The sequence below is a fragment of the Benincasa hispida genome, chromosome 8 (genome assembly GCF_027475165.1).
Source record: "Benincasa hispida cultivar pf3 chromosome 8, pf3_genome.v1.1, whole genome shotgun sequence".
Lineage (NCBI taxonomy): Eukaryota > Viridiplantae > Streptophyta > Magnoliopsida > Cucurbitales > Cucurbitaceae > Benincasa > Benincasa hispida.
Window position 1 is genome coordinate 15,930,934 of NC_143485.1, and position 72,089 is coordinate 16,003,022.

At 33.6% G+C, this 72,089-nt stretch overlaps 6 protein-coding genes across 9 annotated transcripts; 2 read left to right on the plus strand and 4 right to left on the minus strand.

The window, feature by feature from the left end:
• The first annotated feature begins 4,874 nt into the window (after window positions 1-4,874).
• On the plus strand, window positions 4,875-14,690 carry TIC110 (translocon at the inner envelope membrane of chloroplasts 110). The gene is made up of 15 exons (XM_039038343.2): window positions 4,875-5,629; window positions 5,889-5,948; window positions 6,896-7,019; window positions 7,142-7,210; window positions 7,321-7,419; window positions 7,562-7,628; window positions 8,043-8,107; window positions 8,189-8,283; window positions 8,824-8,951; window positions 9,034-9,134; window positions 11,863-12,079; window positions 12,284-12,438; window positions 12,641-12,766; window positions 12,860-13,843; window positions 14,252-14,690. The coding sequence occupies exons 1-15, from the start codon at window positions 5,124-5,126 to the stop codon at window positions 14,492-14,494; spliced, it is 3,039 nt and encodes a 1,012-aa protein (XP_038894271.1). The 5' UTR covers window positions 4,875-5,123; the 3' UTR covers window positions 14,495-14,690.
• A 1,327-nt stretch (window positions 14,691-16,017) lies between these two features.
• LOC120083601 (cationic peroxidase 1-like) lies at window positions 16,018-19,977 on the plus strand. Its single transcript, XM_039039421.2, has 4 exons — window positions 16,018-16,723; window positions 16,888-17,079; window positions 18,234-18,399; window positions 19,242-19,977. Exons 1-4 carry the CDS (start codon window positions 16,514-16,516, stop codon window positions 19,628-19,630), a joined length of 957 nt encoding a protein of 318 aa, XP_038895349.1. The 5' UTR covers window positions 16,018-16,513; the 3' UTR covers window positions 19,631-19,977.
• Window positions 19,978-22,468: 2,491 nt separating this feature from the next.
• LOC120083212 (uncharacterized) lies at window positions 22,469-25,044 on the minus strand. 4 transcript variants are annotated; one of them, XM_090316515.1, is made up of 3 exons: window positions 24,632-25,044; window positions 24,474-24,535; window positions 22,469-23,328 (listed from the first exon to the last, which is right to left on the minus strand). In XM_090316515.1, the coding sequence occupies exon 3, from the start codon at window positions 23,313-23,315 to the stop codon at window positions 22,737-22,739; it is 579 nt and encodes a 192-aa protein (XP_090172641.1). In that variant the 5' UTR covers window positions 23,316-23,328; window positions 24,474-24,535; window positions 24,632-25,044; the 3' UTR covers window positions 22,469-22,736. The 4 variants fall into 4 exon arrangements, with proteins under 4 accessions (XP_090172641.1, XP_090172642.1, XP_038894795.1 ...); XM_090316516.1 differs by having other exon boundaries at window positions 22,469-23,357; XM_039038867.2 differs by having other exon boundaries at window positions 22,469-23,357; window positions 24,474-25,044.
• A 134-nt stretch (window positions 25,045-25,178) lies between these two features.
• LOC120083211 (Excinuclease ABC, C subunit, N-terminal) lies at window positions 25,179-27,644 on the minus strand. The gene is made up of 4 exons (XM_039038865.2): window positions 27,469-27,644; window positions 27,104-27,242; window positions 26,549-26,682; window positions 25,179-26,262 (listed from the first exon to the last, which is right to left on the minus strand). The coding sequence occupies exons 1-4, from the start codon at window positions 27,642-27,644 to the stop codon at window positions 25,512-25,514; spliced, it is 1,200 nt and encodes a 399-aa protein (XP_038894793.1). The 3' UTR covers window positions 25,179-25,511.
• Window positions 27,645-28,304: 660 nt separating this feature from the next.
• Window positions 28,305-28,922, minus strand: LOC120083933 (uncharacterized). The gene is made up of 2 exons (XM_039039842.2): window positions 28,600-28,922; window positions 28,305-28,504 (listed from the first exon to the last, which is right to left on the minus strand). The coding sequence occupies exons 1-2, from the start codon at window positions 28,762-28,764 to the stop codon at window positions 28,412-28,414; spliced, it is 258 nt and encodes an 85-aa protein (XP_038895770.1). The 5' UTR covers window positions 28,765-28,922; the 3' UTR covers window positions 28,305-28,411.
• A 24,024-nt stretch (window positions 28,923-52,946) lies between these two features.
• On the minus strand, window positions 52,947-54,871 carry CHAL (allergen-like protein). Its single transcript, XM_039039439.2, has 3 exons — window positions 54,438-54,871; window positions 54,329-54,366; window positions 52,947-53,459 (listed from the first exon to the last, which is right to left on the minus strand). Exons 1-3 carry the CDS (start codon window positions 54,580-54,582, stop codon window positions 53,235-53,237), a joined length of 408 nt encoding a protein of 135 aa, XP_038895367.1. The 5' UTR covers window positions 54,583-54,871; the 3' UTR covers window positions 52,947-53,234.
• Between the last annotated feature and the right edge of the window lie 17,218 nt (window positions 54,872-72,089).

Here is a 72,089-nt window from a genome sequence, read left to right on the forward strand (position 1 = left end):
GTTTTGGTTTATAAAAGATAAATTTTATAGCCGACCAGGCATGTGCATGAACAAGTTCACCATCCTACCAATTAGAATAACGGTAACCATTTATTGAACTTTTGCACACTACCATAGTATGAGAGGAAGAAGAGTATAAGGACTACGTCATGGGTAAATTCGGCGAAAGCGGAGTAGATGTGGATTTTGTGTATACGGCAACTAACATCAATGAACATTAATAGAGGTCGGTTGTTCGTGTCCGATTCACTCTCGTCCATCACGTCAAAGAAGAAGTTGGAGTCTTGGCTGGAGCCATTAATTTTCACCCTATCATCACTTCTTCACTTTTGTGATTTGAAACATTCGAGGTCAGACCTAGATATATTCCGTTGGAAAATATCCTCATCTACTACTACGAACATACAACACGAGCATCTTGAATGTGGCATATTTGCAATATAATTTTTAGAATGTTTAGTGACTGGTGGTGATTCTTTTGTAATCACTCAGGAAAAGATGAATGAGTATAAGATGCAGTTAATGGTTCAGTTGTGGGCGAACACTTTATATTTTTTATGTATAAAAAATCTCAGTGTTGTAGATACATGTGGACTTTTTGTAATATAACATGTGAATTTTTGTAATTTTACTAACTTGTTGTTAATAGATAGTGAGACTTAGGGAGAGCGAGTCATAAAGAGAGAGCAAAACTTAGAGAGAGTGAGACATTAAAAAAGAATTATTAGATATAGCGAGACATTAAGAGAACAAATCATAAAGAGATAGCGAGACATCGAGTAACGTTACTAGTGAGCGAGACATGAAGAGCGGTATATGGTGAGAAATATACATTATACATGCCATTATTAGCGAGAGCAAGACTTAGAGAGATACAGCTAGAGCGAGACATTCATAGGCATAATGCATTATACAATTTAAACACTTTAGACAGTGTACATTTGTTTGTACATAGAGCATACGTTAAGGATGGAAAGTGGCACATAGACAATCAACCTCAACCAACATTTGAATCATTTCTACTATGTTCAGTATGTCATTTTGTCGTGAGCGGTTCATTGTAGTTTTGTCGATCATGCTCATAATTTCCACACTTACCACATTTTACTTATCTGCAATGTTCTTCTCTAGATGGTATTCTTCGTACCCTTCGTCATCCGACCTATGCCACTCTTCTTGGATGAAGAATATTATTTTCTACATATCCCATAAGTTTTTTCCATTCAAATGAGTGACTAAGCAGATTTACATGCTCCACTAAGCAACCATGAGGGAGTCTAGATATAAAATCGACTGTAAAGACTTTGGATGGGGATGTTTCATTTCGGGCGGCCACAATTGCATGCGAACACGGGAGAAAAAGTGAATCAAATTCCTTACACATGCATTTCTTCGTATGAAGATTCACAATGTCGTCCAATCGATTGTCCTGCACATGGACTCTATAACAGTTAATCGATTCAACTCGATATCGTATGCCCTTATCACACTCACTTACTATTTAGTTTTCACAATAGTACGAGTGTAACGTTGTTCGAGATGCCCAATAATTCCTTCGTTCATAAAACCACGACTAGATGAGGCCTCTAGCATATTCCAATAAGCACATTATAGGCAACAGTCGACATTCTTTAGTTAAAGAATTGAAACACTCTGCACCATTAGATGTTGTGTTGTCGTAGCTTCGTTCTATTTGGTAAACTCATGTCCATCTTTCAAGAGCGATACCCTTCGAATATTTCGTTACAACACCATTTCGAAAACTACAAAGTTGGTCCTAGTGTGCTTGGAACTTTGACATGCAAAATGTCTGGTTGCATCCTTGGACATCCCAACAACTGTACTGTCCTTAAAGTTTGAAATAATATTATTTTCTATGTGGTATGTGCACGATCCATGAAATGTCGTGGGGGAAACTGCACAAATAGCATTGCTGATAGATAGCATCCCATTGGACACGAACCCCAAGTTAGGGGATTCTCCAATAACATACTTCAAATTCGACATAAACCATTTCCATGCTCGATCAGTTTCATTGTCCATTATCATATATGCTAGTGGGTATACTTGATTGTTATCATTCATGGAAATGCTGACCAACATAGTCTCTTTGTATTTTCCTTTCAAATGCGACCAATCGACACTTACCACATGTCAACAACTTGCAAAACCTCTAATACAAGACCCTAATTCCATAAACATATACTTGAAATACACATCATCTTCATGTTCGATTTCAAACATTGTATTTGGATTCTCCATTTAACATTTCCACGTAAATATGTAAAACGACGTATGACTCTTATGGAGTACCCTCAGTGAAAGCATAAGTGGTTTCCCTTGCACACCACACTTTGTCATAACTTATGTTTAGGTCGTACTCTTTCCTAATATCCTCAATGATGTGACGAAGTTTATAAACACATCCTATGCCTATAAACTTGTCTTTGATTAGTTGGCCAACTACCAAAGCCATTGCTTGTCTATGGTCGTGATTCAAAATTTCAGTAGAACATGCGTGTGATCGCATATACTTTGTGATCTTAAATATATATTACACCCCGAGATTTTTACTACATGAAGACTCCACTTACAACTCCCCTCAATATATCTGATAGTGAACAAAGACTTACTTGACTTATTTACCTTATATTCAAGATTATTGTTTATGGACAGAGTAGACAATCTCATTTTCAAGTCATTTTTACTATAAAAATAAATTGATCAACTTCAACATCTGTCCCAGATGAAGAGGTACCATGCATTATCAATTATCCTCTGCAACATGAAAACGTGGATTGTGGAACCACTGAAGCCACTGTAGGACCACAACCTTTGTAGGACTATAATCAATTGAATCCACTTATGTTGATATCTCATTACCAGCCGCAAAAGGTTCACACTTTTATAGAGGACCACAATCTATTGAATTCAATTCTGCTGATTTCTCATTATCAAACACATGTCGTTACACTGAGTTTCTCTTTCCAAGTCCCATGGACTAGTACAATCATTATCTATTGATAATGTTGTTGGTTGAGTGTTTATAGACAATGGAATATCACCCTGTTCTCGATTAAACTCATATGGTTCCTCGTATTGTCTATCTACACCTGTATCATCATAACTCATATTCACATTTTCATCATGGTTCGATTTTAGCGTTACAAATAACTGAACTCTACAAAGATCTTTCCGAAAAAAAAAAAAAAGAAGTGAACATCACCTTCGTTCCATATATATTGTAGGAGGGGCTTCATAGTCAAGCTTATATTTTCGTTGATGTTGTTTTTCCTACTGAGTTTTGTAACAAGGTTTTTAATGAGGCAGTTGTTAATATATATAAATAATGTATTTTAAATATATAAACTTTGATATTTTTTATATGTGATGTTTTTGCTAATACATTAAGAAGCACATATGAGAAACCTAAAACCTGAGGGAGAAGTGAAGGATGATTCACTTAAAATTGAGGGAAAAGTAAATATATTATATTCTATTTTTAAGGGGCCGTTTGGATCACTAACATTATTCATGGGTATGGATATCAAACGTCTGGAATTTAAATGCATGGGTTATATATGTCTTGTCTAAGATAATTACTGTGCTTGGATATGCAAGACAGTTAATGTCTGGAAGTTAAATGAATGTGTTTGATTTACCAATTTTATATATATAAATCAAAACTAAATATTTATTTAAGAGAACAAGTAATGTAGTTATAATTAAATTTAACTATTCAATATATTGTTATATTGATTAATTATTTAATCAATTAAAATATCTTTAAATTAATATTTTAACTTGAGATTTATTTAAATTATTTTATTTAATTAATAAAAATAATTAAATAAATATAATTAATAATTAATAATAAAATTTTATATTAAATGGTTGAGAAAACATAAAATATCAATGGTAAATCTATTAGTTGAAATTTATTAAGTCTAAATAATATATTTATATTTAATAATTAATTAAAATTAGTAGTAATAATTAATTGAATTTATAAATTAATTAGGCTCTATCCACCTCCCATTATCAAAATTCTATAAGTATGGTGGGTATTAAAAAAACCCATGTCAGATGGGTTCCTTGGGTTTTAAAATGTGAAATTATGTGAAACAAAATGTCTCTCAGAAATTCCATGGCAATATCGGTAAAACAAATGGTAGGGGTGTTCAAAAAACCCAATGACATGAAAAAACTAATCAACCCAATTCAACCCATACATTTTCAGTTTAAATAAATGAAAATTTTGTAGATTGGATTGATTGTTCACGTAAAACCAATAAGAATTTATTATTAACTTTGAAATGTATATTTTTTTTTACTTATAATACAATTATGCATACATGTATTATTTTATTTTATTATTTTTGGGATAATTTATGCTCTAACAACTTCTAAAATAATTTTTTTTTAATACTTTGAAAAGAAAATTTTCATTCAATAAATTAAAATTGAATTTTGTTATTAATTCAATATATAAAAATAATTAAATCAATTTTTTACGTATTAAAGTTTTACTTCCTTTTAGAAAAAAATTAAATAAATGATCAAGTACCCCGAAGCAACCGAACCAAATGTTTCATCGTTGTATTGAGTTGGATTCATTTTGAATAAGGGTTATTTGGGTTGAATAAATTTACAACTCGAACAATTAGATTGAATCCACCAACTACTCCGAAGCCCTAAAAAGTAAAAAACAAGTTTAAAAAGAAAAGAGGTTAATTTAATTATATGGAAGTTTTTTTTTTTTTTTTTGGGTTTTGGGTTAGTTGGGGGGAATTTTCCATCTATAATATGTACAAGACTAATGAAAATAGGATTTAATGTGGGGTAAAATTGAAAATGTCAGAAGTACAGGGGTTGCAGTTTCCCCCTTTTGATTAGTTAAATTGAAGATTGGGCATCCATCATGTGGCATTTGCATTGTCTTCTTCTCCTTCCTCCGTTCTATCCCCTTGGGCGCCTGCTCGCTCGCTCGCTCGCTTAATCAGCTCTCCGCTAAACCCTATAAAAGCCTCTGTGAATGATACCCTAAACAAGAGAACTCTTCTTTTCACTGCCTTATCTACCTTCTTCCTCCTCAATTATCCCTCAACACATACGAGCGAGAAATGAATCCCTCTACCCTCCTCGCTTCTCATTTCTCAAACAACTGCTGCCCTTTGCTCAGTCCTCTCCCTCTTCGAACAGCCACAAACTTCAATCTCACCAAACGACGCCAGTTCAAAGTCTCAATTCCGCGTGCCTCCTCCGAGGTTACAGAACAAGCCGTCTCCTCTTCGTCGTCTTCCGGGCTAGATATCTTTGGCGGCAAGAAGGAGCTCACCGGGATTCAGCCTATTGTTCACCTACTACCTCCGCCTGTACGATTAGCAACCTCCGCCATTGTTGTCGCCGGAGCTGTAGCCGCCGGTTATGGCCTGGGCCTGCGGTTTGGTAATTCCCGGAACGCAGCTTTGGGTGGGGCAGCTGCTCTCGCTGCTGCTAGTGGAGCCGTCGTATACTCCTTGAATTCATGTGTTCCTGAAGTTGCGGCTGTCGATTTGCATAATTATGTGGCCGGCTTTGATGATCCTAAGAATGTGAAGAAGGAGGAAATAGATAGCATTGCCACAAAGTTGGTTTGATTTTCTTTTCCTCATTTCTATTCCTCTAGTTTCTTTCAGATGTATATACTTGACGAACAGGAACTTTTTGCTTTAAGTAGAGTTGATCAACTATGGTTGCTTGTTAGCAGACGAAAGTACTTATGTATTTAACTGCTAACATTCATCATTATTTTGAACTTTCAGATCGAAATTTTGAGAATTGACATTTTTGTTGCAATAGTAGGTTATGTTTCTATCGTAATTCTTCCTTTTCACGTTAATCTTCAGATATGGAGTTAGCAAGCAAGACGAGGCGTTTAACGCAGAGCTTTGTGACTTGTATTGTCGGTAAGTCCCAAATGAACTTCAACTGCATAATGAACTACTGGAAAAATGGGTTTTCGATGCTCAAGCTCGATACAATAATGTTGTAGATTCGTACTTGCCTGTATCTTTCCCTAGAGATTTGAGAGCTGCTACGTGCTACGTATTTTTTTTTGTGGACTCCTGTTTCAAAGGTAGAGGTACGCTAAGATTTTGTGGTTCTTTGCTATAAAAGAGCCCTTCTAGGGGAAGCGAGTTAGTAAGGAGTAGAAGAACCTTTGGAAGAGAGGAACTTATGCATGGCTGGGTTCTTCAGGGACGTTAGTGTTTTCGGATATGTAGTTTTATCCATATGGATTTTTATAAATATGGCCTTTTATGATTTATGCCAATTGGACAGGCCTTCCTTTGACTTTTGTAGGTCTGTTCCTTGTAAGTTCCTCTCATCCGTGAAATTTAGTCTCCTATTTATAAGAAGGGAAGTGATATTTTACCATCCACTGTGAGGTTGGGCTTTTAAAATATCACTCCTTTCTTTCTAACTCCTTAAATTTTCTCATCGTTTGCCTTCAAGGCTTTGCATCAGAAAATCCGTGTAGGAAAAAATAAAAGAAATTATATGGAGGTGAGAGGGACAAATACGATTTGTGGGAGATGGTATTTTGTCAGTCCTACTTGCAGTTCCCTAGCTAAAACTTATTGCAACTATTCTCCCTTTTTGATTCATGCTAATTGAAGTAGGCTTCTCAGAATTTCTCTAATTTCACCTTTCTAGATACAATGCCTCAAATATCCTCCAAATAAAAAGGCCTGTATAGCTTTTTACTCTCTATTCCTGCCTCCGGGAACTCATGATCTAAAAGATGATGAGGCCAGCACAATGACCAATTTCAATAATGCCTTGCCCCCTCTATTTTCTGTATCTAATTTCTTTATACAACTTGCTTCTCATTAAGAAAAAAATTGTTCAGATTTGTGTCTTCTGTTCTTCCACCGGGAAGTCAAGATCTCAATGGTGATGAGGTCGACACAATCATCAAGTTCAAAAGTGCCTTGGGCATTGATGACCCTGATGCAGCTGGTATGCATATGGAGGTAAGTATTCTGGTCCCTGCATTGCGACGTGGCAGATATGAGTTGTCTTCGTGGTTGTTAATGTTAGTTAAACTAATTCTGCATGACTTTAAAGAACATTAATTATTCTTTTGGGTTTCTAGATTGGTAGAAGAATTTTTAGGCAACGGCTTGAAACTGGAGATCGTGATGGTGACATAGAGGAACGTCGGGTATGTCACTCTGCTCATTTTCTATGTGTATGAATGGTTTATTGGTCGAGAATATTTGTCATGGTCTTGAAAGATGGAACTTGACCATTAAGGGTGAACCTCCAGTGCAGGCATTTCAGAAACTTATATACGTATCAACCCTCGTGTTTGGAGACGCATCATCTTTCCTATTACCTTGGAAACGTGTTTTTAAGGTTACTGATTCTCAGGTATTCAACTTAAATATTTTACTTACAGCTTCCATTGTTCTCTTTCTTTTGATACCATGATATGTCGTGTAGTCAATTTGTTTGCTCAATGTTTGATTGAGTACATCTGGCATGACAAGCTATTTTATAATATTTTACTCAGATTGAGATTGCTATCCGTGACAACGCTCAACGCCTGTATATTACCGAGCTAAAATCAGTTGGAAGAGGTAAACATGTTGTAAAGCAAGTGGACATTCAGGATTTTCTTGGCATACACTTAGGTTCTTCATTTATTGAAATGCTGAAGGGTTTGGGTTTGCCTCTGTTTTTGCTTTCTCCTGTCTTAAAAAGGAAAGAGGACATTTCTGGGTTACAGAAAGGGTCGAACTTAAAAACTACATTTTACCTGTCGAGAGATGATTAAATGTAATTAAACGGTGGTATCTTACTATAATTTCAATTAGGTACTTCAGTTAAAATTTCAGTTGATCTTTTTTGATAGGAAAAATTCAGTTTTTGAGATTGATTAAACTTGGAAACGTACATAAGTCAGATCATTATTGGAAAATGACCTTCAACATCTCAGATGCATTGTCCCCATTTCTATCCTGATCAGTACGTCATTGATGCAATCTTTTTAGATGTTAATGCGGAAAAGCTCATAAGCCTCAAAGATGCACAATGTTTGTATCGACTTTCTGATGAGGTATCTCAACTTTTCATTTCAAGAGCTTTTCTAAAGAGTTCATAATTGTCTCTCCCAACATTATAGTTTATTTTCTTGCAGCTGGCAGATGATTTGTTGAAGGAGCATACAAGGAAGCTGGTTGAGGAAAATATATCAGTAGCACTCAATATACTCAAGTCCAGAACAAGGGCAGCGTATGGTTACCATTCCTTCAGTCTAGTTTCAATTAGTAGTAATTTTTAAAGCCACAAAGATTTCTGTTAACTTTCATCCTAATATAGTAAATTAGATTTCCTTTTTATTAATGTTTCGTTGATGGATTCTCTCTCCCTCCTTCCCTCGTAAAGAAAAGAAATATTCTTATTCACAAAAAAAGGGTAGAAATTTTTAGGAAAAGAAGGCCTACCTATTACCCAGATGGTTGTTGTAGAAAAAACTCTCCAATTGATTTGAATTTCAAAAGCTGAGAAGTAACAAGATTTTTGGATAGGATAGACCATCGTGAACCTCGAAAGTTGATTCTATTAATAGTTTCTTCAGGAGTAGAAAAATTATCTTTAAAGGCTTGACTATTTCCGACCTACCACCAATGGTCTCCAAAACATCTTTGCTGGTTCCTGTTGATGCACACAATCTTTTAATATGTATAGTTGTATGAATATATGTATTTGTCTTTGGTTTCTTTACGTTGTTCAGTTGTTATCTATTAACTCATAATAACTTTGGGGTTCCAGCCGGGAAGTCATAGAAGTTGTGGAAGAGCTTGATAAGATACTTGAGTTCAACAGTTTGCTTATTTCATTAAAGAACCATCCAGATGCCAATCGCTTTGCTCCTGGAGTTGGCCCAATTTCTCTCCTGGGTAGGTTTTAAGTTCCATATTGTCATTTCTAGTTTCGTGGATGAATCACATTTGACTTGCTTTTATCCCTCATTTGGGTTAGGTGGAGAGTACGATGGTGACCGGAAGATAGATGATCTGAAGCTCCTCTATCGAGCCTATGTTACGGATTCTTTATCTAATGGCCGCATGGATGAAGATAAGGTCCATTTAATGATACCAAACCCATGTACTTATCTTTTTATATATAGTATAAAATGATCATGCCAAATTAGGGGAGTGGTTGTCATTCACACTTAAAACACTAGCTAGGGAGTCAAAAAATAAATGTGCCAATTGCAAAATTCTTTGATATCAAAGCTTTCTGAGACATAAAAAAATACCAATGCTTTGAGTCCTCCCCACTTCTGCTTGTCCTAAAGGATAAACCATTTGCACTCTTAAAGGCATTTGTCAAGGTGTAAGGTGAACCGAGGAAAGGGTATATACCCCAAGAAGTGTGATGGCATGATGATTGAACCTAGATATCGAATTCCAACTTTCCCACTTCCAAGGCCTCATAAGTTATTTGTGCCCATGTTTGCTGGCTATTGTAGAATGGGAAACCCAAAAAACCAGCAACTGGCATATGGTCTTTTCATTGAGCGAAGAAAATTTGCCAGACTTTTGAGAGGTCTGCGTAGGGTCTAAATCAGTTAAAGCCACTAGCTTAACCTATTATAATAATGATGATGACGACGACGACAACAATAATATAATAATGTATTATGTAGATTGGACTCAATATCGCTGTTTCACCTTCTCTCTTATTATTTTAATATATTTTATGGTAAAAAACTGAGCTTTTCATTGGGAGAAATGAAAGAATGTACAAAATACAAAAAATCAACCCAACAAGGAGACCATGAGAAACTATAAAAAAGGACTCTGATCCAATAAAATAAACTAGGATAGTAATTGACGCCCACAAAGGAGATATTAAATCTTGCCACCTCCCAGACCTTGTCACGTGACCTCTCCATCTCTCTAGAAATTATATCGTTCCTCTCGAGTCAAGATTCCCACAAAATAATAATAAAAACTAGTTTGTTACCAAAAATTGCCCTTCTCTTGAAAATGAAAGCTTAGGGGCACCTCCTCAGTAATAGCCTAACCATTGCGATTAGGCCAAAGATAAGCCAAGGTTCTCCGACCAACACAGCCAAAGAGACCAAGCAAACTGATAGTCCCAGAACAAGAGATGTATGTCCTTTACCTGACCCAATGACCCCTACAAAGAATACACCACTGCAGGTAGAACACAAAGGAAGACTCACTCTGCACACGATCCATAGTGATGACTTTTTCCTGTACAATCTACCACACAAAAATATTTACCTCCTTAGATATTTTGAACTGGATGGAGAAGAAAGCAGAGGCAGTTTGGGGCGGGGAAGGGACAACAACAAACTAAACTAAAGAAAGAATGACAAGAGAACCCCCTACACAGCCTAGAATCCCTTCTCCCATGAAGCACTTGCTAACCCTGAAGAACAGTAAGAAGACCTGCAATATCTCACGCTCTCTATTGGACGGATGACATGTGAAACCTAACGACAAAGAGGCGGAAGGATCAGAACCTGGTAAAATAGAAGCCACGAAATGCAACATCTTGTTCAAAAGATGATATAAACACAAAAAAAGAACACAAATATATCACCCACCCACCATTCTTCCCAAAAACAAACATTCGAGCCCTCCTCAATATAGCATTTAACAAATGAGGAAAAAATATTTCTAACAGAAGCCCAAAATATAATAAAATGCACCACTCTTGGTTATCATTTAACATTGCCCACCCACCTGTTTTAGTTATCTAATGATTTCTAATTCTTCTTGAAGGCTTAATCATTCTCTAAATGTAAATGTAAATGCTTTTAGTTCAAATCCTAAAATGTCAGATTTAATAATTCATTCCTATTTTGCAATGCTATAATTTCTATCAAGTTGTTAAGACATATTGTTGAATATCTATTGGTCAGTTTTTGAAGATTGCTATGATTTTTACTGTTATGGAGTTGGTAGCCTTATTGGTTTATCAGCTATCATCAAAGCATGTTTATCCTGTAAAAGGAACAGTTTAGCAAGCTAGTTTCATTACATCAATTGATATGTGAGAAGGGTCGTTTCTTATGAGCGGCTGACCTGTGTGCTATCATGTGGAATCTTTGGGGGGAAAGAGACAGTAGAACGTTTAGGGGGTTGGAAAGAGAGCCTAGTTATCTTTGGGGCTCTTATTAGGTTTTATGCATCATCTTTGGGCTTCAACTTCGAAGTTCTTTTGTAACTATTCTATAGGCACTATTTTGTGTGATTAGTCCACTTTTATTTAGGAGTCCCTCTTTTGTGGGCTTGGTTATTTATTCGCTTTGTATTCTTCCATTTTTTTTTTCAATGAAAGTTGTTCATTTAAAAAAAACAAGGATTACTTTCTTTATGCTAATTCCTCACACTTTGTATACCAAAGTGGTGCAAGTTATTATATTTTAGGCTTGTGTTAGGCTGCTGATTATCTTTTCTTTTCATTTTTTTCCCTTTATATGGGTGCACGGCAATTCTATTAAAATCCGTGTGGATTAGTCATATGATCAAGAGAATTAAAATTATTGTTCTCAAGAAATAATTACACTTGGAAAACTAACTGGCAAAAGTTCAATAAAAGTTTTGTTTGAAGTTACCATCTAGACGTGGTCCCAAACTTAAAACCATAAATCATTAAATTTCTCTGACTGATGATTGTTACAAATATTTTCTTGAGAATCCTCTCATTAGGCCAATGCAGTGCTTGTCTATCTCTCTATTGGTAGTTGATTTGTTGCAAATAACTTTTCTCCCCACTATAAAGGATAAATAATAAACGTTTTTTTTTCTTTTTTCTTTTTTTCCCTCTCAGCTCGCAGCCTTGAATCAGCTGAGAAATATATTTGGTTTAGGGAAACGAGAAGCAGAAAACATTACACTTGATGTTACCTCAAAGGTTTATCGCAAACGTCTTGCACAGTCCGTTAGTGGTGGTGATTTGGAGATAGCAGATAGTAAAGCCGCTTTCCTCCAAAATCTCTGTGAGGAGCTTCACTTTGATCCATTGAAGGCCAGTGAGATTCATGAAGGTATTCTATTTTAGATGATGCAACTGTTTGTTGGATCTGGCTCCCCTATGTTTGGTCTGTGCTGTCAACAATTAGTTTCCGTTTTGAGCTATCCTAATATTCATACAGCTAGTTAATACATCTTTATCTATCTTTGCAAGTGCCATTTTATAAGTCACCTATCATTTTTACTATTGTTTCGGAATTACCTGTTATGTTATGAAGAGATCTATCGACAAAAGCTTCAGCAATGTGTTGCTGATGGAGAGCTGAGTGATGAGGATGTATCGGCGCTACTGAGGCTGAGAGTTTTGCTTTGCATACCTCAACAGACTGTCGAAGCGGCACATACAGATATTTGTGGTTCCTTGTTTGAAAAGGTAATGATATTTTGGCATCTCTCTTTGTTGTTTATTATGCCTAAGGCCTTGGTGTCTAACAGTTCGTTTTCACTTATTAAGTTCTTGGTTGTGGATTTTCTATAAAGGAATCAGACTTGTTTCTTTCTATAATTTGACACACCATCTGCTGGAACTTCCAGCTCTATTATGTCAAGACTAATGTTTCTATCTTTTTTCTCAGGTTGTAAAGGAGGCCATTGCTGCAGGTGTTGATGGTTATGATGCGGATATAAAGAAATCGGTGAGGAAGTCAGCTCATGGCTTGCGCTTGACAAGGGAGGCTGCCATGTCGATAGCAAGCAAAGCAGTGAGTAATCACCTAGCATGTGTTCTTTCAATAACTTGAGTTAAATTTTTGTGCTCTCATCCTGTTTCCGTTTGTACTACCCAACGCATGAAGGTTCGGAAGATTTTCATCAACTATATAAAGCGAGCTCGTGCAGTTGGAAATCGTACTGAAGCAGCAAAAGAACTTAAGAAGATGATTGCTTTTAATACGCTAGTTGTGACAGACTTGGTGGCTGATATAAAAGGGGAATCTGCTGATGCTGATGCTGATGCCTTGTTGGAAGAGCCTATCAAAGAAGAAGAGGAACGGCTTGAGGAGGACGAGGAATGGGAATCCCTTCAGACTTTGAAGAAAATAAGACCAAACAAAGAGCTTTCTGCAAGATTGGGAAAACCTGGTCAGACAGAGATAACTTTGAAGGATGACCTGCCAGAAAGAGAACGGTCTGACCTTTACAAGACTTATTTGCTCTTTTGTTTAACTGGTGAAGTTACTCGAATTCCATTTGGTGCTCAGATTACAACAAAGAAGGATGATTCCGAGTACGTTTTACTAAATCAGCTAGGCAACATTTTGGGTTTAACCACTAAGGAGATTGTTGAAGTACATAGGAGCCTAGCTGAGCAGGCCTTCCAGCAACAGGCTGAGGTAATTTTGGCTGATGGTCAACTTACAAAAGCCAGGGTAGAACAGCTCAATGAGTTGCAGAAGCAAGTTGGGTTGCCTTCCGAATATGCCAATAAGATCATTAAGAGCATAACAACCACGAAAATGGCTGCTGCCATTGAAACTGCTGTTGGTCAAGGACGGCTCAACATTAAGCAGATTAGAGAACTTAAGGAAGCAAATGTTGATTTAGATAGCATGATATCCGAGAGATTGCGAGAGAACCTCTTCAAAAAGACCGTGGATGACATTTTCTCATCCGGCACTGGTGAGTTTGATGAAGAAGAGGTCTATGAGAAAATCCCATTGGACCTCAACATTAATGCTGAGAAGGCAAAAGGAGTTGTACACGAGCTGGCAGAAAGCAGGTTGTCAAACTCGTTAATTCAGGCCGTAGCACTGTTGAGGCAGAGGAACCGTCAGGGGGTGGTAAGATATTTTTCATTTTAATAATTTTCCATTGTAGGGTAACTAACAACTAAGATTGATGTTATGCATATCAATTGATTAACTCTGTTTAGTAACTATTTTGTTTTTGGTTTTTAGTTATTGAAAATACTATGTTGCATCTTTCTTTAGTACCAGAGTTGAATTTTTAGCTAAATTTCAAAAATAAAAATAAGTTTTTTAAAACTACTCTTTTAGTTATCAAATTTTGGCATGATTTTTGAAAATAGTGTAAAAAGTAGACAACAAAAGAAGAAATCTAGAGTGGTAAAAATGTTTGTAGGCTTAGTTTTCAAAAACAAAAAACCAAATGGTTATCATATATGACCTAAATTAGTCAGTACTATTCCCTAGATTCCAAGTGTAATGGGGTGTTTTTATTTTCTTTAGGTATCATCTCTCAATGATCTTCTCGCATGTGACAAAGCTGTTCCATCAAAACCTTTATCATGGGACGTGTCTGAAGAACTCGCCGATCTGTACTCTGTATATGCGAAGAGTGAGCCGACGCATGAGAATTTGTCTCGTTTGCAATATTTGCTAGGCATAGATGACTCTACTGCAGCTGCTATTCGAGAGATGGGAGATAGATTACAACCTATTGGTGCGGAGGAGGAAAACTTTGTATTCTGATTTTTGTGCAATAATAATAGGCATCCTGGTTAGGAAGTGAATTTTAGCCATGATTGGTCCAATTTTTGTTTTCATAATTTTCTTAGACTGGACAAAAACCGAGAGGCAACAGTAATTGATAGATTGAGATATATATGATGTGGTGTGATGTTTGTAGACACAGATTTGCTTAATCATTGTACTGCTCCGTTGACCATTTTTACTCTCCCAGTCCCGTAGCAGGTGTGGTCATGGACCGTGGGCCGTTAGAATATAATTGAATTTGGGCTAATCCTGTGGACGTGATGGTTCCATTACATTTTGGGCTATGCTATTATGCGTAGGACTTTGTAACGTTTAAGGTAATACGAAATGAAGATCTCATAATCAAATTTGGTGTTCTTTACTTTTGTTCTGTGTCTATTCTAAAATTTAGAGCATATTTCTAAATCTGTAATAAAAAATGTAAATTGATTAACAAGTAGAAGGTGTTCAATCCAATCAAGTTTAGAAATTATGTTGATATTGTTGCTATTATGGTTATTGCTATTGGTACTGTTATTATGATAATTATTATCGTTATTGTATTGTTATACTATGAGAGTTATAAATTTGTCACATTTATTGTTACCATCACCGTCTGATCCTAAACGACAACGGTAATCATAACTGTGACAAATTTATGATTTCAAATAAATGTGATAAAAAACAATTCAATTACGTGTGTGATTGTGACTCATTATAATTGATCTATCAAGGGAATTCCATTATGATTCCATCAATTTCATAACAGATTGGTAAACGTGGCTTAAGTGTATAACAAGTTTTTTAAAGAATTGACTTCTTTCATTTTTTTCTCAATGAAAGTTGTGATTTTCATTTTAAAAAAAACATTCTTAAAGAATTGAAAATATAACAGAATTACCATTGATAATCATGAAAGACTCTAATTTACAATATAATCTATCACTGGTAGACGCGATAGACTTTGAGAGTTGAATTTAAATTTTGCTATATCTATATTTCTTTTTGCATTGTGATATATCGGTTAATACTTTGAGCTTGATTGTTACATTTGCAACTGCTTCTATTATCTAAGCAGTCTTTTATATAATCGATTTACATTACTTGATTTCATAACCCAATACTATCTGTGTTGAAATCGGGTTAGTTTAATGATCGATTTTGAAAATCATAGATCGATTGGTATTGACATATTCATGGCAGGACTTTGCGAGAGGGGTTGCAAAATGATGCTTAGAAACTTCTTCAGCCTCCATTTAGACTTCATAAGTTTGAAGCTTAATTTTCAAAAACGAAATATTAATATCCGCTTTCTAAGTTGTAAGTTGCAACAAGGCTTGTATGAATCTTTGTGACCCTTGCGGTCCATAATTACATTTGAAAATTGTTACACTGATTTAGGCATGGAAGATTCTAAAGTTTGGGGGATTAGCAAAAACATGGAATTGAATATCTCCTTAGTCTTACATTTACCAATGCAATAATATAGAATTAAAAGCACTAATAATTTGACCAATTATGAGATTCCTAATATGCATTCTGTTCACACACTCACATTATTATTTACTTAAAACTTACCCCAATCAGTGCTGCCTACACATCACAACATTCTCTTGTTCAAGGATATTAAAATCACTATTCAATGAATTCAGCTAGTTGAATTTTCCCATGATTAATTAAGAAAATGTGGAAGCTTACATAGTCAATGAAATTTCAAATTGAGGTGTTTAAAACCCAAAAAAAAAAAAAAAAAAACCCAGATAAAGTAATAATTAAGATTTGGTATACCCACCCACACTATTGCTTTAATCCCATTTATAGTGGGTTTAGGCTTATGAAATTCATTTTCCTTTCTGTTTTGTTCACAAATTTTCAACATTTGAACTTGACTTTGTACAAAAGGTAAACCGCCAAGATGCAACAAAGTTAGAACTTGGGGCACTATATATTCATAGTTTGAGATGGCAACATTCCTAACAAAATCTAAACATTTTTGATTTAGACATCAATAATTTAATGGAATCAAAATGCAGCAAGTTGTGGTGTGTTTTGGTGTTTGCTTCATTGATAACTTTGAGCTCTGGCAGTTTATCCCCTGACTACTATAAGAGTTCATGTTCAAAGTTACTCTCCATTGTCCGACGTGAAGTCGTGAAAGCAGTGGACAAGGAATATAGAATGGGAGCATCATTGCTTCGCCTCCATTTTCACGATTGCTTTGTCAATGCATGTGTTCTATATCTTAAACTTATCTCCTACTTTATATTTTTCTCGTGCATAAATAAAATAGAAAAGTTTATATTTTAAGATAATTTTTATTGTTAAGATACACTCTAGTGTTGCTTAATAAAATATTGTAGAGATGATGAATGATTATACGTAACATGCAGGGATGCGATGCGTCAGTATTACTGGATGACACGTCGAACTTCACAGGGGAAAAGACGGCAATCCCAAACAAAGATTCATTGAGAGGTTTTGAGGTGATTGACTCAATAAAAACGCTGGTAGAGGCCGCTTGTCCGTCTGTGGTTTCTTGTGCTGATATTTTGTCCCTTGCAGCTCGAGACTCGGTGGTTGCAGTAAGTTCAACTTTTCTTGTCATCAAAATTCAAATTCATGCATTCTAATCTCTATATAAATATTATAGCTTCATTGAAAAGTAATTAATTAAAGTCCTATTTTACAATGATTTCTTTTTTTAATTTTTAAGATTTATGTTTACTCTCCTTTAAATTTCATATATATGGTTTTTACACATTTATTTAAAAAAAGAATTTGAATTTTAATCCAATTAAAAAAACAAAACAAGTTTTTGAAAACTTGATAAGATTGGTAGATAATTTGAAAACTAGATATTTGATGAAAAAGAAGTTTTATTTCATGTTTTTGAATATGTGTTTGGTAGTTGATTTAAAACTGTAATCCAAGTAAACAATAATTTGAAATGTATTTGATGTATATATATATATAAATATCATTTTTTTATTTTCATTTTATAATTAAAATAAATGCTGTCAACTATGTATATTGCTCTCTTTGTTATATTGTAATTTTTTTTTTTTTTTAAAAAAAGTTATTCAAATGTGAATTAATATTTATTTTCTAAAATTTTTTAAGTTGATATAAATTATTTTATTGAGAAAAATAACAAATAAAACAATAAAATTATATCAATTTAAAAAGAAATTCAAATTATAAAAACAAATATGTTATATAAGATAGAACACAATTTATCTAAGTATTCCCATATATCTTCAAAAATATTTCTACAAAACAAACTTGTTTATCTAAATTAATTCCCTTATCATGATTTAGAAGTTTAAATGATACAATTATAGGTCTCCCACAATATTTTCCAACGTAAATTGATACCGTTACGAAAGTTGAAAATTCAAAGTGATACAACCCAATATAAATTGATATATTTAATTTTCTTTTAAAAGAAGGAGGATTTTCAAAAATAGAAAAATAAGAAAAACTATTTATGCAAAATAATAAAATTTTAATTTCTTTGTTAGAGGTTGATATAATTCTACTAGTGTCTATAAGTGATAAAAACTGATAGAAGTCTATCACTTATATATGCTAATAGAAGTCTATCCGTATCTATCACTATTTTTTTAAAATATTTTTATAAATAGTTTGACATTTTTTCTACCGATAAAAATTTCCGATCAAAGAATGTATAGGGATGGGAAGTGTTGAATTGATGGTTTTGGATGTGGGTTTGCAGCTTGGGGGACCCTCGTGGGTAGTGGGACTTGGGCGGAGTGACTCGACCACTGCCAGCTTCGACACCGCAAACAACGATCTTCCTTCTCCTTTCCTTGACCTTCCCGATCTCATCTCTGCCTTTTCCAACAAAGGCTTCAACACCAAAGAATTGGTCGCTCTTTCAGGTTTTTTAATTTCCTTTTCTTTTTTCTATTTTATAATAAATCGATCCCATTCATCAATAACCAATGAATCGAGGAACGTTAGTAAAAAATATAACAATCATGTCTAAAATATTATATTAAAAAATATAACAAAATGTAAAAGAATTTGCAACTATAACAAATCTTAAAACAGCTTTCAAAACCTATTAATGATAGACCATCTGAATCTATCAACAATAGAGTCTATCATAGATAGATTTTGCTTCATTTGCAATTATTCAAAAATGTTATTATACACTAAGATCCCATTTGGTACCATTTCGTTTTTGACATTCTTAGTCAAATTTTCAAAACAAAAACCAGTTATATATATATATATATATATATATATATATATAATATATATATATATATATTTTAATTTTTAAATTTTGATTTGGTTTTCGAAAATAATGGTAAAAAGTAGGCATGAAAGAAAAAGACTTAAAGGTAGAAGAGATGTTTATAGGCTTAATTTTCAAAAAACCAAAAATAAAAAATGAAATGGTTACCAGAGCGATCTAAGAGTGTTGAAATCAATAATAGACCATATAGTAGGAGTGCAACAACAAACCGAGAAACCTAAAATCTAAACCAAACCAAACCTAATATAAATTGAACTTCTTGGTTTGTATTTGGAGAAAATAAAAAAGTATTAGTTCGGATAAGTTCTTTATTATAAAAACCAATAAAAATACCGAACCAATAATATATTGCTATACACTTAATCATAATATAATTAAATATAATTTATATGATAGATTTGACTATATTTGCAATTCTATATTTTAATTATTAAAGGGTGTTACCCATGGCAATGATAGGATCTCACACAATTGGACAAGCCAGATGCGTGATGTTCAGAGTAAGGGCCCATAACGAAACCACCACCATTGATCCAGACTTTGCAGCCTCTCTAAGATCCAACTGCCCTTTCTCCGGCGACGACCAAAATCTTACCCCTTTGGATCTCAAAACCCAATCCTTATTCGACAACGCTTATTTCAAAAATTTGGTCCAAAACAAAGGCCTTCTTCACTCCGACCAAGCTCTCTTCAGCAACTCCTCCGCCGATTCTCATGTCACTTCCTACGTCTCCGATTCCTCTGCTTTCTTCTCCGACTTCGCCGCCGCCATGGTTAAGATGTCCAACCTCTCCCCACTCACTGGCTCCGACGGCCAGATTCGTTCCGACTGCCGCAAAATTAATTAAATTCACTAATTACTTAACTCCTTTTTATTACATTCCTAGCTCTGTTTGTTTGTTTGTATTTGTTGTTGTTGTGACTCCAAATTGTCAATCTTGTTCTGTTTTTTTAGCTCTGTTTGTGTTTTGGTCCATCCTTCATATCACTGGCGGCGACTCTGTTTTTCTCCTTCTGCATGTTTGTTTTTACTATTCAATAATAAGGAAAATTGTAATGGGGAGCCAAAATCTAGCAATGGCTTTCTAAGTTAAATATGATTTACTAATTTCTTTTTATTTTAATTTTACTCTCTGTATCTTAGGCATTCTATATTTGATGTATCAATCAACTTATATACTTTATATTTGATAAATTGATATACCAAATATAAAATATATCATTTATATAATTTAATAAATCATGATTTTAATTATGTTAGGGTGGATATCGCTTCTTCGATTATGGTGAATATTGTTTTTATTTTTTATTTTTTTGTTAATTTTGATATGAAGTTGTATTTAATTTAGGTTTTGGCGTTTGTTGTATTGCATTTACGATTTTGATAGAATTTAATTGTATTAATTATATCAATTGATATATCAAGTATGAAGTATATTAGTGAATTTATTCAATTTTCAAGATTTTGATAACATATCCATCACATTTAATTTGGTATATTAGTTGTATAACATATATACTTCATATATCAGCACACTATCAAATGATCGGTATACTAGATTTAGAGATAGAGAAAAAAAAATACATCAATGATATTGTTTATATACCAATTTTCACAATGATATACTTAAAGTATAAGATTGGTTATTCAATCGTATACTGATATTAATTCGAGATGCATTTCAAATATATCATTAGTGTATTAGTGATTCAATAGTATATCATAATTCGTGCAAAATACAATACTAACTATTATATTGTTATATTAGTAGTTTATAATACTCATAAAAAATTCATTTAAATATAACAATTAGTATATCAATAGTATATTTGTAGTCAATAAAAAATTCAATTCATGTATATCAGTAGTATATATTAACATTCATTCTAAATACATGTCAAATACAATGTCGGTGTTTTAAAAATATTTAAGTAATGTATCAATATTATATCATCACTCCTTTGAAAATCAAATTTCAAATATATTATTACCGTATCTATAGTTTATGAGCTAGTATAGCAATAGTAATTCAAATCATCAACTATAACATTAGCGTATTATTAATATATTAATACTTCTTAAAAATCTATTTTTGCAAATATATTAGGTAGTATATCAACACTCGTTCGGAATTCAATATTAGGTGTGACATTGGGCGTATCAAAAGCTAATCAACATTCATTTAAAATAATGAATTGAACCATTATATAAGTTGTTTATAATATACTAGAAAGTTAATATACCTTGAAACAAATGAATAAGGATTCAAGTTAAATCTACAAATAATAAAAAATGCACGAGTACTTGTTGGTCGATAAATTTTGTATATCAATTGACTAATATATCAAATATAAAATATATCAATTGATTGATATACATAACATAAATTACATTAGATATATTATTAGTATACATGTCGATATACTAATGAAGGTAAAAATAAATAATGAAAAATGAAAAAAATACTTCAATTCATTTTTTTTTGCTATATTTTCAAATTAAAACATAATTTAAACATAAGTCACTATTAAAGTATAAAAGTGTGGCTTTAATTTGGTTTAAATTAAATGTTTGAATCTTCATTTCATGGCATGCCTGTTTTAGACTTTAGTCCTTAGAAAGCTTTGTATTTCAAGCTTTGAACTCATCAAAGCCTAGTGATCCAACATATACAAAGCCATGAAATAATTCAACTCATCAATTTCAACCCTATTTTTCACAGAGAGAGAGAGTTGACTTGAAATTGTCAAGAGTGAATGGGTAAGATAGATCTTTGTTTAAATTTAAATACATTTTTTTTTAAAATACTAATATTTATATACATTTAATATAATAATTTGTGGTTGAAAATTGTTGTTATATATTGTCAACACTGTCCTTCATCACCATGGCCTTCATATCATCTTCAACTCTCTCCCACACCTTCTTCCATTATGATTGATTATGTTTCTTTAATATATTTCTTTCATATTTCTCTTCATTATATTTTATAACTATAATACTACCCCATCCAATTTTTCTTCTCTTCCCAATTAACAATTCACATTCATTGTTTACCACAGGTTTGAGAGTAATTTTCAATCATTTCGAACCATATCTTTAAAATCATTCCGTCAAAATTTGTAGCGTTGCAACGTTGTCCTATATATTCTAATATTCTTGAAAAATGTCAAGTACAATATTTTTCGGAAACCTCCACTTTTTTAAAACAATTCTTGACGTTTTTTCTTTAAAACCACCTATTTCTTAACATTTTTTTCATAAAAACATCAAATATTTAAAATTGCAAACGTTAATAAAGGTGGTTTTTCTTGTAGTGATTATATACTTTTAAACATAGTTTTCATACTATACTACTAAAGTTGAGTTTGAATTATTAAAAATATTTTCGAATCAACAAACTAATTCAGTGTCACATTCATGTTAAATAATCTCACCAATTGTCCTACTTGTTTATTGTTTAGTGCAAGTGTTGAAATGCCTTGAAATCTAAACTATTTTTGTATTATATGTTTTTTATGATTATGGACCTAGGATTTAGAGAGATGCAATATAGAAAATTGTTCTATTCTATTACCTATGACATAACTAATATACTGGTAGTGAACCACGTAAATCCCTGTATCGATTTCTTCTTGTTTTTTATTCTTTATCTTGTCATTTTCGTTTTCGTCATAACAACTGATTTTCTTCTTGAAAAGAACGCAAAAACACTGATGGAATTGAAATATGTGCATGGATACATTTTTGTTTATGAAAGAAGATTATGAACAACATGAAGCTCCCAAGTCCTAATGCTTCCATCCCCTCTCATCAAAGGTTAAACTCAAGACAAAAAAAAAAGGGAAAAAAAACAACATCACATGTAGCTCTTCTCATTAGATCAAGCAATGAGAGGCATATTTCTCTGTTTAAAAAAAAAAAAAAAAAGTCTCCCTAATACAACTCTGTTTTCATTTAGAATCTCTAGTAAATACCTTGACCAATTTTGGGTAACATCCTTTATCACTTCCATGTCCAAAGAACAAAGTAGAAACAGGTGATTCTACATTGCCGTCATCGTCGTTGTCGTCATCGTCCACCCTCGAATCAAACGACAATCTCCTAGGGCTTCCTGATCTCCGTCTTTCGCTACTAGAAGTCGAAGACGAGGAGGACGACAAAGAACCTGCGGGGGAAGGAGGCTGCAGAGTGGGCTTCACAGAAAGCTTTCTGAAGACAGAGTTGAGGAAATTGGACTTAGAAGAAATGGGCTTAGAAGAAAAATGGGTGAGAGGGGAATTAGTAATATTATGATCATTGGAGAAATAGGAAGGTGGGGGAGTTAGAGGAGAAAGTATTGCCCCATTTTCATGGAAATTAGCCTTGGGAGTTCCTGGCTCTGACTCCCATTTGAATGGAACTGAGGCTGATACTCCTGTGTGGTAATCTTCTTCTTCCACAAACGACATGTCGTCCCTTGTTCTCAGCTTCTTCAGCCTCATCTTCCTTGATTTTCCTCCCAAATCTTCTGAATTTCTTCCCAGGTTCATCTTTCCTCTCTCCCTATTTCAATTCTCACCATCATCTTCCAACTCCAGTATCCATATATATATATATCTAGTGGTTAGTACTCGGATGCATCACAAAGTGCACCTATCTTTATGCATCTCACTCTCATCAATTACATAAAAAGAGAATTAAAATATTTTAAGAAATAAATAAGAAGAATCTGTCACATGACAAATTATGATCGGACAATTTGGTAAGATGCACAAAGATGAGTGCTACTTGCACTTAAATATTTTTCACATATATATATATATATATATATCATACTATTAAATTTTGGAGTTTGTCGATACAAACAATGAATGAAATTTTTATAACTGTATCAATTTACACCATTCTCTAAATTTCATTTGATTAATATCATGTGGATTAATTCTCATAAAACAATCAATTTAGACTCTTCATTATGATTACTTTTGAAAAACATCAATGCATTAATTATCAAACATGTAAAGACTTCTTCAAATGTCGGTTTTACAAAATGGACGATTTGAGTAAATGTATGAAAGGTTTTCAATGGATTTTTTGTCTAAGAGTCTAAATGGATTCATATATGAAAGTTTAAGAGTTTAATTGATCCAATTATAGGTTTCATATATGATTTTTTTCAAATGGCACATAATGGAGGGTGTAAATTGATACTAACCCAAAAGTTAACCCGTATAAATTATTATTTTTCCTAATTTTTAATTAATAGTTTGTAATGGGAATGGGTCAAGTTTCAAATAAAATATCATAATCTCTCAAATCTTTAGATATATTTAGTTACTGCAAGTCATGATAAATTAATAGTTGGTCAATGATAATGTGAAAGACAAAAAAGGTGAGCACACATGTGCATATGATATTGATGAATTGCTGATGTCCATGTGTGTGTTTGAGTGTTGACCCCAAAACAAAGGCAGAAATGAAGAGGGCAGATTACTACTTGATCACTAATCTAGGATCTAACAACTTAATTAAGATCCAACTTAAAAAAACACTTCATTATATGGGAAATCTAACCTAATAAACTTCATTTTATAAACACAATAGTCATTCAAATTTCAAATTAACATAATAAATTATGAAAAATCTATGGAGGAGGAACACACGGAAACAAAAGAAAACAGTTTCAGCCAAATCTATAAAATATGTACCTGCTCTGATGAATTGATGGATGGTTGCCACAATGTCGATATTGGTTCTTCAAGTGTTGTTTCTGCAATATTCATTCAGGCAAAATGTGATATTATGCCTGTCATTATTGCCTCCTTTTTGGGGGGAAAGAAAAATGGTAGGAGAGAACCATCCATACCTCAAAGAACCAAATCAATTGCTACCACCAATGACTCAATAAAGCTCTCAGGTTGTTTTTGTGGTTTTCCTCTTTCCCTATCTTATTGGGACCTCAATTTTTCTTACCCTACAATGCCTCTCTCTCTAGTCCATAAGAATTTTTTAAACCAAATCTCACCAACCTATGGTGAAAATCTGCCTTTCCCCTTTTAAATCCAGTTTCACCATTATACTTTTAACTTTGATTAATTTTGATCTATGTATTTTCGTAAATGAATCATTTAAAATTAAAAAAAAAATGAAAATAAAGGGATAAAATGGTCATTTTTTTTAGTTCAAGAACCAAAATGGACATTTTGAAAGTATAGAGACTAAAATAAATCAAAGTTAAAAAAATAAGGATCAAAATGAACATTTTAATACTAGAAAGACCGAAATGAACCAAAACTAAAATTATTATTTGAGCCTTCTATTTATGATATTTTATAGAATATTTATGAATTTTTTGACCACGCCATGAAATCTCAAACATAGCTTTTATATAGATACAAATTTTGAAAACGTTATTCAAATTAAATGTCGTCATTGTTATTCAAATGACTGTACTTGATCGTTTGGAACAAGTTAATTGATACCACGTTCTCTTCTAGTACACAAGCCTTATTCACACTTGATTCCCTTTAAAATGGCTTTTGATAGAATATATAACTTGACAACATTCCCCTCTATATTTTGTCAACCAAATTTGAGCCCACGTTGCCTCTGAAAGGGTTGAGAAAATGCTATCTGCAGCAGTACACAAATACTACATCCTCACGGCAAAATGCACCTTTCAAGCACTTGAAAAGTCATTTGAAACCGACCTATATTATATGCGGAATCCAAATTCATCTGCCGTTCTACAATTGGATAAACGTAGGAGATTTAGTCAAATCAATGATCTCAGACCTACCAGAAGTAACTTTTCTCTTGACTCTATGCGAATTCGTTCGGCAGTCGGGAGACGGGGTAGACACATCTATAACCTCATACTCAACAGGAGGAAGCTCAATATTACACCTTGAAACTTTGCTGATTTCAGAAGCTATTCCTGATGATAAATTCTTCCTACAAAGTTGCTGTTCCAAGTTCATACCAGTCCCTTCTATTTGGTCTTCATCTCCATCATCAATGATAATTTCAGTCCTAGATATATCTGTTACAATACAAGACGGAGCACATGAAGCTGGCTCTCGTTCATCCTCCTCGAGTTCTTCATCACATCCATGCAAGTCATATGACATACCTGCATCAATATAAGACGGATTACATGAAGAAGGTGGCACTTGTTCATTATTCTCAAATTCTTTATCGCATCCATGCAATTCACGAGGTCTTCCATCTGTACTAGCCTGATGATCCATTAACTTTTGAGGAACTTCATTTGAAACTTCTTTCATTGATCCATATACTCGAAAACTACAAATTTCTTCACATTCTCTATTATACTCCCAATCATCTTCGTTTTCAAGTACACATTGATCTCCTTCGGAATAGCATGGAAGCTCATTGATGGGGGAAACTTGGACCTTCATATGCTTTGGCAAACTCGGGCAACCAGCCGCATTCTTCATGTACTTTGTTGAGAAGTAGTTTACAGTTATATTCAAACTGCAAGGATAAGGAGAAAATAGTGAATAGAGAGTTTAGCAGATAAATTTGATTGAAATTACATCAGTTTGTTGCTTCTTCATAATTCACAATAGTAAGATATTGCCCCTATCAGACTTAATCTTTGGTTTCGTCCCAAAAATCTCACAGTTATAAGGATATTGTCTTTATTAATATATTATAAAATTTTCCCTTTCCTTACTGATATGGAGGATTATCTTCACATTTCCAACATATTTTGCAGAAAAATTTGATAGAATTATATATATTTTCTCATACGTCGTACCTACACCAAGCAGGAAGTGTGAGCATTGTGTATGCAAGTTTAACTTTGTTAGCAACTCCAGAGAGAGACTTGAAAGTTGCAGCAGCACTTCTTACAGCCAATGACTCATTAGGATGCTGCCACGCCCATTCAAACTGCAGCCATAGTTAGAACATCAAATTCTAGAACTGCTGGAAACTTGCAAGAAAATAAATGGCTAAAGAGGGAAACAACAACACATTTTGGTAAATTTTAAGCCCGAAAACCTAAGATGAATCCGTGGTTTAGAGTAGTGCACCATATAAACTTTCTCATCATAGAGGCTCCATTGCTTTGTAATCTCTATTATTCACTCAATAGTAAATTGTTCTCTTTCGGGACGCAACTAATGCACTATTAATAAATCACGTAAATCTCTATGTCGATTCTTTCTTGTTTACGTTCTCTGTTTTCTTTATTTGTCGATTCATAATAATTTGCATAATCATCGAAGTGTCATTCAGCTAGTAGAAAACAATCGAGTATAAAAGATGCACAATCAAATTAGTTTTAGAGCTCAAAGTCTAGAAATGTAACCTGAAGAGCAGAGACATTAGTGGGGAAGCCATAAATGCACAAGACCATCTCCCAAGGTCTCTTCCTCTTAGTACGCCACGCACCGCATCTAATTTCACCATTGTGCTGTCTGATTCTGCGTTTCGGGTTCACCGTGAATCTAAAATTCCATATAAACAGTCATCCCATCAATCCACTGCCGATGGAGTTACTAATTTCCCAAATTTCTTTATGTTTTCCCTCACTCAATTTATGCAGGAAGCAAAAGAACCGAACCAAAGATCGTAAAGAAATCTGAAAATTGGGAATCTACAAAGCAAATAGAACATCCGATCTAAGGATGCAAGAACAGAAAAATGCTTGAATGGAGTGGGAAAGATTCAAACCCGATATAGGTATGGCCTTTGTAACGAGGGCAAGCAGAGGCCAAGAGATAGCACGAAAAGAAGCCATTCACTTCGTTGCTCCCTTCTTCTTCTTCTTCATCTTCATCGTCTTCCTTCTCCTCCTCTGCTACAGCCATGGTTTTAGAGATTTCCGGTCTCTCTTTCCTCTTCCGCATCTCTCTCTCTCTCTCTCTCAGATGAAAAATTTACTCAAAAATACAATTCGGCCGTTGGCGATAAATATGAAAAAGAAAAGGTATTTAGATTTTGAAATCGGTTCATTACAGCAATCGAATCGGTTCGTGAATTTACCGTTTTGCCCTAAAGGACTTGAACATGTCCATGTGAGTATGGCATCGAAAACCGCAGTTTTTTCAGATTAGAATATAAATACTTTTCTGAGAGCAATTGTTCGTCATTAAAAGATTTCAGTCTGTCATTGATTATCGTTTCCGGTGAAATGAACTTGGGAACCAATGATCCAAATTGCTTTGAATATAAAAAAAAGGTAAAGGCATTCACAATTCTAGGGGTTCCCCTCTCAACATTGGGTTGCCCTAACTTTTATTTTAAAAATACGTAAGGAATCTTTCTAATTAACCAAATTAAATTAACTTTAATTTAAAGTTGTTTATCCGGCCACCCCAATTTAATTAGGAAATTTGATCGGCTTTCCCGTAAACGAATGGACGATTCAATGATTAAGATTCATTGTCTTAATTGCAATTTTATTGCTTTAATTTTGATCTGATCTTATAATAAACCCTCCATTTCTTGAAATCAAAAGCGTTTGCGATCGAGCATTTCTGAACATTTTACAAAATCACTCAAAGGCGGAAAGGGAAAAATAGGTATATCATTCATCCACCGGACATATACAAGAGAAGAAGATGAGGGAAACAATACAATTAACCCAAACAAAACCCCTAGCCGGAAACAGTCGTCAATCAGAAGGCTTCTCCGACGAGGAAAACAAATGCCTCCACAAGTAGCGGCCGCTGGCCATATCGACCACCGTCCAGAACCCCGATGAGAGCTGTTTAAACAGATCGTTCCGATCAGACACAAACAAAGAAATTACAAAAAGGAAATGCAAGATTATTCCGATGGAAGAGAATTAATTAGAAGAACCTTGGAGGAGGAGGAGGAGGAGGAATTGGAATCCAGATCCTTGGAGTGGGAATCGGAATTATCGTCGGCCTGGAAATCTTGAGACGGAGATTTGAGATTCCGGAGAAGGAAGAAGCCGGCGAGAGTCGCTGAGAGAAATATGAGAATAAATCTCAGCGGACACATTTTTTTCGTCTTGTCTAACCTCCGGATCTGAATAAGAGAGAGGAAATTGGGAAGGGGAAAAAAATGATTAGGGTAAAATCAAGGGAGTGAAGTGAAGAAATTGACGAAATTGGGGAATCTGGAACATATGGATGCCATGAAACTAAGCTTGGTTGCTTTTCCACCTAACTCAACCACTCATTTCCTATTCTTTCATACTTTGCCTATTAGACCCAAAGTATTAATAGATATAACATAAAGTAAAAAGATTATAAATATGACCAAATTTAAATAGTAGTGATAGAACATATTAATGGTAAGAATCTATCAACGATTCGCTCATAGATTTGTCTATATTTGTAATTTTTTTTTAAATGATGTTATACATAAAATACTACCAATTGCAATTACCCCTAAACTAATACGTACTTGGTTGCATCTAAAAGAAAAAAAAATTATTTTCAAATATAGCAAAATAAGTTCATTTATTTACAAATTTAGAAAATTATCACCATCTATCATTATCTATCATTAATAGACAGTGATATTTTTTTTTTAAAAAACAACAACTTAAGACCATATTTACGAATTCGTAATGAAAATTGATGTAATTGTAATGAGGTTTTATTATAGATCAATCATAATGGGCCACAATTGCAAACGTAATTGAATTATTTTTTTTATCACGTTTACTTAAAATTATAAATATGTCACATTTACTGGTACAGTTTAGAGTCAAACGGTAATAGTAACAACTACTGTGACAAATTCATAATTCTCATGCTGTAACAGTAACAATATTGACGTAATTTTAAAACGCAGTTGGATTAGGCACCATCCACTCATCAATCAATTTGCATTTTTTTTATTACAGATTTGGAAATAGGCTCCGGATGCTTTTCATATTACCATTGATTTATTACAGATTGTGGTTTTCCCGAAGTAAATATGGTCTAAAATATTTATAAAAAAAAATAAAAAAGATTTTATCATATAGTAAATTATGAATAGATAATTTAATAAGATGCATAAAGATGGGTGTATTTAAATATTTTTTATAATATTGATAATGAGATAAGGTTAGAGTTATGGTTAGTGGTAACCCACAACCTAAATAATTTATACAAAATACACAAATAAATCAAAAGCAAGAGGATATATATGGTGGCTGCATGCTATTCTTTTATTTGGATGGAAAAAAAAATAATATAATAAAAATAAAGAGTAAGCAGCCATATGTAATAAACAATAGAGGAATCGTGCTTGCGTCCTCCAAAGGGGTTGAAAAGTCAAGATTGTACACTAACTCAATTCGACTCCATTCACCGAAAATAACGATTCATATATTAGTATATCATAATTAATTTAAAATATAATATATATTGATGTATCAATAGTTATAAATATTGAAGGAGAAATTTTGGACTAATAATAAATTATCACATCATTCACTAAATTAATGAGAAAACTCTAGATAATTGAACTTGGGACCAATTAGAAGTTGACATGTGTTCCCAAATTAAAATTGAAGACATAAATTGATAAAGTTCGATGATATTGCATGTTTTCATTAGATTGAGTGAAATTAATTTGGTCAAATTTGATATTATAATTTGGGCTAAAGTCTAGCCTAAAAATGAGTTTAATTTTGTCCAAACCCAAAGTAGGTCCAAGTCCAACTAATTGGGCCCAAGTAGAGATGTTAAAAAAAAATCCATGGAGTCGGGGCCCCGCGGCCTGAATACACGGGGAATGGAGGAGGCAGTGGGAAGTTTCTTTTTGTTTGCAATTCGGGGCCAGGGACGGGGAATATATTCCCCGACCCCGACCTCGACCCCAACCCCGCCCCGGCCTGACTTTTGTATATAAATTATATATATATATATATATATATATATATATTGTAGACTATGTTAGGATAATTATGGATGTTTTAATTATTTAATTTTAAGACTTTATTACTTTAATTCCTTAGATATTGTAATATTTAAGATAGGATGTTCTAATCGTTGACATTTAATTTATAAAAATTATGAGAATTTAACATTTTAATTATATCTTTTTAAATTGAATGTGTATTATTATTTTTATTACCAAAATTGATAATATTTTATTTAAATGAAAGTAGTATTGGATATGTTTAAGGAATTGTTAAAATATATATTTAGTTGAAATAAAAAAAATTGTTAGAAAAAAATGATGGCGAGGAAATTTTCCCCACGAACCCACCCCGCGAAATCCTCGTGGGGAATCCCCGCCTCATTCCCCACAGGAAAATTCGCGGGGACGGGGAATGGAATAGGAGGTGGGGGTGGGGACGGGGACGGGGACGGGGAGGGCTTCCCCGTCCATGCCCCCGCCCCGTGGACATCTTTAGGCCTAAGGGCCAGATCCATGGACCAACCAAGTCCAAGCACACAAAGTCCACCTGAGAACTCTATAAATAGAGGAGTGTTGGGTTTTATGCCCTAAAACTCGTGGTCCGTAAACAATAAACTCATTCTTTAAATCGATAAAATTGTTATTGAATATATGAATTGCTTATTTCGTTTTAGAAATAAATCCAATAAACTAAAAGATCCACGACTATTACATGAGTACTTGAACTTTATATGGAGACATAAGAGTGGATCATATTCGAGTAAATAGTCAAAATGATCTATAGTATACGAATAAGGTGTTGGACAGGTACCAACACACAACAGAAGCAACGAGGATCGATAAGCACTCTAATTCATTAATTTTCGCAGAAAACAAACATGCTTAAACAGAATTTAATGGTTTTCATGACATACCTTTGAAGAACCGTTGAAATCTTGATTTTCAGCTGCAAATTCCTCTAAATCTTTGTGCAAACCACCACAAGATCTTCCCTACTATTCTCGGTGCTCTAGATTGAGTTGTGGAACTCAAAATAAGCTGGAATCAAAGGAAACTTGAAGAATGCTCACACCAGCAACCCAATGAAGAACACCTTCTTCCCATGAATTTTCAGTTAAAATTCTTTCGGTTGCAACCTTCCAAAATCACTCTAATCTCTTCAATATATTGCAGACTATCATAAAAAGAGATTTGCTGCATGGGATGCAGTTTATGCTTGGAGTAATTGAAGGTTGAAGATAATGGATTCTTTGTGAGCAACTTGAAGATGAAGATGAAAAATTCCAATTTTTCCTTTTTGTGTTTTTCTATTTCCAAAATCTATTTTTGATTTTAAAATCATATTTTAATTCTAAAATAAAAATATATTAATTTTACAAATTAATTTCATAAACTAATTTTCTAATAAAATTAATAAATAATTATTTAAACAATTTAAATAATTCTAATTAATTTCATATCCAATATTAAATTAATTTTACACAAATTCATCTTTATATATTTAAATATTAAATATATATATTCTCCAATTCCATTTGATTCTAATTTGAACGATTCAAATTAACTTATCACGCTACTTTAGAGCTAATCCATTTCCGAGCTAGTAGGGGGACCTCGTGGGCATACAGATCATGGGCTCCAACGATCTGAGATTAATCGGCTAAACTCATTAGATCAATCTAACCCCCATTTGTTAACTAATGGGTCATTCCACTAAAACCCATAGTTGAACTCCCCTCACTGTAGATATACTATATCCATTCGATATAACCATAATTAGTAAGTCAACCATTCACAGGTTGTTCGTAATAACGGCTAGGTTGTATCTCTATTTTACCCTCGAAATTACCTCTTGTTCCTTAAGTCCCCACTGATCCCTTAATGAATAATTGTTTTGTGATCCGATCAACAAAACCGAGTCCCTCTCGGGCCAGTGAGAGGGCGGGGCCCCTTATTCAAGACCTAGAATCAGCACTTAAGGGAACAACCTCTTTACTATCCCTAAAAGTGGGTAGGAGTGAATTCTATCTTGCACCCTATGTTCCTAGCTATCTAACCAGTCTTACCCTAAAATGGAAGGTTTATTGAGCCGACGCTGTTGAGCCAACCCCCACCTATGCAAATCTAAGGATAATTTCAAATAAATAGGAGTTCATAGTTAGCTCAAGATTAAGGTCAAGTTACCTAGGTCATCGCTTTGAAATAATCAGCCTTAAATAGTAAACAACGTTATAAAGTAAAAGTGACTAATTTCATGGTCCGGTCTTGTACAAACCATTTTGCACAAGGACACTCCCACTCCTCATGTCCCAATATGAACGAATTGGGATCACTTCGTTTGCAGCACTTTACAACTACTTGTAACAACTACAGAGCAGGCCGCATCCAGTAATGTTACCAGAATAAGGTACCCAACCTTATTCATATATTATAGATCATTTTGACTATTTACTCGAACCTTATCCACCTTTATGTATCCACATAAAGTTCAAGTACTCATCCAATAGTCAAGGGACTTTTAGATTTATTGAATTTCTTATAAGCAATATATCTATTCAATAACACCTTATTGAATTTTCAGAATAAGTTCAATTGTTTACAAACCAGGAGTTTTAGGACATAAAACCCAACATAAGGTTGGGTGCCTTATTTTAGTAACACTATCGGATGCGGCCCACTTTGTAGTTATTACAAGGTGTGGTAAAGTGCTACAAATGAAGTGATCCTAATTCGTTCATGTGGTGACATGAGGAGTGGGGGTATCCTATGCAATGAGTTTGCATAAGATCGGACTTAGAAATAAGTCACTCTTACTTTATAACACAGTTTATTGTTTAAGACTGACTATTTCAAAACGATGACCTAGGTAACTTGACCTTAAACCTGAGCTAACTATAAACTCTTATTTATTTGGGATTATCCTTAGATTTTCATGGGTGAGGGTTGGCTCAATAGTGCCGACTCAATTAGCCTCCCATTTCAGGGGTAAGACCAGGTAGATAGTTGGGGACATAGGGTTCAAGACGAAATTCACTCTTACCCGCTTTTAGGAATAGTAGAGAGGTTATTCCCTTATTGACTCCGAGTCTTGAACAAGGGGTCCCACCTTCTCATTGACCTGAGAAGGACATAGTTTGATGATCAGATCACAAACCAATTGTTCATTAGAGGATCAGTGTGACTTAAGGAACAAGAGGTAATCTCGGGGGTAAAACCTTTTGACCCAACCGCCAACCTGTGAAGGGTTAACTTACTAATTATGGTATATCGAGTGGACAAAATATATCTACAGTGCAGGGAGTGCAACTACTGAGCTTTAGTGGAGTGACCCGGTAGTTAATGAATGAGGGTTAATTCGGTATAAAGAGTTTAACCAATTAATTTCGGATCGTTGGAACCCATGATCTGTAGGTCCATTAGGTCCCCCCACTAGCTAAGAAATGGATTAGCCTTATATAGCGTGATAAGTTGATTTGAAACGTTCAAATTCAAATTAAGGGAATTAGTAATTATATGTGATATAATTACACGTTTAATTTTGGAATTAAATGTAATTGGAGAATCAATTAATATATAAATATGATTTAAATATTAATTTCATGAATAGAGATTCATGGTAATGGAATTGGTGATAAATTAATTTAATATTTGATATTAAATTAATAGTATTAATTAAATTGTTTAATTAATTATTAATTATTAATTTTATTAGGAAATTAATTATTGTAAAATTAATAAAAATTTATTTTTAATTAAAGAATTAAAATTGAAAAATATTTTGATTTTGAAAATCAATTTCAAAATAAAAAAATGAAATTGAAAATTGGGAAAAATTCTAATGTGGGATTTCCCCACTTTTAAGTAAGAAGGTTAGTCACCTTCTTACACATAATTTTACCACCAAATTCAAGGAATAGTTGGAATCACTTTAAGTGATCAGTTTGCATGAGAATCATGTAATAAAACTACTCTTGATTGAGTGAAAAAAGGTGATGCAATTGATGAATTGTTGAGTTTTTTAAGGTTGAAGAAGTTGTTCTTCAACAAGCTGAAAAATCAGAAAACGTCTTTTTCAATTCCCTAAGTTTGTTTTGAGTCCCACAACTTAATATAAGGCTCCTAGAGAATAGTAGTGAAGCTCTAGTGGTGATCCACAATAAGGGTTGGAGAAGATTGCTGCTCGAATTCGTGTTTGAAGAGAATCTTCAAAGGTATGTGTTGAAACCCTCTTAATTCTCTGTGATCATGCTTATTTTGATATCAAAATTAAGGAATTAGAATGCTTAATGATCTTATTTTCTTCCGCTGCATATATCTGTATTCCAACAAGGAGTTCTCTTCATTTGTGGGGTCAAGTATTCTATGCTCCAGAGAGTCTAGAAAGAATTCTCTACAATTATAAGATTCCTGACTCCTGAAATTGCACACTTCTTGAGGACACAAGTCTCTTGAAGATTCAAAGTTTCTTCCAAGGCTTCAAGACTTCGACTTTAAGAACATCACGCACTCCATTTCCACAAGTCAAACATATACATTCAACTGAAAGAGAATAAGAGGATCAAGTATTAGAGATCAAACCACAATGCATCAAATCAACATTAACACAAGTTCAACTCCACGAAACAAGTTTCTCCGAAAACCTCATGCAAACAAATTGGCACGTCCAGTGGGACATCTCTACCTCTCATCTCTCTCATTATCAAATCAAAAAATCAACAAATGGCACCAAAGAAAGCCACATCCAAAGCTACTGTTGCAAGCGACGCTTACACGAGGACCTGTCACCCCCAGTCATTTAAAGGATATCATGTAGGAACAAGAACAAGGTTCTGTCCTCAAGAGAAAATCTAGGAATAATTAATGGAATCTTCTAAAGGCGGGATCTTCATCAGAGAAAATCCCTTGTTTGATAACTATGCTCTTGCTTCTGATCAATCAGAGAAAGAATCACACTTTGATGTAGTATTTGTCATAATGGTTGACATAACGGCCGAGTCGGCCATGGCAGAGATATAGAGAGATAAATTATCTAATGAAAGCTATAGAGGAGCGAGATCATGAAATTACTACCTTAAGAGAACAGATGCAGACTCGTGAAGTTGCTAAGTCGAGTCAAACTTTTGCTGTCAAAGCCAATGACAAAGGGAAGACCATGTTGCAGAAAAACCAATTCTAACAATCAACTTTTGTTGCCTTCTTATCAGTTCAACAGCTGCAAGATATGATTATAAACTCCATAAGGGCTCAGTATGGGGGACCATCACAATCTTCTTTTATGTAATCTAAGCCATATATAGAGAATCGAAAACCTGAGAATGCTAGCTGGGTACCGACCTCCCAAGTTCCAGCAGTTTAATGGAAAAGGAAATCTGAAGCAACATGTTGCTCACTGCATTGAAACCTGGGAAAAAGCATGAACTGAAGGAGACTAGCTAGTCAAGTAGTTTTTCCGTACCTTGAGAGGAAATGCTTTTGATCGGTAAAATGATCTAGAGTGAAAAGTGATTGACAGTTGGAAAAAGAATCCCTCAACTGCTTTTATAACACTAGGCATATCGTCAGCATGATGGAGCTGGCAAGAATCAAGCAGCGGAAGGGAGAGTCGGCCATTGACTACATCAACTGATGAAGAGCTCTGAGTTTGGATTACAAAGTTAGATTCACTGAATTATTTGCAGTGGAGATATGCATCCAAGGTATGCATTGAGAACTTCTCTATATTCTACAAGGGATAAAGCCTCGTGTATTTGATAAGTTGGGAACACACGCTCATATTGTGGAGTTGAGCATCGCCAACAGGAGAATTGAATATTTTCTAGTCCCTAAAGAGAGAAAGAATAAAAAAGAAATCAAGTGAAGGACCCTTGAAGAGGAGATCCATCAACAAAAATGGATCGTCCCAAATCCCATTTTTACAGAATTCATAATTGTATAGAGAAACTAGATCATGTATTTAATTATAAAAATACAACATGCTAAATAAATTAGAAGAGAAAAAAAGAATAAGAGGCTTACCTTTGAAGAATCTAATATCTTCACGTATCATCTTCACTGTGAAAATCCCGAACAATTTAAAAACCCAATTGGTCACCACCACTTGAAAACTTCAGTATTCTCAGGTAGAGAACCCAAGAGGTGTGGGCTCTGGTTATTTTGTATTTTTGATGAAAGGGTTTGATTAAGAGAAAGAAATGAAGGAGGATGGATTTTTTTCTTCTTTTCACAGAACTATTCTGTATATTCCGCGTATTCTGTCTATTTTCTTTTTGTAGAAAAAAAAGAAGAATGTCAGAAAACCATAATCTCTTTGTGATCTAGAGAGAATTAAGGGGAGGTAAGTTATTTCCCTCCCTTTAATCTAATTTAAAAATAAAATAAAATAATATAATATAATTTTAATAAATCAAAATCTTATACATACATACATACATACATACATACATACATATATAAAAAATTTATTATACATATATACATAACTATATGTTATATCATACATAATTAATTCCCTCAATTAATTTGAACAATTCAAATTAATTCAAAAACTGATTCTTAGTAAATCCTGTTGAGCTACCAAGGGGACCCCGTGGACCTGTTACTTGAAGTTTCAACGGTACGTGAATAATTAATTAAACTCTTTAATTAAATTATTCACCATCCGTTAACTGTCGGGCACTTCATTAAAGACCGACAGTTACACTCTTCGCACTACAGATATATTTCTGTGTCCATTGTAATCAATCAATAGTACGATAACTCTTCACAAATTGCTCATAAGTACAACTGAGCAAAAATTACTGTTTTGTCAATGTAGTTACATCTAACTCCTGAAGTACCATTGATCCCTCAAATGAACAATAAATCATAGTCCAACTATGATCAAACCCCTCTGAGGCCAGGAGAGGGTGTGGGCCACATTGTTCATGTTGGGGTTTGTGCCCTAAAGTCTCATGTCATGTAGTTTGTAAACAACTTTGTAAGAACGCTTGTGATGTATCATATAAATGATATTTACTTCACTTCTTGACTTTGCACATTTAGATGTTTTTTATTTTACCACAAACCAATAAACATAATATCCCTGGTTGTCTTTATGTTGCTTAAGCATGTATGTAGTGACATACAAGTGGATCATGTCTTAAGTGACAACCAAAATGGTCTGTAGTATATGGATATAGGAAGGAAACCTTATCCCAATAACACTACGGATGCGGCTCGCTTTGGGGAATAGTTACAAGTATTGTGACTTGTCACAGATGGTCTGATCCTGATTATTCGTGTAAGGGACTTGCGAGCGGGAGCGTCCTATACAAATAATTTGTATAAGACCTGACCTCGAAGTGTTAATGTCTCGTCATATAACTCCGTTCATGACTGAGACTTCACTTCACTAGAATGACCATTGAATCTTGAGTGAGTTGGGAACTTTTGCCATTGAAGGCAGTTCTGCCATTACTTCACGTCATGGGTACGAGTGGCCAAAGCGCCGACTCAAACCTACCACTTTGGGGGTTCGTCTGATTTTGGAGCTGGGAACTCGACTTTACAAGATTGAGTTCACTCCTTTCCCGAAATAGGGGTAAGTAGATAGATTGCTCTCTTAAGGACTGATCTCGGGGCTTGAACGATGTGGTGCCACACACCTTCTCATAGCCTGAGAGGTGTTCACACATAGTAAGACTATGTTGTATTGATCATTAGAGGGATCAGTGGTACTTAAGAAGTAAGATGTAACTACAGGGGTAAAATGGTAAATTGGACAGCTGTACTTACGAGCATCTGTGAAGGGTCATTGTACTGACGATTGGTTATATCCAATGGACATAGAAATATATCTATGGTAAGAAGAGTTCAACTTTCGGTCTTTAGTGGAATGCTTGGCAGTTAACGAATGGTGGATACCGTGGCTAAATAGTTTAGTAAGCTATTCATGTACCGTTGGAGCTTCGAGCCATAGGTCTATAAGGTCCCCTTGGAGCTTGGATACAAGTTGAGAGTCAGTTTTTGGGTCAGTTTGAAATGTTCAAATTGACAAGAGGGAGTTCGATTACATATGATATAATTAAACTAGTTAATTATATATGATATAATTAACTTTATGTATGAGATACATTAATTTGGAGGAAATTGAAAATAAATATGATTTATATCTAGTAGAGGAAAAATACTATGATTAATATATAATATTAATTCATAGGTTATGAATATGATGTAATGATATTCATTGTTTATTTATTGAACGGTTAAAGGGGTAATAGAACAACGTCTCTTCTATTTTCATAATGGATGAGTAAGTTGAAAAATCACTTTGAGACGCTTAAATAGCTCACGGTGTGTTAAGCATAGTATGCGCGGACATTGCATTGAAGAATGTCATCGTTTAGCAAAACCTGTGCCTATATGATAGTGCTTGAACGATCGCTTACCTATACGATAGTGCTGAGCGATCGCTTAACGATTACACCCGCGCACGCTATTTAATAAACGATCGTTTAGCACCCAATATTTACTAAACGATCGTATAAACGATCGCTTAGTTTTTCTTACATGATCGTTTAGACGATCACTTACCTTTTTCTACACGATCGTATACTTCACCTAAACGATCAAGTATTTTGTCTATACGATAGACGAGCCTATCTCCCACTTGCTTGATCGTTGTATACGATCTCCCTTCCTCCTTCCCTCTACCAAATCTGAACAAAGTCCACCCTTTGGATCCTCACTCCAAGAATACTGAGGGCTCTGAGTGGTGGTGTCGTCCCCGTTTCCTTCTGTTCGTGTGAAGACTGTTCGAGGTAGACGATTGGGTTTTGCTAAGCAATAGCATATCGTCTCAGCAAAAACGAGATTTGCTGTGAAGAATAAGTCTTCAACTGGTATGAACTCTTGATCTCTTATTTATTGTTCCTTTGAACATGTCAATAATTTAACATTATGAATGCATATTAGTATGTTTGAATGTATATGTAGAAATTTTTTCATAATGAATTGGAAAGATTCGCTTCTGCTCGTAGGTACTCTTGAATAAGAGTACCTTCATTTGGTATCAGAGCTTTCGGTTTCTGATATTCCAATTCATTGCTGCAAAAGAATTGCATTTACATTCTCGGTGGGTACAACATGTCTACTCCACCCCACTACTAGGGCTGGGCTAGGCATCTATGTCCTCTAGATGCCTACCTCTGGTGGAACATAAAAATTGTTCTAGTCCTCATAGGACACATACATACATGCAAAACTGGTTTCTATCCTATTGTAGTTAAGTATGCCCACTACCTCTGGTGAATCTCGAAGGAAATACAATATCTGGTGAATCCCGAAGGAAACACAATATCTGGTGGATCCTGAAGGAAACACAATCTGGTGAATCCCTAAGGAAACACAATCTGGTGAATCCCGAAGGAAACACAATATCTGGTGGACATCTAACTAATCAGTAAAGACACTATCACAGTCTTAACATCATAATTATTACAATATGGTTTTATAACATACATATACACCTCAACATCATGCATATATGCCTCTATATCCTCATATCAAATACACCCTCAGTGAATCAAGTATCACCTCTTACTAGCATGCAAGTCTCTACGTGCACAAATAAATATTTCAGATTCTCATACAAGAACATATATCGGTCATACTATACTATTCGTTTATCATGCTATCGCTTTATCCTGATATTCATCTATCATGCTAGCATATATCTAGTGTCTAGTCCGTGGGCAGTTCCAGTAGTAAGATTACTTACCTTGATAATAGGTTGAACCAAAAAGCAATTGAATCTTTGTGAAATTCTTGAATCCTTAATCGAGCTCAAATATTTGAGCAACTAACCCCTTCTAATCTCCACAATCTTTGAATTAAACCCTAGTACATAAACCAAAATAAAATTTAACCTTTAGGATCACACCTAAGCGTTTAATCACGCCAAAATCAGCAACAAAACTTAATAACTTAATTCGTATAAATTACATTCGAACTGAACAAGTCACAAATCCCCAAATCTTACCAAAATTCTTGCCGAAATCATCTTAACTCTGCTTGACAGCACGCTAACGAACTTTTAAACTCCTTCAAACTTTCAAATTCAACCTCCAAAATCACGATTGAAATGATAATTAAACACGTTATTTATTGGGTATTCAAGATCCTCAACAAAACCATGAAAATCATTTAGATCTTATCCCAAAACTATGAACCTCACAATGGCATTCGACAGAGGACAACGATTGAAAGAGAGGAGAACCAACGGCGAGCAGATCCGGCAATGTGAAGGTCGGAGCGGCGCGATTGCAACTTGACGGAGGAAAGGATATGGACGTCAGCGGTGCGGCAGCCGAAGTTCGTCTAAACCAGAGAGAAAGTGAGAAAGTGGGGGTTTGATAATTCCATATTTCTTTTCTTTTTAATTCTCCACCACACAAATACATAAATAATATATATATACACATTATCTCCTTTCCTTTTCTTAAATTCCAAAACCCATATATATTCTTTCCTTTTCTTTTCTTAAATTCCAAAACCCTTATATATATAATATTTCCTTTCCTTAATAAATATGTCATATCAAACTCAAATCTTTCACATTTTCTCCAATTAATTTAATAAACCTAAAAATAAATTCATCAGCTTTTAATCATTTCTTTCCAAAAATTCTAAATCCAAAAATTAAATTCTAACTTTCCAAATTAACTTGAATCCAAATTTACAAATCTTTTCAAGTACTTGATTTAATTACTTCTAAATAAACCAATTATCTTTTCCTAATTCTTTACTTAAATTTTGGATCCAAGCTCCAAAATTAAAGATGGTAAAATCTTAAAACCACAATTTCCCCTTTTCCCTTTCAAATTTCAACAAAACTCAAAATTTCTTATACAAATAATTCAATTATCCCTTCCAATTAATTTAAAACTCATACTCAAAGAATCCACATTAACCAATAAAACTTTTTCAATTGTAACAATTTGTTTCCAAATTCCAGAGATTAGGAAACTAAAACTCAACAATTTGAGATAATTAACTTAAATTTTCCTAAACAAATCGGGATGTTACAACATAAGTGATATCGGTCTATCAAGGATATCACCAATGTTAAACAAATCAGTGATAGACTATGATATTCTCTTGTTATTATATTTCATAAATTAATATTATTTTAACAGTGATATTATTTGACTTTGTCACATCAATGATACATTTCTTTTTTTTAATCTTTTTTCATCAATTTGAAAACATGGTGAATACTTTTATAACTATTTTCCTGATGGACAATGGAATCATAATAAGTGCTAGGAGTGTTGGGGTTGATGCCCTAAATTTAGTAGATCTTGTAGTTTGTAATTGTAATGTATAAACAATTTATTTATCTAATAAAATCAAAGACATTTTATTTGATATTTAGTAGCATTAACCCTAAAAACCAATAAACTAAAATCCAAGGCTGTCTTCTGTAACTTAAACATGTATGTGGAGACATACAGGTGGATCATGTTTAAGAAATAACATAAACGGTCTGTAGTAGATAGATAAGGTTTGGGTACCTTATCTTGGTGACACTACGAATACGACCAGCTTTGTAGATGTTACAATTTTTGTAAAGTGCTACAAGTGATATGATCTTGATCATTCATGTAGAGACATGTGTGTGAGGTGTTCTATACAAAGAGTTTGTATAAGATCAGACCACGAAATAAATAGTCTTACTATATAACACCGTTGATAGAAGAGACTTACATTTTACCAGGATGACCATAGGTGACTTGACCTGAATTCTGATTGAGTTGTGAACTCCTGCCTATGAAGACGATCCTTTGTTCTACATGGATGAGAGTGGCCAATTTCGCCGACTCAATATGCCAACCATGTTAGGGATTCGTCTGATTGGGGAGCTGGGAATGCAGTAACACAAGAAGGAATTCACTACTTCTCTATAGTTAGTGTAAGTAGAGAAATTACTCTCTTAAGGGCTGATTCTAGGGCTTGAACAATATGCCGCCACATGTAAACCACTAAACCTATCTTACTAGTTAATCATGTTTAAGTCCTCTTAATTACGTGTTTAACTACCTTATTATATGTTTAAATTCTTGTAAGCATGTAGTTATGATGTTTTTAGTAGTTGAAATATTATGGAAGTTATAATGAGTACGCGTGTGAGGTAGAGATGATGAAAATTTTTTGAGTCTTGAAATGGGTGCTCTCGGGTAGTAAAGGGCAACCAACACTTAGAAAAAATTTGAGGAGCTAAGACGGATGAAAGTAGACGCAACGCCAGGTTGAAAGGGAAGTAGAAATTTGCCTAAATGCTAGAAGTTGCGCTCTTGGGCAAGATAGGAACACTAAAACTTAGAGGGGAACCAAAAACGTGGAAGTGAGGAATGCATGAGCACATATAGGCTTAAGAGCCTAAGGGTAGAAATTGGCTAAGTCTAATAAAAGGTATGCGTTGAGAACCATATGGTTGTTAATAAAGGCATAAAGTGGACAATATACGGGCAATTGAGGTTGCCTAAGAGAATGTATAGTAGACAATGAGTGTTAAGGAATGAGAAGTTAAGGGAGGTGTTTATGAGTAACAGGCTTAAGCACGAGTCTTTAAGGGTAAAACTAGCGTATGCGTTGGTTAATGATGTGTGAGCAAAGAAATGCAGCGTTAGCTGGGACATGTGTTGGCCGAGTAAAAAGACAAAATGGAACGCAAACCTGGATGTTGATGAACGACTTAACATTTAGTTTAATCACCCGACTATTGGGCTAGGTGGCGTGTTTAGAGGCCCTAAGGATGGATTAGTGTGCCAGCTATCACTTTAAGAATCATTGCAGCCTTAGTATAAAAAGGAGTTTGAAGTTAAAGAGATCGGTTTTTGAATTTTGAGCGTGCTAAGAGAGAAGAATTGTCACCAATTTGAAGCTTGAGTTGTAAAGAAGCTAATTCAAGGCTGTTGGAAGAAGATTTCCATGGAAGTGAGCTGACGGTTGAAGAATTTCTTCAAGTGTTCAAGAATCTTAGGCCATGCAGATGAGTTGTAAAGATAGGTGAATTCCAAACTCGAGGAAAGGAATCAAAGACTGGAATATAAAGGTAAGATAACTGAGCTGTCTAGGAATAAGTTCTTAGAAGAAAGTTTCATGAGGTTGTGTCTGGAATTTAAGTTATTCAAGCTAAAAGTGAAATATGGAGTTTTGGCTGAATGAACAAGCAGGCAGCTGCAACCCATGCATAAGCAAGCAGCTGATCAGTAGACGCTAAGTGTGGGCAAGCATCTATCACATAGGTGAAGCTAGCACGTTCTAACGCTTAGGAGTATCTTGTGTGAGCTGCCACACACTAGCTAGTCGCAAGGCAAAAACTTGGTTAAGTGTGATAATGTGTTAAATACCGATATACTGAGGATGCATCGAGTAATAAGGGAATGAGTGGAGGGATTGAAATTCTCCACAATGGAAGAAATCGTGTGTCAATTTTAATTTTACAGAATATAATTAGAGGATGGAAACACAGGATAAATAAAACTAATTAAACATGCTTTCTATTGTACAAGAAGAAGAAGAAGGGTTGGGATATCACATACCCGTTGAAGATCTATTCTTTACATTCCTCTCCATAATGCATCGTCTTCTCTCGATCTCACGAACTTGACATCCACGAACACATAAACGGACATCATCAAGGGGTCTTCTCCGTTATTCTCAGGGACGAAAACTGTTCAGAGGTGTGGGCTTGCATTTAAATTTGGAATGAGGGAAGGAGAAGAGAACTGAGAGATTATTATGAGAAAAATTGTTTTCTGCAGAATAAAGAGAAAAGGAGATGAAGATCAGAGAGAAAACTTTTCTTTTCCTCTCTACTTTCTTTTACGCGATCTTAGGAGTTAAAAGCATTGAAGGTACTATAACTCCCTCCCCCTTAATAATTCAAAATTCAAATTCAAAATTTGAATTTTAATAAAAAAAATATTATATTAACTAACTTAATATATATAAATATTAAGCTATATGTTATATCACATATAACATATAACCTATAGTTTATATTATATCACATATAATATAATCTATAGTTTTTATATAAATCACATTCATATAATTTAATATTTGAATCATATTCAAATAACAACTCCTCTCATCAAACTATATAAATTTAATACGAATCATATTCATATTAATTTTAACATATAGTTTATATATGAATTATGTTCACATAAATAATATTTGAATCATATTCATATATTTATTTTTCTCATAAAACTATATAAATTTAATATGAATCATATTCACATTAAATTTTAACATATAGATTTTATATTAATCACATTCATATAATTCATATTCCAATTTATTTCTCTCATAAAAATATATATAAATTTAATATGAATCATATTCACATTAAATTTTAACATATGAATCATATTCATATAATTAATCTTTGAATCATATTTAAATATTTATTTCTCTCAAAAAATTATATAACGTATCAACATACATTATATAATGTATCTATATACATTATTTAATTGTATCTCATACAATTAATTTCTTTTAATTAATTTGAACAATTCAAATTAAACCAAAATTAATTCGATTCTCATAAGTCCTCATTGAGCTAATGAGGGGACCTTATGGACCTATAGATTGAAGTTCCAATGATACGAGATTAATTGATTAAATTTTTTTAGTCAAATTAATCAACATTCATTAACTACCAATCACTCCACTAAAGATCGACAACTGAATTCTTTGCACTATAGATATATTTCTGTGTGCATTGGATATAACCAATCAATAGTGCATTGATCTTTCACAAATTGCTCGTAGGTACAGCTGGGTCAAATTATCGTTTTACCCCATAGTTACATCTAACTCCTTAAATACCACTAATCCCTCTAATGAACAATTAATCATAGTCCAATTATGATCGAACCCCTCTCGAACCAGGAGCGGGTGAGAAGCCTCAATATTCAAGCCCCGAAATTAGCCCTTAAGAGAGCAATTTATCTTCTTATCCTAACTATAAGGAATGAGTGAATTCCTTCTTGTGTAGTTGTGTTCCCAACTCCCTAATAAGATGAATCCCCAAAATGGTAGGCTTATTGAGTCGACGAATCTGGCCACTCTCACCCATAAAAATAAAAGGATCGCCCTCATAGGTAGGAGTTCACAACTCACTCAGGATTAAGGTTAAGTCATCTATAGTCATCTTGGTGAAATGTAAGTCTCTTCTAGCAACGACGTTATAAAGAGAGACTTAATATTTCATGGTTCGGTCTTTATACAAACTCTTTTGTATAAGATATCCCTGCTCACATGTCTCTACAAGAATGATCAGGATCATATCATTTGAAGTATTTTATAACAATTGTAATAGCTACAAAGCGGGCCATATCAGTAGTATTACTAGGATAAGGCACCCAACCTTATCCATATACTATAGACCATTTAGGTTATCACTTAAACGTGATCCACTTATATGCCTCCACATACATGTTTAAGTTACATCAAATAACCTTAGATCTTAGGTTAATGGATTATTGCACAAGTAATATAAAATTAATCAACCTTTGATTTAACTAACACAAAATTACGAGGTTTTAGGGCATACACCTCAACAATCAAATGATACGTCGAACTATGTTTGAGGTTTAATATGTGTTACCTTGCATAATAAGTTAAGCTTGAAAGGAAGCTAAGGTATTAACTAAAGACTCTTATTATTCTTACAGGGCAGATGCATATAAGGAAGGCTTACAATCCTGTAAGGAAATAACCTAAAGACTATGAATGACTAGTTTTCAAAATATTTGCTAAGTGTTTTACTTATGAATCTCCAATGCATAGTTACTTTTATCTTGAGGTTCCAACGCATGCTTCTAGTAAAGGAGTCAAACACATGGCGATGATTTAAAAGATATATATATATATTTCACTTGTAATTTCCATGCATTCCACTCTCGTTTTATTCCATGACTTGACATTCAAATGAGCTATTTATTGATTCCCTTAAGCATGATAAGTGTAATATTTTATGATGTTCACATGTATATTTTGAAGGAAATTGAACTTGAGATTTCTATGAGCAGCAAAAAATAGATAATTCCAAATTACAATCATGAATGAACATTATAAATTATAGTCGTAAATAAAACATTCAGTTATGCAATCAATACAAAAATTATAGCATGAATAATCAAATAAATTAGGAGAATGCTACGAACATTTGTCGACTCGTCTCCACGCTCCTTGCTCACGAACACTCGAACACAGCAACCTCGAACGCTCGAACAACATGACCACAACACTGCACGAACACTTCATGCTCGTCCTCAGCGATCACCTCAGTCACGAACACTCTAGCAAGAACACGAACGACCTCCACAGAACCTCGACGGTGTCGAGTTGAGTATGACAGCACCAAGGTTACTTTGGTATTCTCGATGTGAGAATCCAAAGGGTGAGCTCTGTTTGGACTTGGTATGAGGCAGACGAAAGAGGAATGAACAATTATGTACACGATTGGGCAAGTAGGAGAAGACAGAAACCTATCATATAGGTTGATGTCCAATCGTTTAGCTCAGTGTTTGTCACCTACAAAACACTACATGATCGTTTACTTCGCTCAAACTGTCGTTTAGTAAATCTACATTTACTTGACAAGCTTTCGTGAGATGTTTTTTCGAGAGAAAATCTCAAAACACTTTTGCAAAACTTTTCAAAAAAACTTCCTAAAATTAGGAAAACCATTTTTCTTTTATCTCAGGTTACCATGAACTACCAATAATCTCCCACTCAATTGGTTATTAGAGAAAAAGATTTAATTATCCAATAATTAATATTATTATAAATATAAATGATAATCAACTTATCATACTATATTTATAACTTATAGTTTTAATATTTCATCTCATGAAACATATAAACCATAGTTCTTTTTCTATTCCATGGTACTTAACGTAAATCTCATTTACATTAATCATCCACTAGATGTATCTCATATATCATACCGATTATATCATATATAATCAAAATACCTCTTGTCAATTTGAACATTTCAAATCAACACCAAGAACTGATCCTCAACTGAATCCATTGAGCTACCAAGGGGATCTTATGGACATGTAGCTTGAAGCTCCAACGGTACGTGAATAACTGACTAAACTCTTTAGTCACGGGATTCACCATCTGTTAACTGCCAGACACGCCACTAAAGATCGATAGCTGAACTCTCCTTACCATAAATATATTATGTGTCCATCTTAACCAATCTGAAGTGCGACAACCTTTCACAGATCGCTCGTAAGTACAGTTGGGCCAATAACCGTTATGCCCCTGTAGTTACATCTAACTCTTTAAGTACCACTGATCCCTCTAATGAACATAAGTCATACTTCTACTATGACTAAGTCCTCTATTCCAAAGAGAAGCTGTGGCCACTATATTCAAGCCCCGGAATCAGCCTTTAAGGGAACAATCTCTCTACTTATCCCTGCTTGGGGAAAGAAGTGAATTCCATCTTGTGGATTGAGTTTTCAGCTCCCAGATCAGACAAGTCCCCAAAAAGGTAGGCATGTTGAGTTGGCAATCTGGCCACTGTCACCTATACTAATCAAAGGATCGCCCTCAAAGGCAGGAGTTCCCAAAACACTCAGGATTCAGGTTGTGTCACCTATGGTCGTTTAGGTGAGATGTAAGTCTCTAATATCAACGACGTTATATACAGAGTCTGGTCATCTCGTGGTCTAGGTCTTATACAAACTCTTTGTATAGGACGCCCCCTCGCACGTCTCCACATGAATGGTCAGGATCTACCATCTGTAGTAGTTTACAACACTTGTAAACCTTTACAAAGTGGGCCGTATCCGTAGTGTCATCAAGATCAGGTATCCCATCGTAATCCTTATACTATAGACCTATTTAGGTTATGACTTAAGGCATTATCCACTTGTATATCACATATACATGCTTAAGTTCACATAAGATAACCAATGAGCTTTGTTTATTGGATAAGAATCAAATAACATTTATTTTATTCATCAAACAATGTGTATCTTTACAAAACAATGAGACCCCTGAAGAATTAGGACACCAATCCCAACATATTTACTAGGTAAAACCTAATCCTATGCATTGGTATCGAAGGTATGGTAAGGTACCCAGGTGCATGACGATCCTTGCTACCGAAGATATGGTAAGGTAAGCAGGATCCTGATCAGTTTTACGTGTACAAAAGATCTATGTATCGACGTTGATGAGATCGAGCAAAAGAGTTATCTCTCAACTAAGGTTGTTATGGATTTAGAAAAAGGGCTTTCTTGCATAATTAGGCAAAGGACTAGAAGAATTTTACAAGGAATGTTAATGAGTTTTAGTCCATGATTTTACATATTATGTTTTCACCTTTTTTAATTTTTATTTCCGAACCTTGGAATGTAAATGTAAATGTTTTATTATAAGCAAGTTTATATCATGAGTTTATTAAAGTATGTTTCTTTTAAAATAAGCCACTCACTGAATAATTTAAGCTCATATTTTTCAATGTTTTCCTCCTCAGGTAGCGGTCGACGTCTCGAGCCCTAGCAGTTCTACCAGTTAGTCACTTCTCAGAAATCCTAGAGAATTTAAAGTTTAGGTGGCTCTTCTTGTCTTGTTAAGTTTGGATCTTATGTTTATGTTGTGGAAGTCAGGGTAGAGTTTTATGGCTGCTGTAAATAAACTTACTAGATCCCCTATCTATAATAAATGTGAATAAGTGTTTTGCTGTATAAAAATCTATAGGTTTATGTGGTGTTAACTATGTGGTAGTGGTATGTTATAAGATACAAATTGTTTATTAGGTGCCAAGGGCATCGATTTATGGAAGTATGTTCGGAAGTAATTGTCATAGGAGGGTTGCCAATTGTTGTCTTCACACTTCTTCTCAGATTAGAAGAGTAATCTGAGAAAGGGTGTGACAAGTTGGTATAAGAGCATAAGATTTTAAGGAGAGTCATGCATTAGACTAGGGGCATGTAAATAATGTTATTAGCCTAATAATGTATATGTTATAAAAACCAAGCCTTGAGGAAGTAACAGATTGACTTGGCAGATGGCTGAAAGGGATTGTGACCCTATCGAAGTTCCTGTAGCTCGAAGGGATCCGGATTCAATTAGAGAACCAGTAGTACATGAAGCTACATCTGAGGGAGATTCTAGTACCCCTTAGGTTAGAGCATATTCTCAGATGGAGGATACAGTCTTAGATAGGATTGCTTAGAGGTTGGAGCTAGTGTAGGATCTGTCCAGACAGATCCCGAGAAGAGGTATGACATTGGTAATTTGTAGAAATACAAGTTATTTTACCTCTTTTATTTGAAAAAATTAGGAAAATTTTTTTAAAATGCGACAACTCGGTAAGGAATTCATGAAAATCATTATATCATGCGGTCACACACGCACAAAGTCTCTATTTACAAAATTTATAAAAATCGTACTTTTTGGGTTCAAGAAATCTATTTATGTGATTGCAAGGAATTCTCAATGCCAATATGGGAATTGCATAGTTGAGCAAGTTGATAGCCTCATGCGATGGGGAATGACATGACGTATGAGCGGTGGAGTCAAATCGAAGACCAAGTTGGTAGCTGACAAGAAAGCTTCACGACAGAGCCAATGAACTTCTGACGCAAAGTAGGCGAGGGTATAGAATTTAATGAACCTTATCAGCATAATCATTAGTAAGAGAAGAAAAGCTACCCTTGATACCTATAAATACCCTACGAGACTTCCATGCAAGATATAGCAAAGATATTGGAGAAAAACTCTGCCCAAATTCTTACTTCAATTCACTTCCTTTTCGAGCCCTCGTGTTATATCAACTGAGAGCTTGGGATTTCTCTTTGGAAGTAGAAAGGGAACCTCACCTTCAATACACTTTTCACGAAGCAGTCGTCTACAGAGCCAGAGGGTGCAAGGATTTGCATACCACGAGATCCTTAAATTAGGTTTAAAAAGACGACTTAGACTAAAATCAGTAGCCGAATTGTCTAGGTTAATAAACCCCTAGGTAGAACATTCAGTGGGAGGTACTTGGGGCATGAGATGCTTCACTTAAATCTTTCACATTTCTCCTAAATAGTCCACATTGTGAGATCTATCCTCGGCCTCGCGGCACCTTTGGAGTGTCGCTCTAAAGGACGGCAGTTTTGCACGTTTCTTTATTTGATCTCCTGTAAGAGGATAAGGTAACTTAATCTCTTGTCCTAATCTTCTTCTTCCCTACGGCGGGCTCATTAGGGCGGGACTCTGGCACTGAAAGCGAGAGTTTACACTTACGTGGAATTGTTAAAGGTTAACGATTCTGGACCGAAAAATGGTGGCTGTTAGGTTTAGTTCCAAGAGTTGGTTCTGCCTAATGATTGAGAATGTCTCATCCCAATGAAGGGGCAACTGGTCACCCCACCGGTGGCGTTTGTCCTGCTTCACTGGTGCATCATTGCAAAATAGAAGTAAACTTATGGTACTTGAAACTGTTTTGCAAAACTGATTGGTTTAAAAGTGGTTTAGCAAAATCTAATAAAGTTTTGTTCATATTTTCAGCAAATTTTTCAAAATGGAAACAGCCACGTTAGCATTGCTAAGTGCTGAAAAACTTACTGGCGATAATTTCGCAACATGGAAACACATGATCACGACGATTCTGATCATCGAGGATCTCATGTTCGCTATCCGGAGGCTTGTCCTCCTATTCCAGCTCTGAATTCCACTCGAAATATTCGAGAAGCATTCGAGCGATGGACAAGGGCGAATGAGAAGGCCCGAGCCTACATCTTGGCAAGTCTTTATGAAGTCTTGACCAAGAATCATGAGCCTATGGTCTCAGCGCGTGAGATTATGGAGTCCCTGCGGGGATGTTTGGACAACCATCTGAACAGCTTATGCATGAGGCTCTTAAATACATATTCAACTGCAAAATGGAAAAAGATACCTCTGTTCGTGAACATGTGCTAAACATGATGGTCCAATTTAATGTGGCGGAGTTGAATGGGTCTACCATCGATGAGGGCAGGCAGGTTACATTAATCCTGCATTCTTTGCCGGAGAGCTTCATGCACTTTGTTAGCAATGTGATTCTTAACAAAGTGCAATATAACCTTACAACTCTCCATAACGAGTTGTAGACATACCAATCTTTACTGAACAGTAAAGAGAGGTAGAAGGGTGAGGCAAATGTTGCTTCATCCTCCAGAACGTTTCATAGAGGTTTGACCTCAGGAACGAAGTCTGCACCTTCAGCTTCTAACTCTACAAAGGGGAAGAAGAAGAAGGGTGGTAAGGGAAAAGGGAAGACATCTGCTAACCCATCGCCTGTCGCCCCAAGGAGGCGTCCATAGATTGCTAAGGGAAAGTGTTTCCACTGCAACCAAGATGGACACTGGAAGAGGAACTGTCCTCGATATCTGAAAGAGAAGAAAGCAGCCAAGGTTAAGGCCAAGGCCGATAAAGGTAAATGTGATTTACTTGTGCTTGAAACTTGTTTAGTGGAAAATGATGATTCTGCCTAGATAATTGATTTAAGCGCCACTAACCATGTTTGTTCTTCTTTTCAGGGGATTAGATCTTGGCGGCAGCTGGAGGCTGGTGAGATGACGATGCGAGTAGGCACCGACACGTCGTCTCAACTGTGGCAGTTGGAGGACTCCAGTTAGCTTTACAGAATAGGTTTCTTATTTTACATGAAACATCAAACCTAATCATTAAGGACCCGTTTGGTAACCATTTTGTATTTGTTTTTTTTTAAATTAAGTTTATGGACACTATTTTCACCTCTAAATTTCTTCATTTATTATCTACTTCATCAAAGGTTTAACAAACCAAGTCAAATTTTGAGAACTAACAAAAGTAACTTTGAAAAAGTTTTTTTTTTTTAAAAAAATTGGAATTTGGCTAAGAATTCAACCATTGTATTTAAAAAAAAAATGCAAATCATGGTAAAAAATGTAGATGAAATAGGCTAAATTTTCCAAAAAAAAAAAAAAAAAAAAAACTAAATGATTACCAAATGACGCCTAAACTTTTATTGCTAAAAATTTTATTCTAACGTCAATTATTTAATTTAAAAATAATGAAAAGGGAAAACAATGATGAATAAATGCCTTATTGAAGCTTTTGTGATTTTATGCGTTTTGGTATGCATATGTTGAAAAAGTGATCCATGTAAATTCATTAAAATCACAATCTATGAATAGATAATATATGTTCGAAGCTTGTGCTCAGTAACAATTGATATCTACTACTTCTCTTTTAAGACATATATATAGCTTTATTGTTAGACATAAAGAAATTAGAAGGTCAGTGTATTTATAAAATAAAAATACTTAGGTGCTGCACACATATATATAACTTTTATATATAATAACAGACTTATATAATTCGCTATAAATCTTACATTATTTATACAACATAGGGATGTGAGATGAAAATAGTGAGCAGTTATTGGCTGGCACATACCCAACGTAATTACAAAGACCAGCCAATGGTAAATTCATAGCTTTTTAGGCCGGCTCATCGGCGGATATAGCATATAACCTAAAGGCCGGCGAGGACCGGCCGGGGCATGCTTTTTCCGATCAGGGCATGTAAAGCTTGTTCCCACATTTACATCTCCAGGCTTCCGGATAGTACTCGGCCGTCACTGGAGTTCCAGGTGACACCGGCACATGAACCGCCGTGCACGGAGTGCACTTGCCACACTTTGAGGCGCACCGTGGCGGCGACGATCCCAGCCCACCCAATCCTCTTCTCGGCAAGCTCAACTCTTGATCTTCATAATTAGCGATGGAGTACTGGTAATGCTGTACTGCACAAAATGTTAATACTAAACCGCTACAAACTTAACCCACTTCCTCCACAACTGGTACTTGTATGTGTGTATTATATATATATATTCATTATTGATTAGTTGGTCCGAAATGAGCCTCGATCAATTGATTTATGGACGTGTCAGCGAACAAAAAGTCAGTGATTTGAACTCTCTGCTCTTATGTACTAAAAAAATGAGGACATAGAAATCCCGTTGGGTCCAAACAAACATACATATATAACTACTCAATATAACATTTCTATATATGTATATATATTTAAGGAGAGAGTAAGATGTGGTAACAGTCATTTAAGAGAGAAAAATACTTAAGTACATTTTAAATAATACCTATCTTTGTGTATTCCATTAAATTGTCTGAATATTCATATATAACTATTATATGTTGCAATATGGCAAATTATCATATGTTGTAATATGCTCATTTCAGATGACTGGGTGGTCCAAAAGAGATGTTTGAAAGAACAATATTTGATACAACACAGACTACATCCATCATCATGCAAACACAGTAAAAAAACTATTACAAAGATAAAAAGAAAAATTATCATATGATAGTTTGTGATTAGACACTTAGACGAGATATACACAAACAGATAGATGTTTTTGAGTAATTTTCGTGGTTATGTTATGTATGATTGAGGGTCAATGTCTGGATGTGTTATTTGGAAGAGAGGTGATGGATTATGGTTGTATATAATGTATGGACCTAGCTGCTACTATTAGCTAGCTAGCTAACTGTACTGGGTTGGCCATTTTGTAACTATCAATGGTTGTCTAACATTGAAGAAACAACTATCACAACATACACATAAACAAAGTCAAAATAAAAATTTAATTTACCTGGCCACCTTTAGCTGATGAGAAACGCCTAATGTTATCTGAAGAACACAAGAGCAAATCCATCAGTAGAGATCAGAGATATATACCAAGCTTTATAATGATCTCTCACCTGATGAACTTATGATGCTGCTGCAGAATGATAATAATATGAAAAAAAGCATTAAAAACAAGAAGAAGAAGAAGAAGAAGAAGAAGATGATGGGTTTATGAGTGGTTTTGTTCTCACTGACTACTCTGTTTCTATTAAACTCCATCCACAGCAGAGAAGAAAATTTTGAACAAATCAAAAAATTTACTTGAACAAGTAAAACAATTGATGATATGAATTCACAAAACTTTGGCTCTACTTCTCTCTTCTTCTAGGAATTAATAATAATGGTTATGATCCAAAGATGTGGGGATTTGAGAAATGGTTTGATTATGTGGGGAGATATGGTTTTTAAGGACGATGAGAGAGAGAAAGAAACTAAGTTAACAACATAAAAGATGGATTCTTTTACAGGGCTTTTTGTGTTTCTTCTTTCAATGATTACCTATATAAAGAAATACTACAAGAACAATTCATATACTTCTTTCCTTTAATCCATCTAAATCGTCAATCGACCCAAAAATTTAAATTAATAGGTGAAGATAAATTTGATATCATATCATCTAACAATAATCTCGTAGTTTCTCTCTTGTTTTTTTCCCCTTGAATTCCCACTTCACTAACTCATACCTTAACTCAATTACCACCAATATCAAATTTTTTTTTTTTTCACTTGATCTCTTCAGTCAATCCAAAGTTGGAAAAAACTACCCCTTCCCCAATTAATTATAGCCTTTTGGGCTTCTATCAATTGTTTAATTTTCAAAGTAGTACTACTTTTGTACACTAAAAATGACTGGCTTGGGATTAGAAATTCACATGGGGTGCAATTGCAAGTGCAATGCTAATCAAACATCCTAAATATCCTTGTACACAAATATAGCTAAAATGTACAAAAAGGGTTTGTGATAAAGAAATAAGGAGTGTCCATATAGAATCTATTCAGGACAATACAGTAGAGTCCAAGGGTTTCCATCAAAAATAGGGAAAATTTCAATTTCCAATCTTAAACCTTCGGATTATGTCAATTTAAATCAAAACTAATAATTGTATCAATCTAAACACTAAACTTTCACGTGTCTATTAATTTACATTCTCTTTCAGATTTAATTTGAAAATATTCTGCAAGACATTTATTTTATTTCAATTATGCTTCTAAATTGTTATAAGAAATTGATTTAGAGTATTTATTAGAAGTATATTTGAAAAATTGCCGATGCATCAATTCTTATACAAGTATAGACTTCTTCAAATACCAATTTAACAAAATGGACGATTATAATTTGCATATTCAATTAAAAATAATCTTAATTGAATGTCTAAATTGAGTCGATTATGAAAGTTTAGAGGTTTAATTATTAAATTATAAGCCTCGCATGATGTTTATCGAAATAAAACATAATAGATGGTTTAAATTGATACAATTACGAAAGTTCAGAGTTTAAATCGATACAATTATTAGTTTAGGATTTAAATTGATACAACCTTCAAAGTTCAAGAGTATAAATTGATATTTTCCCTTAAAAATATGCCCTTTTCTCTTTTAACATCTTTGGACTTGACGCTTCATTTTATCTTATTTAGTATACTATGATATTGTCCATTTTGAACTTAGACTCGTGTCCTATATAACTCTCTAAAGAAGGGACATAAAACGTTGGTGGGATTCTTAAATAATGTGGTCCCTATTAGAAGGGAATGAATAGTAGTTTTTATTTTTTTTCATTTATGGCGTTAAAGTACATTGTTAGATTGAGGTTTATTGTTTTGTTTGTTTTATGTTTGGGATGTTTCTTCAGCAGTTGGTTTTTTACTAGAAGAAGCAGTGGGTGGAGGTCTCAAATTTATTCACTTGGCCTTTGTGTTGACAGAGATGAATGAATATTGAATAAGTTGGAATGGGGAGCAAACACATGTGGAAATTATATTATTCAACCAAAAAAAGGAAAAATCTTTGCTTTCTCACATTTTTGTAGCTAAGCTTTTGTTTTCATTCAGATTCCTACAGATATGCATCTTAACCCTTATCAACTTTCTTTCAAATTTTATTTAAAATTTTACTCTTGTAACATGAATGTATCCTAATATTGTTGATTCGTATTTGTTAGGAGTGCGAACAAAGTCTTATTCTATGGGTTAGGGAAGTTAATGATCATGGGTATATAAGTGTGGATAATTATCTTCATTGGTATAAAATACCAAAAGTAAATCCATGAGATTTTATGTCCAAAGTGGATAATATCATACCCATTAGCTAGGCTGATGGGTGGTTAATATATATATCCTCTTTAAAGTCGATAGTTCAATCTCCGAATGAACTTAACTTCAAAGTGATTTTTGACATTCTAGGGATGAAATTATCTTTTTAGCATTGGATTACAACCACACCAAAATTTCTCCTCTCTCTCATCCCTATCTGTACGTGTGAGATGATTGCAAATTCATGGTTAGGAAACTCTTTTTCTCTTGTTGCCTCTAGATGGCATATTTAATACACTAACGGATGGGACAACTACCCTCCAACTAATTATCTCCACAATTGTATGATATTGTCTAGTTTAGACATAACCTCCAATAATCCTACCCTCGGATAAAGGACCACGTAGCCTCCCCTCAAAATAGTTCCTATCCAATAGAGTTTTACACCATGACTACTTTTGAGGCTTCATTACACATCGTTGTTCAGCATCTGAGGATTCTACTGAGCACGGTTAAGTCAGGGGCACATCTCTGTAATTGTATGATATTGTCTACTTTGGGCATAACCCTCATAGCTTTGCTTTTGGTTTCACCCCAAAAGGTCTCATACCGATGGAAATAATTGTCTTCACTTATACACTCATAATCCTTCACTTATCTAATCAATATGGGACTTGGTCGCATTCCTAACACTATTGGCGACTAGCAGAAGTCTCAGACAACTTTTCCTCCATTTCATCTCTAGTGCCTGAGTTATCCATCAATCGTTGCTCCAGACCAAAGAAGTCTTATGATCCCAGTCGAAAATTTCATCCTCCATCTATTCAACCATCTCCGATAGGGCTTCGGAGTCTTGATTCATTGCTTTATCCTTGCCAAAGACAATGGTCAAGTCAACATAGTAAGGGAATGACTTCTTCCACATTCTCTTTGAATTGGGATGAGTCTACATGCTAATTGATAATATATTAGTATGCATACAACAATAATGACAATATTGTTAATAATATGATCTTACTCGAACCCACACTACAAAAAATAATAGGTACAATAGCTAACGAGAAAAGTTATGATAGACCTTTTATAGTCTTTTTCAAAAGTTCTAACAACCCATATTATTAAAAGTTGGAGACCTTTTATAGCGTTTTTCTTGAGCTATAATGGATGTTATTATAGAGTATGGAAATATGACTTATATATGTTGTTATAAAAACATTTGCTAGCATTTGTTTTTTTTATTAAAGCTATTATATCTTTATATAACTAGAATAATGTGTTATCTTTAACATATAATAAACTTTTTTCAAGACTATAATATAGTATTTATAACTGTAAGTGTATGCTATAACAATGTTGTTTATTTTATAACAATTACTAATATCATTGTAATAACTTTTCGGTAGCATTTCTTTTTTACTATATAAATTTTCTCTACCTTCTACACCTTGCTATAAATGATAGAACTTTTTTTTCAACAGTAATTTATAAATTAATTAGATTTTGCTATACATTAATTAGATTTTTTCTCAACAGTAAGTGTATGCTATAACAATGTTATTTTCTTTTTAATAATTATTAATATCATTGTAATAACCTTTTGATAGCATTTCTTTTTTACTATATAAATTTTCTATAACTTTTACTCCTTGCTATAAATGATATAACTTTTTTCTCAATAATAATTTATAAATTAATTAGATTTTGATAAATTTTATTTCAAATACTTACTTTTACTTGACACACATGAAATACTTCATAGCGCATTAAATATCATAACTTCCATTCATAATCTATTAAAATTACAAAACAAAGTATACAATAATTTTCTATTATATAATTGTTCAAACGATACAAGCTAGATAAAGTACTCACTAAATGTAACTACCAAACACAAATTAGCTCTCAAAATACACAATTCATCAAGTATTCAAGAATATATTATCAAATGATTGAGTTGTCATCGTTGGTTCTTTTTTACTTTGGTTAGGTATCATTCCATTGACCTACATAATATATAAAATATATATCAATATACCATCATGTGGACATAAATAATAGTTAATTAAGAAAATAAAACCCTAACTAAATAAGGAAATGGTGAAAATTTTGACTTGGAAGATTTGCCAAACTTACAAGGCAATGGTAAAGAAAAGTGAGCCAAGCATCGAGAATATGTATCCTCCAATAACAAACCTAAGAATTGTTAACACTAATATAGACTCATGTAGTAGCCTTCTCCCTTCAAAATCCTATGAAAATCAAACATTGATGACAAAATTTCAGTCATTAATTAAGAGTGACTACATCAGAAATCAAGCGCAACAAAAAACAAAGAAACTTGAGGAAGTTAATGCATTGGAAGAGGACTATAAAACATCTAAAGCTATGAACTTATTTGGAAAGGAAAGACAACTAAGAAAGTTTTTGGATTCCCATCCGTTCCTAACTTCAATTGTCCATCTGAAATTCGACACCACACACATGATCAAATTTAGTCCGTAACATTAAATCTAAAATAGTTAGTTTGAGAAGAAATTTTGATGTCATGTTTAAGATTCATCAATGAATCTTACCTTAATAACTCCTTTCTTGACAAGCTTTTGGCAAAAGAACCAACAGACAAAAAGCACTTAAATCTATAGAGGTTACCAATATTACATCCTCAATATTCAGTAAAACCCAAAATAAAATAATTGCACAAATTCTTTATGACATTGAAATCAAGCAAGAGACTATATAGCCAATGAGGCCATGTATCAAATATCTCTTCTCCACTTAGCATCTGCAGCAAGCTTGACTTAGCATCTCCACAACCGTCGTGTATTGCTTATTCAAAGCTCTCACTTTGCATTATATATAGAGTATTTATGAGTATTATATGACGATAATTTCTCTTCCAACATCTATTGTAGGTGCTTTAGATACTTGGGCCTAAATGTTTCATTGTTAGACTGCCAATTGGACTCCACCAATGATACGAGTGCCTCCACCAACTTTATCTGTGTCCTCCACTAATACAAGAAATGAAAACTATAGCAGCAGTTTGTTCAGTCTAACCGCTACAACATTTATAGCAGGAGTCTCATGATTTGTTGGCAAATGCAGTGTTTAAAGGTCAATTCTAGCCATTTTAAAACCCTTGAAATTAAAATGCAAACGATTACTATATCTTTGTCTATAGCAATACTTTTTTTTGTTTACACCAACGAAGCGTTTTAGTCCATGACAACACTTTTTGTGTTAGGCCTCCAATTATGTTGCAATATCAAAATAGAAAGAATAAAGGAGATAAAGAGAAGTCGGTGGTTGAATAGGTTAAGGACTACTTTCAATTCTATTGGGAGAAGTTGAGGTTTAAAAAGAAGAAAGAAATTAAAAGAAAGGGAGTGAAGTTTGACTATCTGGAATGAGAAAGGATAGCTCTCGAGAGTGGGAGTTCGGAAGTCTCTATCGTGTAGAACCCGTCGTAGTGTGCCACTCATCGTCTACCTCTTTTACTAAGCGATCGAGTAGCAGAGCCCAACGATCGTGTAGCATTTGGTAGGCGATCGTATAATATCTACCAAGCGATCGTGTAATATCTCGTAAACAATCATGAAGTATCCTATAAGCGATCGCGGAGTGTTAAGTAAGCAATCGTCTAGTATTACTCAGCGATCGTGTAGAGACTGTAGGCGATCGTATAGAATTTGTAAACGATCATTTAGAGTTTGATAAGCGATCGTCTAGTCTTTGTTTGACTCATATCGTTTAATAAAAATTTCGTTCATAGTTTAGTTACTATTCCGGAAAATTGTACCAACTCATTACGTTAATAAAGTCTTTCCAGAATTAGTATCCTGACATTTTGATTATAGCAACAAAAGTTTCGGTCTATAAAAATATTATGTTAGTTTATAACAATAAATGTTTCAGCGTATAACAGTAATTTGTTGGTTTATAACAAAAAAAAAATGTTATAGTCTTTAGCAACATTGTTTGGTTTATAAAAACACTTAAAACTTCCTACTACAACAATATCAAAACTGCCACTAATGATTGCAATATTTTTAATAGATCACGTGCAATAAATTTTTTTTAAACAATTTGCAACACCTATACAAATTGTTATAGAGCAATTTTATATAATATATTGCATTAATTTTTTTAAAAAAATTAAATTAAATAATATAAGGTGCAAATCATATGCTACTAAAAACGATATCTCCCGAGTATGTATATAAATTCCTAAACCAGTAAAGTTTAAATTCAAAACGCATTCGACATAGAAGAATGTTCATGTTAGCATAAATACTTTAGATCTATATTAAATAGATTAACCCTATGATCATTCATGCTAAATTGTCAAGAATAAATAACATACTGGATTCCATTAAGATTGATAATAGCTTCAAGATGACAATAACTTTAAAATGACTATTGTCTTCTTCAACCAAAATTCCAAATGTCCTTTGTGGGATCTCTCTTTAGATGGGATTTAAGAAGACTGAGTGGTTATTGTTTTGATATATTAGAGACCATAGTCCTAAGGTCTCTTTATATACTAGTTCAATTAGGGTTTCCATTAAACCCTAATTAACTAGGAATGACTTCTACCCATTAAGTTCATACTCAATTAGAAATCTATGGTCTTAATTAATTAGATCACATAATATGACTCAATCTAATAAAATAACTCAAGTGATAAATTATTAATCCACATACATAGCACATACTTTTTAATTCAATGTATTATGATTTAAATATGTCTAACAATCTCCCTTTAGTTCAATCTATGTCTGTGTATCAGATATAATTAAATCATATAAACCTTAGGCACGCACAAATAGGTTATTTCAATAATAGAATTCCCCTTTAGTTCAATCTAGTCCATCTCCTGTATTAGCACGGAATCAAGACGGCTTTCATCACCACCCTTGTAATTGATCTCCTACTTTCCAATGATCCATCCTTGGGTTGCTCAAATATCTACCTAACACTCCAATTATGAATGCAATATCTGAACGCATACATACTTGAGCGTACATTCCAATAGTTGATGCATACGGAACCTTCTGCATCTTCTTAGTCTCGAGTACAGTCTTGGGACATTGGCCTAAATGAAATTTATCACCTTTAGCGATTGAGATATCTCCTGATGCACAATATTTCATGCCAAATCTAATCAAAATCTTTTCAATGTAGTTCTTTTGTGACAATCTCAAAATACCTTGAGAATAATCTCGTAGTATTTCAATTCCTAATACAAAAGAAGCATCATCAAGATCTTTTATTTCAAAATTCTTTTTGAGAAACCTTTTAGTGTCATGCAATGAACCTGTTATGAGTATGTCATCGACATATAATATTAGAAAGATATATTTACTCCCACTGAACTTGTGATATACATAATCTTCTACTATACTCACATCAAAACCAAAGGAGAGAATTACTTCATGGAATTTGTGATTGTTGGGGTTGATGCCCTAAATCACGTGACTCCTATAGTTTGTAATTGTAATAAACAAACATTTTATTTATAATAAAATATGAGATGTTTTATTCAATATTTAGTAGCATTAACCCACAAACCAGCAAATTAATAACCAAGGTTATCATCTGTAGCTTAAACATGTATGTATAGACATACAAGTGGATCATGTTTAAGTGATAACCCAGATGGTCTGTAGTAGATGGATAAGGCTCGGTACCTTATCTTGGTGACACTACGAATATGGTCCACTTTGTAGATGTTACAATTGTTATAAAGTGCTACAAATGATCTGATCCTAATAATTCAAGTAGAGACATGTGAGCGGCAGTATTCTATATAAAGGAGTTTGTATAAGACCAGACCACGAAATGAATAGTCTCATTATATAACACCGTTTATAATAGAGACTTACATTTCACTAGGATGACCATAGGTGACATGAGTTGAATCCTGAGTGAGTTGTGAACTCCTGCCTATGAAGGCGATCCTTTGATTTGTATAGGTGAGAGTGGCCAAATCGCTGACTCAATAAGCCTACTATTTTGGGGATTCGTCTAATTAGGGAGTTGGGAACACAGCTACACAAGACGGAATTCACTCATTCCCTAACATTTAGGTAAGTAGATAAATTGTTCCCTTAAAGACTGATTCCGGGGCTTGAACAATGTGGCACCACACCTCTCTTGGCCCGAGAGGAGTTTGGTCATAGTTGGACTATGACTTATTGTTCATTAGAGGGATCAGTGGTACTTAAGGAGGTAGATGTAACTACATGGACAAAACGGTAATTTTGGTCCAACTGTACTTACGAGCAATTTATGAAGGGTTATTGCATCGTTGATTGGTTATAACCAATAGACACAGAAATATATCTGTAGTGCAAAAAGTACAGTTGTCGGTCTTCAGTGAAGTGACCGACAGTTAATGAATGTTGGGTAATTTAATTAAAAAATTTAATTAATTATATAAATATCATTGGTATTTCAATCTACAGGTTCATAAGGTCCTCTCTGTAGCTCAACAGAGATTATTGAGAATTAATTTTGGATTAATTTGAATTGTTCGAATTAATTATATGTGATATAATTAAATTAATTATATATGTGATATAATTTATATAATGTATTTGATACATTATAATATAGAGTTTATTTAAAAGGAAATAAATATTTGAATATGATTTAAATATTAATTATTTGAATTGGATTCATATAATTAAATTTATTATAAATATGAGTTATATTAAGTACCACTAATTAATGAGAGAATTAAAAAAAAAAACTTTATGATTGTATATGATACAATATAAAAATTATAGGTTATATATTAGATTTGTTATAACATATAGTTATATATACCTATAATAAGTTAGTTATTATATATATATATATATATAAATTTAAAATTCAATTTAAAGGGAGGGAGTTACAACTCCCTCCCCTTAATTCTCTCAATTAACGTGGAAGTGGGAAGTGGTTTTTTTTTTTTTTTTTTTTTTTTTTTTTGACGTAGAAGTTTCTTTTTAGTTGTTCCATCATGTTCTTCATAGAGAAGAAAAACTAGTGAAAATAGAACCTTCTGTAATTTTTCTTCTAAAAAAAGTTCCCCTCTCTCTCAAACTATCTCCTTCTTCTAAAATCTTAGAGCCCACACACTCCTGAGAGATTCTCATCCCAAATGAGAATACAGAGGTCTCACTTGTAGTGATGCTCATTGGACTTTTGAAGAAATTGTTGTGATCTTCAAGGGTATGATTTCTTCCTCCCTTTTTCGCTTTAAACGCATGCTGTAAATTTTTAATTAATGCATAATTTTTTGTTTGAATTCCGTAAATTCATTATTCAGTGAAAATTTGAAAATTTGTCTGATCTCCGCTTCCGCTATGGAACTACACAGTTCCTTCAGTGATACCATTGACGAGAGGCTTTCTTGAGACCATAAATGGATTTCTTCAATTTGCACACCATAGACTTTGAACTACCAAACATAGTATTCTGGTTGCACCTTATAAATTGTCTCATTGATGTTCTCATCGAGAAACACAGTTTTTATATCTATCTGGTGTAGCTCTAAATCAAAGTGAGCTATTAGTGCCATGATTATACTAAAAGAGTCTTTCAATGAAACCAGATAGAAAGTCTCTTTGTAATCAATGTCTTCTTTTTGAGTAAAACCCTTTGCAATAAGACGAGTCTTATATATTTCGATTTTGCCGTGCAAATCCCTATTGGTTTTAAATACCCATATCCATTTTCTCTTTCATAGCATTTATCCACTTTTGAGAATTAGAACTTTGTAGAGCATATTGGAAGTTGATTGGATCATCTTCCATTACGCCCACATCATCCTGATGTTCTTGAAGAAATACAATATAATCATATGAAATTGCACTTCTTCTTTCTCTAATGGATCTCCTTAGTGACACTTCCTGAAGATGTTAAGTTTGAACTTCAGTTTCAACAATGGGGACTTCTATGTTGTCTTGTTCTATAATTGGTTCAATAATGAAGTCACGAATTGGAGCCTGAACATCATTTATAACCACATTAGGAAAAGAAATTAATTCCTATTCAAATACAACTTTCCTTATGTTATTCCTCCCCCTCCTCCCCTCTTACCTCCAAAATCAACATCCTGAAGGAATCTAGCATTTTCCGTCTCGAACAATGATCTAAAAGTGGGGTCATAAAACTTGAAACCCTGAGAGCACTCATAACACCTAACAAAATAGCGGCTAATAGTTCTTGAGTCCAATTTTCTTTCAGTAGGCCTATAAGGCCTAGCCTCAACTGAACAACCTATGATGGGAAGATGTTTCGTACTAGGCTTCTTTCCTATCTACAACTCATAAGGGGTTTTAGCTACTGCTTTACTAGGTACCCTATTAAGGATAAATATTGTAGTTTTTAGTGCTTCACCCTAGAGGGATTTTGGTAGAGAAGAATGACTAATCATACTTTTTACCATATCCTTAAGTGTTCTATTTCGCCTTTCCGATACACCATTCATGTTGGGTTTGCCTGGCATAGTGTATTACAGTACGATTCCACATTCCTCTACATATTTGGCAAAGGGTCTCAGACGTTCTTCACCTGATCCATCATATCTACGGTGGTATTCATCACTACGATCATATTTTACAGCCTTAATTTTCTTTCCAAGTTGAAGTTCAACTTCAGCTTTGAAAGACTTGAAAACGTCCAAAGATTGAAATTTTTCATGAATTAAATTTAGGTACCCATACCTTGAATAGTCGTCTATGAATGTAATGAAATATTGTTGTCTATTCCAAGAAGCCGTAGGGAATGGACCACAAATATCTTTATGTATTTGTTCTAAGACGTCTGAGAATCTGTTGACACCTAATTTTCTTACGTTTATTTATTTTTCCTTGATATATTCCACACAAACGTCAAGATTACTTAAATCAACGGAATCAAGAATTCAATTTGGCATAACTCTCTGAATTCTCTGTTTAGAGATGTGACCTAAACACTTGTGCCATAGCATAGTGAAATTCTCATTTAATTTACACTTTGAACCACATGAATTAGACAACTGGATCTTGTCAAATGAAACAAAAGAATTAAGTATATATAGATTACCAATTAAAGAATCAGTATCAAGAAGCTTGGAATCTTGAAAAAGACTAACTTTATTATTTCCAAAAGAAGAAGAAAAACCAAATTTATCCAAACTGGAAATAGAAACTAAATTCCTCCAATTGACGGTACAACAAAAGTCTCATTCAGATCCAAATAACAATTAGTTTTTAAATGTAATCTAAAATTCCCAATAGCTTCAATTGGAACTGTTTTGCCATCACCCATATAGATGAATTTTTCAACATCACTTGGTGGTCGGCTCCACAAGCAACCCTGCATTGACATACTTATGTGAGTAGTAGCACCAAAATCTACCCATCAAGTATCTGTAGGTACAAAAGCTAATTAACTTCAGAACAAACCAAAGTAAGAAGTTTCCCCTTCTTTACACGCCATTGGCGTATTTAGGACAATATTTCTTAAAGCGGCCTTCCTTTTTGCAGAAAAAACAAGGATTTTTAGTAACCTGTTTCTTTCTCTTATTCTGCTGAGATGTCCTTTCTGCAACACTCTTAGATTTCCTTTTCTTCTTATTACGAGAGTCAGTTGCCAAATGAGCAATTTCTATCATTTCTCTCTTAATCCTATATTCTTCTTGCACACATTGTGAGATAAACGCATTAATACTCCATTTATTCTTCTGAGTATTATAGCTTATCTAAAACTGAGTGAATTGCGCAAGAAGAGAGATAAGTACCAAATGTAGGAGTAAATTTTCATTTATCTCGATATCAAGTGCTTTTAATTTACTTGCGACATTGGACATTTCCATAATGTACTCCTTTATGTTCTCATTGTCCTTATACCTCATGGAAGTTAAGGAAGTCAAAAAAACTACTTACTTCCCTTTTTTTCATTTTTAACAAAATATTTCTCAATTTGAGCAATGAACTTATTGGTATTTTTACTTTCCGTGATAGAGCCCTGAAAAGACTCCAAAATGGAGTGCCTAATGATCATCAAACACATGCAATTTGACCTTTCCCGCTTCTCTACATTAGTCATATTCAGCTTTTCCTCAATAGAAGTAGGTTTCTTGATCCTTAATGCAAGGTCCAAATCCATACACCCGAGATGTATCTCTAGGTTTTCCTTCCAAATCTTGAAGTTCGGTCCATTCAATTTAAGGATTGAACTCAGATTTCTAGATATTTGAGTAAGACCAACTGAAACAATAAACATTAAAACATATACTCATAATTAAAATATGAAAAATAATTTCACATATGTGGTGGGCCCCTTTTTATAAGATACCTAACACAATATTGATGTCTAGCCTTTGAACAAAGACACCAACTGTAAATGGTACTCTCAATCTAGTAATCAAAATATTGACAATAAACTCTATAAAAAAAATAGCTTTTCTTTGGACCGACTATTTTTCACTTAAGCAATCCTTATAATTATCATATACTCACTATCACATGCACACCCACAATTTGGTGAAATAATTGTCTTCCTTTGGGCCGATAATCATTTGCATAAATTAATGAATATACACATCTTATATTTTAGAATTAAACAAATCTATACAACAGGGGCTACTTTGGTAACATATTATTTTGACCAATTCAACCTAAAATATAAAACACAATATATAATAATATTATTACACAAAAATAAATGAGGAAGAACACCAAATAGTCTTTATCAAAATTCACTTAATAATTGCATACACATAATACAAACTAAAGCAACATAAACATGTGAATATCACCAAATATCATCAATCAAATTTAAATTTAAATTCATCAAAATATCAATCAAATTTAAATTTAAATTTACCACATTATCAATCAAATGTAAATTTAAATTCACCAAAATGTCAATCAAATTTAAATTAAACCCATTTAACCCTAATTAGGGCTTCAAAAAGTCCCAATTTTCGGCCAACTTTCGCAAAAATTGCACCTAGACAAAATAAATTCAATTCTAGAAGAATCCATACAAACAATGACAGACAGTCTGCAACATTTAATGACACACAAAATATGAAGAAAGTAGCATCCTGCACAGAAACCTCTCGGTTTTGCACTCTTCATCCTGGTTTTCACTTCTGTTTTGAGTCTTTTTCACAGAAAAAAAAATTGCCACAAATAATACGACTTACAAGACTCGATTTACAAATAATTTGCCCAAAATAACGAGTCCGAACAATGATCAAATCATCATTAAACTGTAAATCTATGATGCCAAAAATTGAAAACATCTATTATGCAAACCTCAAACTTTTCTTTACCAAATAATTGAATCATAAACAACGCTAGACGATAAAAATCCTACAATCTAACATGAAATTCATGTTCTAATACCACTTGTTAGCATAAATACTTTAGATCTATATTAAATAAATTAACTCTAGGATCATTCATGTTAAATTGCTAAGAATAAATAATATACCGGATTCCATTGAGATTGATAATAGCTTCAAGATGATAATAACTTTAAGATGACTATTGACTTTTTCAACCAAAGATCTGAATGCCCTTAGTGAAATCTCTCTCTAGATGGGATTCAAGAAAGATTGAGTGTTTATTGTTTTAGTATATTGGGACCATAGCCCTAAGGTCTCTTCGTATACTAGTTCAATTAGGATTCCCACTAAACCGTAATTAACTATGAATGAGCTTCTACCCATTAAGTTCATATTCAATTAAGAATCTAGGGCCTTAATTAATTAGATCACATAATATGCACCAATCTAATACAATAACCCAAGTGATAAATTATTAATCCACATACCTAATCTATATTTTAATTAAACATATTATTATTTAAATATGTCTGTTGAAACCAAGACATGTAATATGATCTAAAACAATGCACGATAAACAAAACATTAGTATTATATTTAACTATCAATATATTACAATTTTTTGGTATTTTTGAAAGGGGTAGTAATTGTCATTTTTTCATTTGTTATAAATATATAGGTAGCAATGGCTATTTCAAAAAATGTCCCTTCTCATAATATTTTTTATGTAAATTGGTCCGACAATTGTAATGATAATAATACCCTAAATATTTAAACGCATAAACCCAAATTAAAAAACTTGTAGAATCCAAAGGAAGGAAGGAAAAAAAAAAAAAAAAAAAAAAAAAACCCCACAACGATCAATTATAAGTGCGTGGTGAAAAAAATATTAAAGTAAACTCATGTTTTCAATAAAAAAAAACACATTACAAAACCTTTTTGACACGAAATTTTTTTTGTCACATTTGAAATGGATAACATTGAATATTTTTCCATCTATTTTAAAGGGGTATAAATGGCAGTTTTAAAATAGGTCCCTTCTCATTTTGAATTTCGAAATGGGATTTCATTGATAAATGAATCGCAAATAGGCCTGAATCGCAAATATAATCAGATTGTTTTTTATCGTATTTACCTAGAATTATTAACCTGTCACATTTTATTATTAACGTTATCATCACCGTTACGGCTCAACTCTAATGATAACGATAATGATAAAGAAAACAACAAATGTGACAAATTCATAATTTTCATATTGTTATAGTAACAATATCTATAACGGTAATGATAATGATAATGGCAAAGGTAGTGAATCGCACGTAATTTTCAATTCCAATTAGATTGAGCACCTTTCATTTCCCAATTAGATTACATGATTTGATTATAAATTTCAAGGCGGATCCCGCATCTCATTACAATTATGAAAAGCAAGTAAACAACAACAATAGTAATCAACTGGGATCCACGTTACATTTCCATTGGTGGATTACCATTGAACTGCTGTAAACGTGGCCTCAGTGTAAATTGGTTAGTTGTAACCCAAATATTTAAACATATAAATCGTAACAAAAAAAATTGTAAAAGCCAAAAAGAAAAAGGAAACCTTCCAACAGTTAATTGAAAGTAAGCAGTAAAATAAAACGAAGTTAGGATCATCCCTTGTCAATTGTAACAAATAAAAAACATTATAAAAAAAAATTTATACAACAAAGTTTTGGTTCTTTTAGAAATAAGGTAGCATTCACCATATTTTCATCGACTTTGAAGGGGCACATATATAGTCATTTCAAATACAGACTTTTCACATTTTAAATTCTGTGTAATTTGGTTGGAGATTGTTATAATGATAACATCTCAAATTTTTAAATCCATAAATCCTAGATAAAAAAACCTATCTGGTATGAAAAAAGAAACAAGAAATCGTCCATTTTCAAATAATTGGATTATTATCATTATAACAATCTCGGACCAATTCACAATAAACTCTTTTGGAATGACCAACGGTATCCTTCTAAAATCGATGAGAAAACAGACAATGTTACCCCCTTTAAAAAATACCAAACAATTGCATTGCAAAAAGAAAACAAAAAACATTTCAAAAGTATTTTGGTATGGCCAATTTTTGTCTTTTTTAACGGGTAGCATTGTGTTGAGGTTTATGCCCCAAATCTCGTGGTTTGTAATGTATAAATAAACTATCTATTTAATAAAATAAAGAGTTATTTTGTTGACATTTAGACTTACATAACTCAATCTAATAAACTAAGATCCAAGATTAATTTATGTAACTTGAACTGTATATGGTTGACATATAGGTGAATCATGTTCCAGTTATAATCTAAATGACCTATAGTATATTGATAAGGATGGATACCTTATCCAGACAATACTATGGATACAACCCACTTTGTAATCATTACAAACGATTTGATCCAAATTGTTCATGTAAAAACATGTGGGTGGGGATATTCTATACAAAGAGTTTGTATAAGACTAGACCGATAAATAGTTGATCTCTCTTTGTAACAACGTTGACTGAAGATATTAACATTTGATAGGATGACAATATGTAACTCGATCTCAATCCTGAGTGAGTTATAGACTCTTGCCTGTGAGGGTTTGTCCTTTGATTTGTATGGGTGAGAGTGGCCAAGTCGTCGATTCAATAAGCCTACCATTTTGAGGACAATATCGAGTAAGAAGCTAGGAACATAGCTACACAAGATGAATTTTACTCATTCCCGACTTTAGAGTAAAGTAGAGGTGTTGTTTCCTATGTACTGATTCTAGGTCTTGAACAAAGGGGTTCTTCCTCTCATTGGCTCGAGAGGGATTTTATTTATGGTTGGCCATAAATAGGTTGTCCATTAGAGAATTAGTGGGGTTAAGGAGCAAAATGTAATTACAGGGGTAAAATGATAATTTCACCTAGTTGTAATTACGAACAACTCTTGAATGATCGACTTAGCTATAATTACGAACAACTCGTGAATGATCGACTTACTTGTAACAATTATATCCATGGACACAAAAATGTTCTAAAGTACAAATAGTGTAGCTATGAGTCTTTAGTAGAGTAACACATAGTTAATGAATGTTGATTATTCAATTAAAGAGTTTAATTAATTAATCTCAGATCACTAAGACTTCTAATCTGTAGGTTCATTAAGTCCCCTTGCTAGCTCACAAACAAGTAAAAACAAGGGTCAAAGGTTTTGAAAGAATTTGAATTGTTCAAATTAAATAAAGAAATTGTGTATTAATTGTATAAGATACAATTCATATAATGTATATAGATAGATTATATTATAAAGTTAATTTTGAATCTATATGAGAGAAATATTTGAATAAGATTCATATAATATGAATGAGATTCATATTATAACTATATGTTATAAGAAAGATGTGCATTTGGATAGGATTTAAATATATGATATTTAATTTAATTAATTAAATTATCTAAATGCATATTTAATTAATTAAATTAATTAATTAATTTTTATTTAAATTGAATTAATTTTTGTTTTAACTTTAAATTAAATAAAATAAAACTTCTCCGCAGTTGCAAGAGAGTGGTGAGTGCAGTGAGTGAGGAGTTACTGTAACTCCCTCTCTCATATTAAAATTACACAAGGTTTGCAATTTCCAGATGAGGAAATTTTACGTGATCTCACTCTCTCTAAACTCATTTTCTCTTTAAAAAGAATTCTCTCAAAAGAAAAAACTTTTACATAGTACATCAACTCTCTTCTGTAAAACGGTTCCCATTTCAAAAGAGGTTTCCACACAATCAATATTCTTACCAGAGAATAGTGTAGAAGACCATTTGGTGGTGGTGCATTAAATTGCTATTTAAGGGAGAGAACTTGTTGTGAGAAGGAACCAAAGAAAGTCTTCAAATTGGGTAAATCTTAATTTTTAATAGGAAAAGTATGCTTAGTTATCGTTATTCTTTCTTTGTAATTCTACATTTTCTAAATCGATATTAATGATTAGGTGTTCAATTACTTTCGATTGGGATTCGATCTCTTCACATTGACCAATATTTATTGGTTTTAAAGGAGTATTAATGATCATTCCTAATGACCTACCAGTACCTTCTCGTATGAATATTTGTGTTTATTTATATGTTATTTTTCTAA

What these genes read in the sequence shown, in the direction of transcription:
- TIC110 (XM_039038343.2), top strand. Translation starts at nt 5,124, where the DNA reads ATGAATCCCTCTACCCTCCTCGCTTCTCATTTCTCAAACAACTGCTGC. An exon ending in TTAAGGTTACTGATTCTCAG is followed by an intron (nt 7,420 to 7,561) that starts GTATTCAACTTA and finishes TATTTTACTCAG; the next exon opens with ATTGAGATTGCTATCCGTGA. An exon ending in GCCGCATGGATGAAGATAAG is followed by an intron (nt 9,135 to 11,862) that starts GTCCATTTAATG and finishes TTTCCCTCTCAG; the next exon opens with CTCGCAGCCTTGAATCAGCT.
- LOC120083601 (XM_039039421.2), top strand. Translation starts at nt 16,514, where the DNA reads ATGGAATCAAAATGCAGCAAGTTGTGGTGTGTTTTGGTGTTTGCTTCA. An exon ending in TTCACGATTGCTTTGTCAAT is followed by an intron (nt 16,724 to 16,887) that starts GCATGTGTTCTA and finishes CGTAACATGCAG; the next exon opens with GGATGCGATGCGTCAGTATT. An exon ending in CTCGAGACTCGGTGGTTGCA is followed by an intron (nt 17,080 to 18,233) that starts GTAAGTTCAACT and finishes GTGGGTTTGCAG; the next exon opens with CTTGGGGGACCCTCGTGGGT.
- LOC120083212 (XM_090316515.1), bottom strand. Translation starts at nt 23,315, where the DNA reads ATGAACCTGGGAAGAAATTCAGAAGATTTGGGAGGAAAATCAAGGAAG.
- LOC120083211 (XM_039038865.2), bottom strand. Translation starts at nt 27,644, where the DNA reads ATGCGGAAGAGGAAAGAGAGACCGGAAATCTCTAAAACCATGGCTGTA. An exon ending in AAAGGCCATACCTATATCGG is followed by an intron (nt 27,243 to 27,468) that starts GTTTGAATCTTT and finishes ATGGAATTTTAG; the next exon opens with ATTCACGGTGAACCCGAAAC. An exon ending in CTAATGTCTCTGCTCTTCAG is followed by an intron (nt 26,683 to 27,103) that starts GTTACATTTCTA and finishes CTATGGCTGCAG; the next exon opens with TTTGAATGGGCGTGGCAGCA.
- LOC120083933 (XM_039039842.2), bottom strand. Translation starts at nt 28,764, where the DNA reads ATGTGTCCGCTGAGATTTATTCTCATATTTCTCTCAGCGACTCTCGCC. An exon ending in CCTCCTCCTCCTCCTCCAAG is followed by an intron (nt 28,505 to 28,599) that starts GTTCTTCTAATT and finishes CTGTTTAAACAG; the next exon opens with CTCTCATCGGGGTTCTGGAC.
- CHAL (XM_039039439.2), bottom strand. Translation starts at nt 54,582, where the DNA reads ATGGAGTTTAATAGAAACAGAGTAGTCAGTGAGAACAAAACCACTCAT. An exon ending in CAGCATCATAAGTTCATCAG is followed by an intron (nt 54,367 to 54,437) that starts GTGAGAGATCAT and finishes TGTGTTCTTCAG; the next exon opens with ATAACATTAGGCGTTTCTCA. An exon ending in CATCAGCTAAAGGTGGCCAG is followed by an intron (nt 53,460 to 54,328) that starts GTAAATTAAATT and finishes TGTGCAGTACAG; the next exon opens with CATTACCAGTACTCCATCGC.